The 72,089-nt window shown below is 40.7% G+C and overlaps 1 protein-coding gene across 1 annotated transcript; it reads right to left on the bottom strand.

Moving 5' to 3' along the window:
- Positions 1-11,696: 11,696 nt before the first annotated feature.
- On the bottom strand, positions 11,697-67,956 carry insyn1 (inhibitory synaptic factor 1). The gene is made up of 3 exons (XM_078258042.1): positions 67,545-67,956; positions 65,347-66,985; positions 11,697-13,012 (listed from the first exon to the last, which is right to left on the bottom strand). Exons 2-3 carry the CDS (start codon positions 65,488-65,490, stop codon positions 12,191-12,193), a joined length of 966 nt encoding a protein of 321 aa, XP_078114168.1. The 5' UTR covers positions 65,491-66,985; positions 67,545-67,956; the 3' UTR covers positions 11,697-12,190.
- Positions 67,957-72,089: the final 4,133 nt, after the last annotated feature.

The following is a 72,089-nucleotide window of genomic DNA, read 5'->3' as shown; positions in this document are numbered from 1 at the left end:
TGTCTTGATATTTGAATGCTGGCCCACTGGCATGGCTTACTCACACACCTTAATGTAACGTTAATGTTATTAGTAACACCTGTGCTATCCCTGCAGGTCAAAATGGCTGATGTGAGGTAAGGTCTATTGGGTGTTTAAAGGTTAATGATGAGTGAAGAGCGATAGATGCTCTTGTAGTCACACCTGTGGCTTTTACTGCCACACAATGCTCCTCATGGTTGCTGATTTGTAGACACATGTCACAGAGCGCTGCAGACAAATTGAAATGCTAGCTGCTGGAAAATTACCAATGTGTGAAATAGACCGAGCTGTGAGGAATGAACAATATTAGTGTAACTGCTGCACTCACTCCAGATGGCACGTAGCAATTTGACATTAGCACCAGTGACATGAGCTTGGGGGGGAGTTTAGCCTGCTTGATGCATGAGACTGTGTTGTATGATCGGCTCAGACGTGACCTCAGCATTTTAGGGGTTAATAGCTCAGGCTCTAGGTTGAAGCGGATTGATATGATAAGATTGATTTTGCAATAGCGAGCATAATGAAATGGCCTGGTTGAAATGATATTCGGTGGTTTGATTATTGACAGTAAAAGGAAGATGAAAAATTTGACAAAGGTAGCAATATTTGCTGACTCCTAGCAGCCAAATCTGGATTATATTGGATACACCCGAGCTGGCCAATTGGGGTAGCAGGTATCATCGCCACCCTGTGAAGCCCACTTACCGCCCCTTCTATTTGGTTAAATACCCACACACTGCTTTCCACCACCAGCTCATCTTTGTTGGTCTGGTCTTGGCACGTAGCAGATGTTTTGCATGAATATAGAGTACTTAACTGATCTTAATTCTCAACAGATGTTGGAGATGGCTGTGCACTTTTGTTTGATTCATTTTGTCTTTAGCCTCTGCTTCTGTGGACAATTAAAGCTTTTTACCAGGGCAAGATAAAAGCTATCACTGGTGTGTTCAGCTATATATATATATTCTCCTAGAAAAAAATATGTCCTGCACCATGTTTTGAATTCAGAAACCTGGCTGTGTGTCTAAGCATCTGTGCTTATTTAGAGAACAGAAAGCATTATTGAAATCATATTTACACCTGGGCAGTGGGCGGCTCTCACCATTTAAATGATTCTAATTTCCCAACAATTTGAATAAATGTCACAAACGCTGTATTCAGCTTTAGGATTGGCTGCCTGCAACAGCTGGCACAAGCTGCTAGTCAGTGTGCCATAGTTGATTGTGCCCAGGCTCCCATTCTCATTTCATTTTTTTTTCTCATACTGGAGAAAAGGCTTTCTACATCACACCACACACTGGATCTTCCTGCCCCACATTGAGGAAGGTTTGTGTCCAATGCTATCAAAAGCAGGTGGTCGGATCTTGTGGTGAGGACAACTGAGGTGTGGCTATCTGATCACAAAGCATGACATGTTTAATGACAAACTGGCTGAGAAGAAAGGAAATGGCTTAATCCTGTGTAGAAATAAGGAGCTGTGAAAAGGGCATAGAATAAGTGAGGTGGCTAGTGGGATGACCCTCCGGGGAGCACACCCCGCCCTGGAAATACCCATAAAATGTATGAAAAATGATTAGGCTGTGACTAATTACCCGTTTAGTGTCGCCGAAAGTTGTTAAACAGACCATTGCCTTTTAATATCTAAAGTAAGGAATGGGATTAATTAAGCATAAATGTATTCTTCTACTCTGCCAAGTCTCTTTCTTACAGTCTCTAAAAACAGTGTGATGGGGTTTGCACCTTGGGGAAATAGTTGGTAATGGCCTGAGAAAGGGATCTCCTCAACTCACTACTTCTTTTTTGGGTGGATGAATGAATGAAAAACTACAGGAGCAGCTGCCTCTATGAAATGGAATTGCAGAGGGAAAATGGAAGCTAAGAAGAAAAAGGATTTATGACAGCACAACTGTTCCTTTGAAAAGCATGACCTTTAAAGATGAAATCCATAATGGTTTTTAATATAGGTATCATTAATATCCATCTGTATTGTAAAGAGTAGTGAAACACTAAACATGGCAAACATATACCGTGGTGGTACCGTCTATTCTGTATTCTGTTGCCGAGAAATGTTGATTTTGTTTGCCCGGTTACACCTATCAAGTTGACAATACCAGTGCTGTCCAACTTCATCACTTTGGTAAACACTTCCATCAGTCAATGACGTTTACACTGCATACCAACAACAACAAGGCAAACACAATACAAAATTAGATGCTCCATCATCCTTGTTGTAGTGTGAATTATGAAAACCAACGGCTTGTAGCTTTAATGACCTCAGCATATCAGGTACTGCTTCTTTGAAAACACCATCTTACATGAGTTGATGAAAATGAAAATGACCTAATAAGAGTGGTTGTAGATTGATGGAGGTAATTTAGAAGTATTTTCTCTCTTGAGAAATGAAGTGTATACACTACTTACTGGCAACAACAAATACGTTTTGAAAGCAAAGTGATGTCACTTGGATTTCTGATCAACATTTTAGAATACATTTTGATTAACTTATTTGGAAAGCTGCAAAGTGTTGATACTAGGCTTGTGCCGATTGGCGATCGGATCGTATTGATCGATTGAAGAATGAACGATGATTGATTTTTCTTAGGCTGATGTTAAAGCAATTTGAACTAACGTACTATCAGAACTAAGATGTTGTAAAAATAATCTCTAGAATCTTAGCCCTACTGTGCATTTAGAGACGTTTCTGGTGGAGCGGCATGTCAGCCTGGTGAGCCCCGTTAATCAGCAAGAGAAACGAGTGAATTTGTCGTCCCTTTTCTATGGATCTGACACCCAGCATCTCTGTGCCTTTTATGCCTGCTCACCAAAACTTTGCTCTGCGCTCCATAAGAGTAGTTACTGCAGCGCAAGCGGTAGGCCTACATGCAGATGCATGGTCATTTGTGTCATTCAGTGGACTTTTGCCGGTGGGTGAGGGTGGAGCTCTTGGTGCAGGCGGCATGGAGGGAGGCGCAGCATGTACTGCCCGCGCCGCAGTGACACAGAGCCAGGTGAAAACGGCAAAGTTTCCCTTTAAGATGTCATATGAAAAAAGTATCCAACTGCAACCCTGAAGCATGTGCATGTGTGGAAGGGAATCAAACGAAGTCTGTCGTGCATGTATCATACTGTGAGTAATGTGTCTGCCCCTCATTATGCGGCACCAGAACAATCCCGTAAATGAAACATTGTCGATATAGACTGAGCCATTATTAATATTATTAGTTAAACCTACATTTGAAAAGTAAAAATGTCCTTCCTTGTCTCGTATGCACCTTGAAGAATAAGACAGGAACACCAGCTACCTCTTAGAGGACCTACTACACAGCGTGTTATATCGCTCACTGTGTTTAGAGAGAAAGGGGCTGGAAGGAGCTCAGTGCCAACATCCAACACATCTAATGACAAAGTTATCTTACCTTTTTCTAAAGGTTTTCATCTGCACTGCTGATATACTTGCACCCCTCTCCCGGTAAAGCCCCGAAACGGCCCGATGTCCAATGTGCCTCATTGTGCCTTTCACCAAATTCTGCTGTCACGCAATCCTGGACTACAAAAATAAAGTCTTCAATGGTCCCTACACTGTAAAACACACTGCACTCAAATGCACCATTTCAAATGCTAAGAGCTCATGGTAGCGAACCGGGTTGAGATTAAAGGCATGTATTTATCATACATCATTAGTGGGTGTGTTAGGGGCCGCCATCAATTATGGCCAATCACTTCAGCTCATCTTGGCGCTCTAAAAGCAGGGCCCTCCTCTCTGTGATCTGAGGACGTAAAAAGTGCAAACTGGCTTTTCCTAAAAGGAAATTAATATTGTTCAGACAAGAATATTGGACGACTCTGCAAAACAGTTTAAGTCTGCCAACATTTTTTAAAATCTGCAATTACAATACAATTTTTGAATGTAGCAGCTGTGGTGTGGTGAAAGATTATTTATTGTTATTATTATTGGTCATATAGTATAGTCATACTCCCTACTCGCTAGGCTTGCCGCAGTACTCTGTTTCCAGTGTTACACAGTGGTCAGGCATAAACCAAATACATTACTTGACCACCGCCCCCACCGTCGTTTGTTTTTTATTGAAATAAAACCCATTTAGTTCACTCTTGTGTATCAGCCTCCACGTTAAATAAAAAAAAAAAACTAATTTCACACTCTCTATTCATAAACAAAGTGTCTGCTCTGTACAGCAGCAGCAGCACATAGTTGCATCACAGAGTAGGATCTGAGAGTTTGTGTGAAACCCAAAAGCAAAAGTGCCTATTTGATAATATTATGGTTTTAAACTCAATGCTAATAGGGAACCCTAAAATGCGGTGCAGCTGCACCCAGCTCTGCAGCGGAAACCCGACCGGAGATGCCAGAGATCAAAGTAAGTGCTCTACAGATATTAAACTTCATCGACAAATATATTTTCTTGTTAAATGTTCATCAATGTGATCGGTAACACAAGTGATTTACGAGTTTATTAACTAGTGGGAAAATTGCCTCACTGCACGCTGGGTTTTGGTACAAATACATGCTAATGCAGGTGGGCCTCTGCCTATAGTTGTGGAAATTTAACTAAAAAAAAAAGGTGCTTGCTCAGTTTGACATGACTGATGCAGGTGAGCAGCACACAGTTCAGTCACGCTAACACCAAAATTGCCGTGGATTGCCAGTTTAACACTTTAACAGTTAACTTTTACTTTGCTGCATCACAACCAAAATACCAATCTAGTGCAGGTGAATAAATATCTCACCACACAACAGTAAAATGTCACTTCATAGAGTTCGATAGCTGTCCCAATGTTCCAACTTCAAATTGCACCAGAAATTCAGACTAAAATTTCTCTTTAGAACTCTTTTTATGGAACATTTTGCTTATGGAAATTATATAGACTCAGGGATTGTGAGTTGTCACTGTTGTTGGTATCTGCGAAAAGATTTCCATAATGTCTGTTTTCTTCCTTGTAATAGCATGTCGCTACAGCAAGGTGGTAAATCTGGTCTGGAGCCAGCTAAGATCAGTCTGTCAGCTGGGAGATTTACACTTTACATGCTCTTAAAGTCTTCGTCCAACACCAAGGGTGCCAGAACGCCCTGCCAGATTGCCAGACACCAGGATAGCAAAGGGCCCACACAGCCATTTAACAGCTGTGCTTTCTAGGCTTTATAGCCCATGCTGATGCACTGAGGACATAAGCAAAAGAGAACATTGATTGACCACTTGGACAAGGCCAAGATGCCATAACTTAAAACTGCAGCCTGATTGGTTTTTATCCAAGCTGCACTAGAGAGCTTTTGCTGCCTAAGGATCAAATTTAAAGGAAAAGTGTTATATTTATTTATCACGTAACTAGGCATCTGACCAACCCATTCTATATCCCACACTTTCCCCTCCTTAATACCGCTGTTCAAGGAATAATGCAGTAAGTTATCTGTAGCAATGATGTCCATTGAGAAGGTAAATAATAGTCAAATCCTTAATCAACTATATTTTTTGAGAGTAAATAATAGCATATTTTAATGACCAGAATTTAAAACAATATTGCCACTTCCGCATTTCTATTTATTGTGTAGGACACCTATGATTTAGTTCGAGAGCAAATATGTTGCAAATTAGTATCAATACTACACAATAGAGGCCTTCACAAGCCACCAGTCTTGGATTTGTGCATCAATATGTCTAATATTGATCCTGTGGTATGTCATTATCACTGCAGAAGAAGATATTTTAGGAAATCAGTAGCCTGTGTACAAAATGTTATGTAATGAAAGTTAATTTAGGCATATCAGGTTGGTGTGCCACATGTTGGACCCAATCTGAAAACCTCCACTTCACTACCCATATGATCATATCGAGCAAAAATCAATAATTATTTTTGACCCCTGTGTGACTGTGGATTTAGACAAACAGACACATTTTGCTAACATTCATCATGTTTTCTTCTTAATTCTAGTACGCCTAACATTGTTTTTAATCCTATTTTGCAAAGAACGTTGGGCTGTATCTTTGCATAAAAGGCACCATTGAATGATGAAGTTATTTTCAGATATGAGTTTTCTGTCATTCATCTTTGTAATCTACCAAAAAAGAATCTGTTGTTCAAGAAAAAGAACAATTATTATGACTTCAGCTGACAAAATAAGATTAGTAAAGGGATGCGACTTTAAGTGTGACATATATGTGGACTAGATCAATGCCCCAGCCTGTTGATAGATCTTTTTTTCCCCTTCTGTGCCTAATTATGGACTAACCTTAATGGAAAGTTTTAATGAATTTGTGTTTATTCCTCCTGTTCCTTTCAAGCACCGGACTTAATGAAAACCCACAGCTATTAATCTTTTGACATACCTCTGAGCTACTTTGTCAGCAAGCCACCGTGAAAGCACAAACCGAGCCTGACATTTGACTAATTGCAGTCATTTGAGAATGATCACTACTATAATGTATTGGAATGCACAGCGGCGTAACACAACATTCAGGCACCCCTATCCGTCTCGTGACCCACTTTACAGTCAGAATATGGAGGAAGCTGTAAAAACCACTTTAAAAAAAACACCTCTCCTAATTGGAGCAGGTTAAGTGCAATAGTGATGATTGCAATCAGAGGGTCCAGTCTGATTTTTGTTTGACGAAGACAGGAACCTATCCATGGCACAATCAATAATTCAGTCATGCGCTATAACCAAACTCCAACTAATTTCCCCCCTTGTGTTTCATAGTGGAGCCTCGGGAGAATGACTCTTACCTGTCCTTGTCACCTTGCAAATTTCTGTCACACCTTCCTGGGTTAGAGTGGAGAGTTCATTACAGCCAGGAGACAAGTGCATGGAAAAGAATGGATAGAGGAAGGTGTGCATGTGAGAGAGAGACATAAAAATAGAGAAAGTATAGGGTGTAGACTGTGGAGAAAGTAGTAAATATGATCAATGGCGAAAGCCCCTTGTAAGGTGAAATAAGGGGCACTTGGGGACTCGCCTTGTACATTGCACCTGTCTTATTATTTAACTCTTATTTGTTGGTCTTAGTAAACTGTCAGCAATTCCCTGCCTTCTTGGCCTTTACCTGTAAAATGCCATGGAAATGCTCACAGGCTGCCAAACCGGAGATGTCTGGACTGCTGCTGGCTTTTCTTTGACTTCTAGCATGTATTGTCAGAATTAGATGTACACACAAAGCACTGCACTTAGTTGTATTTGTACATCACAGTCCACATTTCAAATACAAATTAATTTAACAGCCACTTTCTCCAATTGAATCTTTTCTTTCACAGCTCACCAGTAACTCAGTAATATATATATAGATTCCCCTGAAACATGCCTCACCTATTCCTGCAGTCTGTGTCAGTAATGTTTTGTGTAATTGTGTATTTTTCTGGACCGATTCAATTGTCTCTTGATGTATTCCTCACTCAACTGAGCATGTCATTACACACATAATTTGTGTGCAATTTAATGTGGTATGCAACAAGGTTACATTTCTATGGTAGTTCAATTTGAGGACTCGTAGCATTTCCCCTGCAATCATTTCTCTCTCTGTCTCTCTTTTTTGTTACTCACTCTCAGAAATTGCTTCTGCAATGATTACGCACTTCTCTGCCTCACTCGGTCATGCCACAATTTTAAGTTCACATTGGGGAGATATTCCAATTATCAGTCAGGTAATGCGAAGAAAATGGTAACTTTTTCTCTTTAGCCTGGGTGTGCTGATACATTTTTTTCTCAAGTGGACTGCATCATACAATTATATCCATCTGTTGCGTTATGTCCTTTTACTAGATGTAGCAGTTGTAAGATTTATATGCTTCTCATTGACTCGTGAATGGTGATCGTACTGAGGTGTGTTTCTGGTAAGCTTAAATGCTAAAGACTGCAGTTGTCCCTGGGTCAGTTTATATTAGCCATTACATTTCATACGTGGTGAAAGGAGTTTGCCACATTGAAGTCAGTGCTACAACATTTAGACAGCCCCCAGAAAGTAGTCAAATGTCAAGTTTTATGTCTGTTATCGGAACTGCTCTAATACAGGTTTCCCCAAACAAGGTCCAGTACAAACACTAAAAATGATTTGGTATTTGATGAAGGTCGTATGGTCGCCTTCTCTTTGACCTATCATAGAATTGATATTGCCTCCCATTACCTTTCTTTGTTTTGTTTGACACACTGTTCAGTCACAATGCCACGGTGTATGTGAAAGTGACAGGATTCTTATTAACTTTAATTACTGTGTGCCAAGTCATCTAAAAGCAGTGTTTTATCCCAGGAACCTCCCAGCCCCCCACGCACAGCCACAGGCCCTGTCCTTCATCATCTGTGAAGGTCTAATCTTATCTGCGGCCGTTGCATGGCTCTTCATTAATCACTCCCCCGGCCCAATCAAATGGTGACTGACGGTTGACGTGGCCTTGTCCGGCCATCCCTCAGGTGCTGGGAGTCGGTCTTGAATCGGTCGAGGCACAAATGCAGGATAGATGCCATGGCCGATTGTAACCGGTGTCTGTGTGTACATAACAAGGGGGTGTCCTCTACATGGGGTACACAGCATGCCATGTAACCCTTTACCAACCATCCAGTGCACCTGAAGTTCAACACATTGTACCGCTGGAGCTGACCTTGTCTCATCAGGAACAGTGAGCTCCTTAAGCTGAGATCTGGGTACTGTGCATTTTGCTCATTGACACCACACTTTCTGCATATTTGACCAAAACGAAGACATACAATGATTGTCCCATCTGTTTGTGAGCTCAGTAGAGGTGCAGTGGCCGACCAGCAATATCATGAATGGAAAGGGGTGTTTGGTGAAAAGAGGTTGCAGGTAGGAGAAGGACGAGGGAGATGGGGTAGAAATAGTTTGTTCTTGTAGCGGCAGGATATAAATGGCACAAAGATGAAACAAATCAACCTTAGGTAGCCCCAGCCGTTAGCCAATCCATAGTAATCAGTGAGGCTGCATTGAGCTCTCCGCTTCATGGACCCTTACCAATCAGTAGAGAAAACAGAGATCTGTCATCTGTTTTCCTCTGCTCACTGATGGGGGCAAGGGGCAAAGAGAGTGAAGTGTGGTAATTATATATGAATTGTGTGTATGGAAGGGGTTGGTGGCGTATGTTTTTGTGTGTTGGTGTCATCTTTTCAAAGTGGTTTTGCTCTACACTATTTGTCAGTCACTCAACATAGGGATGTGAACCAATGCATGCCCACTGCTGATGTCAAAACACAGATGGCATGACTCACTTTGTAGCCTTCTAAAATAGATTTTGTTTAATCTTGTCTTATGGACAAGTCTGGCCAAATGACTTCCAGGGGGATGTGTGCCGTCTTTTTGAATTGATCTCCATTAATTGCTGTGACAGTGAAATATGAAATTAAACATTAAGCGATGTGTAATTCAAAAACCTCACTTATCTCCTCACACAATGTGCAGGCACAAAGGCAGTAAACATACAGACAAGACACACGCACATATGCAGTCATACACAAACACACATTTGTTTTTTATGCAGTGGCATCATAAAATACTCCATGTTAGGCAGATGATTTGGCATCAGTGTGCTCAGGTTTTCATAACCTTTGGATGCCTCCCATCCTTGTCCTACAGAGAACCAAGGACAAAGCTCTGCCCTATTAGAGATGAATAATGAGCCTGTTGGCAAAAGAGACGTTGCTAATGTTTTGTCCAAATATCTCAAATCTGTCCCCAATGATAATGTATTCTGCGGCAGTGCCAAACAGCTCTATATTTGAAGAGGTGATTTCATCGCAAATATGACTTATACAATCTTTAGATTGGAAAAGGAAACTCCCTCTCACTTTGTAATGTCTGGCGGGTGCATAGGCATCATAATAAGGGCTTAGTTTGTTTTCCTGTAATTGATGCTTTGCCTGTGTGGCGGCATAGCTTTGTTTGTTTATGCTAATGGCTGTGATGACCTGTTGGTTCCCAATCTAGCAGGGAAATGGCAGCCAATGCTTTGGGGAGTGAGCCATTGATCTCTCTTCAGTGCCTCTTTCTTCACAGGTACCTGGGATTAACTGAGCCAGAGCACGACAAAAGGAAAGCATTACAAAAGCAGGGGGAAAAAAAATCACCAAATTACTTCTGGTATATGCATGCATAGCACATCAGCTTCAGGCCAATTGATGCTTGTGTGGCTTCTACCAAGCTGCCTGGTGTAAAAGTGCTCACTCTGCTTCCCTTATATCGGGCTCTTGAGGCTTGATGCTGCCTAAACAGCGCCACTGTAATTCCCTTAAGCAGTGCACTATACAATAACTGTAATACATGAACACACAAACAAAAACAAAGAGGTGGGCTGTTATGGATGTGCTTCTCCAGAGTATCTAATAATCTACAGTGTTGCAGTGGCCAGTTGTCGAGGACTCGATACATCCCAAGTCATGATGGAAGCAGAGAATCACTGAAATACCAGCACTGGTACCCAGAGTGGCATCCAAATATCGCTTTGTTGTAATTTGTTCAATTGTAACTAAACTTATGTTAAAGCTATAGTGCGTAGTTTCTGCCGCCCCCATGAGGAATTAATGACAACAAAATTGTCGGCGCGCCCATGTGATACAAGCCTTCCGTGACCGCCCCTCCCAGTTGCAGATTATTTCAGAACATTTCTGCAGACTGAAACTGTCTTTTCTACTCGTAAAATATTGACTTGTTGGTTCCACTTAACAATCACCTAAGAAGTAGTCTAAACAACAAAACGCCTGTAATTCTGAGGTCAAAAAGTACATTTGAAACACATGAAAACTAATTCACAAAACTCCCTTACAATACATGGAAGCATTAAATATAGTAGTTGAATATGTGAAAGAAAATATAAGCATCTCTACCTACTGCGGAAGGTTAAGTCCACATTAGGTGATCAGAGGCACAAAGGTCAGCTTCATAGGAGTCAGCAAGTACCTCTTTAAGACTATGACATTTTACTTTTTCTTTTCAAAGTTGAAAACACAACATTAGGAAAGTAAGAATGAGGGGACCCGGGGAGCAGTCTCACAAAGCTGGTCCCCAGGGTAGATTATTGCTCAGTAAAAAAAAAAATCTTTGAACAGGAACACTCTCTCTTTCCACCATCAAGCTCTCATTCCTGGACACACATTTTTTGAAATGTCAGTTCTTTAGGGCCACAGTTCTAATTTTTGTTCCACTCAGTGTGAGTAAATAGCTCTGACTGTGAGTTTTTGTTCACAGATCCCAGGAGAGTGGCATGCATGCTCAGCAGAGAGATCTCTCACTGCAACCTCCCTCTAACATATTGATCAGGAATGGCTTTTGGCATTAGCCCTGTGAATAAAATGCTGCTCAATTCCCCACTGGGCAACTGAATGGAGAGACAAAACCTTACGCACTTTTTTGTGGACTGCTATTTCACTCGGATCCAAGGTCTAATGGCGTTACCGTCAGGCACGGACGAAGATAAACAATTGGAAATGTAATTTTTGTGGGCCGCACATTCTCAAATTATTTTATATATCTGTTTGCCACTCTTATGTTTCTGCAGCAGACCAAGAAGAGCTCACATTGAGATGATTTATAAAATCAAGGGCAGGTAAATGGTGTTTTCTGGCTCTTCGCTTAAGCTTGTTTGTTGACATCAAAGAGAGGAAGAGGCTTGACATGTGCATCTAGATACATTATTCCGCTGAAAGCAACAATCCCTTTGACATTTGAAATAACTGGAACATGAAAAAAGACAATGTTTATACAGATTCAGAGTACAGAATGTGCAGTGTTTTGTATCCACATTATAGGAACAAGCATTTTCTTTTTTGTGACTTCAACTATAGTATGAGGAGGGGAAACAACCTCTTCATACTTCCCTTCCAATTTTGAACACTTAACATTTTCTAGTAAAAATGATTGCTTTTATAACCTCTGTCATTGTTTCAAATTATTACACATAGGGAATCCGTTCAGTGTATCTTTCAACATCAGAACAGGCACTAACCTTTTGGTCCACCAGTAACTTTCATCTTAATGATCTGCTTTGCTTCATTTCATCGTATTTTCCCTGAGCCTCAGAATAACTTTAGGTAGTCGAGTGATTTCCCATATATCATTTATTTATTTAGTAATTAATTTGTGTATTAATCTATGAGCTATGTATTTAATATTAAATAATGCACAGTCCTCTTCATGAGATTTATGATAAACTTAGGGCTTTCTCAGTGGTCCTTTGTTTTCTGTTTGGTTGGAATATAGGGCAGTACAGTTTGGGTGCTCTTGTCAGAGACAGTTTGTGTGCTGCTATTTCGTAACAGTTTTTTGCGGCAGCCGGGGTTCAAGAGACCTTTCCTGGGTAGTGTGTGAGCTCCTGTCGTTCCCTTCATTGGCGAGGAGACATAAGAAGGGTCCAGACAGTTATGGAGGAGTGAGTGCTCAGAGGAAGAACGTTTGGGGTTGACTGAGCTTGTCAGGAGACTGGGTTCACTATCGCTATCTGGTGTAGCACAGCCACTCTTGTCCTCCTGTAATTCCTCTTGCTCTTTATCCTCTTCGTCGTCATCACAGCACAATGCGTGGTACAGAATTTTGTCACTGAAGCGGACTCTTTCTCTTGTGCCGGAGGTACGAGAAGTCTTGTGGCTGTGCGTGGAGCTGCTGGCCTCCTCGCTGGATGAATCTGGAGTAATAATGCGAGGCCCATTGGGGATGGGCAGCCCGCCGTTCATCTGGGAGTAGACGGAGGCAGTGGAGGGGGGCGGGGTGGGGGTCTGCGTCTGAGTGGGGATGGTCCCGCAGCCCATCTCCGGTCGCAGATCTCCTGGTTGCTCACCAGGTATTCGGGCGGCGGCGCCAGCAGCCTCCAGGTAGCTGCAGAACTCCCAGCTATCAGAAAGCACATCTGCATTGAGGAAGTCTAGCCTGAAAGCCTCTCCCAAACCTCGCTCACTGCTGGACGTGCTGCTGGCTGTGGCCACCGTCCAGTCATCTGGCTCCAGGTCAAAGTCAAAGTCGGACGTTAGTTTATCGATCTGACCCACCACCTGCAACAGAAAAGGGAGAGCATGAGAGAGAAGTGATGATATATTGTAGAGAAACAAATTTTTAGGTCAGAAAGATGTTTCATTTAGATCGAGATATTGCCATGACCTTTTGTACAGACATGTATTATCCAGGTCAAATTTTCATCAACATTTGACAATGCAAAAACATTTTGAAATGGGTAAAGACTAAGCAACTGTATCTGAGAGCATCTGTAGTGCTTAAGGTAGTATCATTAGAACACAGTACATAGCACATGCACTTCTGGAGTGATTTTTACATGACAACACAATTAGCAGCACAGCATAACAAAGGTCTCTTTGCACCGCCACTGCATTACTTAAATGCTCCCTGTGGAGTTTAAGACATCTAGTAGTGCGATGGAGCCCTTTGTCAAGTAGTGGATGCTCGTTTCGGGACGCGATACACAGTCCTAAAAGTAGTGTCACACTATTCCACTGATCAACAGGTGGCGCTTACACTGCAAGATATTCAGCAATGCTCCTGCAAACGCAGGAAAGAAGTAGGATGGCTTTGCAGATGTTTTATGAGGAAGGAAATGCACTCGACAAGTTTGTTAGACCTCAAGGATATAGACAATGTGTTTTGGTGAATAACACTGAATGTAATGCATAACCTTTGTTTGTTTACAAGAAAACTCCACAGGGCCCCTTTCATTAGTACTCATATTTTGGTATTTTCAGAAGCATTACAAATGCAAAATGCAAGAAACTGAACTAAGGGTGCTCACTGTGAATCTCACTTTAATATAAATCTCTGTGACAGCGTACCAAATACTGCATTACAGGAAATGTCCAGATGATTTACATCCCACTGATTTACCCCCCACAGGCAGGTTTAACAAAAGCTAAGATGTATTCACAGCTGCTAATAGATCTGCGTTTACCTTTACAGCGTGCTATTACATTGCCTTTCATCCATAAATCCTTAATTATTTGTTCATGGTTTTAAAATGTTTTTTATTTCCGTCGAGGCCTCCTGTGGACAGGTGTTGTAAATTAGCTGTATGCTACATCAAGACAGAATTAAATATCCTCTGGAATGAGGTTGTAGCACTGAAGGCGTGTCACGACTCATCAGAGAGGCTTCTTCAGCCCTGAGAGAGAGAAGAGCTAAAGAAGCCTTCCTAGATGAGTGGTGAAAGCTCAGTCCAGTGGCTGACTTTCTTTTGCCTTGATGATGCACTGCAGCTACCAGGATGAATAAATGAGATGAACCTACACAGACATAGGCTATAGCTTTATGGCACAAACCCTTAACCCAGGGCTGTTGATGCTTATACATTTAGGCATGTTTTAATTCCAGTGCTATTGTAATGTATATGTCAAACAATATAAACTTCTCAGATTTTCACCTGCATGGAAATGTATCGTGTTAAAGCATTTAATTCAATGTTAACTCAAAATGAACCTCACTGCTTCTGTCGTCGGCGACAGCGGTGAGTGTTTGATGAATAGAAAGCACTTCAGCTGAAATCACACTGGTTTGCTGACAACACCTAAAATCCAAGCCCTCTATACTTGACATTTTAGCACCTTCAATCAGCATGTTCTGCTCTCAACAACGATCTATTGTGAAATGAAAACACTCAGTTTTCATGCAGATGGTAAATGATACGTTTCCTCAAACCATTAAGCAATTAAGCCCAGTGGTTTAGGAGAGAAAAAAAGAAGAGATTTTGAGAAAAAAAAAAAGTTAAATAACATCTGAAAAACATCTGTATAAACTGAGCACCAAAGAACAATATTAACTATGCAAATTATTAACTATATACCTAAGTAAAATAAATAAAAAGCCAAACTTATAACACTTCTGTTTTCTTTGTAACAAAATACTGTTGAAAAACAAACAGAACTAAACTCCATTGTGGAGATGATTCGAGCATGTTGAAAATTCTTCTTCAATCAAGTTCTCTTACATTTACAAAGTAATGGCTACTGTTTCATAGTACTGTGCAGGGTCCGAAATTAACACTCGCCAGTCGCCAAATGTGGGGGCGGGCCAACACACAAACGTATAAACACTGGCGCACACACCAGCCACCAGCCACTACCTTCTGTTTACTGATAGCTAGTGTTTAATTTAAAAAAATCAAAAAAGTACAAGCTTACTTAATTTACAACTTTTTTTGTTGTTGTTGTTGTTGCAATTTTTCATAACAAAATGTAAAAAGTTTGTTTTAAACATTTTACAGTCTTTGTACAAGTTCATCAAATAATGAAAGAAATACCAGGGGTGGGGTCACTCACCTATTTATTCTTTTAGGTTATGGCTGTTTAAAAATATAAAAAAGGAGGAAAATATTTAAAAAGAAAAAATTAAGACAAAAATATTGAAAAGATGGCTTTAGAGACATGCACTCTCAAACTAGTCTGTACAGTCTTGATGAAGAAATATCCCTCTGCCAAAAAAAGAACAAAGAGGGGAACCTTAAAAAAGGTAGAAAAGGGGACTATGTTTTTTCTTTTTCAAAAAGTAAGGTGCGATTTTTGGCAGCCAGCCTTTCAAAAGAAAGCACAGGAAACCGAGTCATTTCACCTGTCCGGAAGGCTCGGACGCACTTTCCGCACTCCGTGTCTGCGAACAACTGTAGGCTTGTACCGGTGTTGATGTTCTGTGCATTGTCGGACACATGCAGCCATTTTCCTGAAACCGTTTGCAGGACTGTCACAAGTCCACAGCGGCCTGCGGCGTATATGTCCGAGCCTTTCTCCAGCGCCTCCCCTTGCAGGTTGTCAGCTGTTTGTCCACCTGGTATACTCTCGGACGGCCGATTTAACATCATCAATATAGTTTCATGTGTCACGTAGCTCTCCACAAGCAGAAAAAAGAGGAGCTTAAAACGCAACTTGCAATGTGATCTGGACGGGAAGGATAACTCTGGGAGTTGGGAGGGGGGTGTCGCAATTCTGCCTTCTCAAAGCGCGACACAGGTTCGTGGATCTGAGTGTCGCTCTTTCCGTTTCGTATTGCATATTGTTACAGCCATAGTGCACATATGAGTTTGCAACATAATTGCAGCGGAATAGCAGTGTGTTTGCTCCTTTCTGGCTCTAATGAACACATGAGTACAGTTGTATCAACAAAGTCACTCACTGTGTGTAGAAGTAAAACCCTAATTCATTCTCTGTCCAACTTTAAAAAAGGAATTATGAGTCTTGGGGCCCTATTTTAACGATCTGAAACGCAAGTATCATAGCCAAATGCAAGTAGCTTTGTGGGCGGATCTCGGGCGCTCTTGCTATTATTAAAAATTATATTTTTCCTTGTATTTATGTATGGTTTGCAAAAATGGGAACTGCTGGGTCTGTGAGATGAGAGAAGCAAAGTGTATGCACGGTGTGCACACTCTACATTATGGCCAAGCATGCGACCTTAAAATAGCATCTGAATAACGTGCCACTGACTTTAGACTAGGTTTTTCCTGGTCTGTGGCGGAATTGTTTTCTGAAACTGCAAAATAGCACTAGGGAATGTTTGCGCCGGAACACGCCTCCTCTTTTTGCTGAACCGCCCCCGGGAGCGCAAGTTAATTCCCTAATTTACCGACGGGAGTCTATGGAGGGAAAAGTCCGCTGTGTGTCGGGTGCAAAATAGGAATGATACATGCGTCGGTGTACAAAGTCAATTGCGCTGGGTGCAAGATAGGGCCCTCAGACTGTAAATGCAAACACACTGATAATGTTCTAACCAAAAGCTCAGGTGATCTTCACTGCAAACATGGCAACTGACATCCATGAACTTGCTGATCTTGTGCAAATATCTCAAGATGATGATTTGAATCTAACTAAATTTGCTCACCGAGTCCGTAAAATAAAATCAATATAACAATCAATCACATAATATAATCAAATCCAAAACAAAGAAGACTTTGGCTTACATTATTACTAGCTGCAAAATTAAAGAAAAACTGTGAAGGATGACTAGATGTATTTTTTTCCCACACTACTACATTTTCTACATCTCCTGAATATTAAAAAATATATATATTTTCTGCTGTTAAGTTGCAGCCCCTGCATTTATATCTGGATCTATACGTCTACATGCATGGCATTGGCTCATCTGTCAATGAGCTTCTCTGCAGATCTACCAGATGTGGCATCGTACACCTCATGTTTAACTGGACCGTGCTTTACTATTGGCAGACTGCCCAGAGGGAATTGGGCTGTATGAATCCTCTAATCCTTGAATTACTTAACGTGTTTGCTGTGTGGTTTGCCGACGTTTTACTCATGGAGTTGTTAATGTGAGACGTTCATTTCTCAGGCCCAGCGGAGGCTGAAATCTTGCATGAGGGACTTAAATCAGTTGAGTTAAGAAATGATCTGCCAAATGTACAGTATTTCACAAGCTTGCTATGACACCAATACAGACTATTTTGTTGGTTTGCAGTTATTGCAATGAGCAGAAAGTCATTTTCATTAAATGTCGTTTAGATTTAGATTTCAGAACCGTTTAAAACGCAAACGCTATACTGTCATATTTTTGAAAGAAAGGTAAAAGGAATTGTAAGAATGAAGTTTCTGGTTGCCAGACATCACCCAAATGTTGCTGTAGTTTCTCTGCAGTGGCTCATGACCCTGCTTATTTTCCATTTTAAAATGTGTTCCCAAGTGTTAACGGTAAGCTGCGGCAGCTTCCGCTGCTGGTTAGCCTGACCCCTGCTTGTGGTATGTAGGCTAATTTAGCTTGATAAGTTTCCCAGCTCGAAGGGTTCCGCAGAATCTTTCTAGGTCACAATGCAGCACACGCTCTATGCAGCAACAATGAACACTAGTCTCTGCTTTTTCTTCCACTCAGGGAATGTGTGATGAAGGAGCGATGGAGTGAATTGGAGGAGCAGATTTCTTTAGCACAAAGGATGAATGAACACACCAGGAACATTAACAATGCACACTGTGTTTAAAATAGAAAATGCATCATGAAAATCTGCAAGAGTAAAAAATGTAAGGCAAAAGTAATTGTGACTTTACATTGAGACAGCCCTCAACGTCTCCTTCCAGGCAGCACTGCATGGAAGGCACTCGGATTAGGCAATGGTTAGGTTTAGGGTTAGGGTTACGGTTAGGGCTAGGTGCCTTGAAGTCAACGGTCGCAGCGCTGCCTGGAAGGAGACGTTGGGGGCTTAAAATGCCATTGAGCGACATTTTTACAGTGGAAGACCTGTATATCAAACCTGTACAGTACTTCAGCAAAGAAGATACCAAATGTCTTTTTAAGATTATCCTATGGTAGGTCCCAAAGTGCGACTATGAAGTGACAGGGCATTTAAGAGTAGAAAATTAACCAAACATTGCACTAGTAAACAGAATTAATCCGATGCTCATTTCCTATGCAGTAACCAGCTCATGTTTACTGCACCAACACTTAATGATCCCTGTGCACGTGAGTCTAATCAGCCAGAGTAATTGAAAACACCTGTGTGGGTGGACAACACAACTAATATCCTCTGACTGACTGACAGGTGGTATGATAGCTTCTCACAATGCCTGAAATTTACACATATTGGTTAAATGCTAGTTAATAGTCAATATAGCAAAGTATTTTTTGTCTCTTTTGTTTTGTTTTCTTAAAATTCTGGCTATGCAGCTTGAAGCTGTGATAAACCTCCGGAGGTGGGCTGTGTATCCCCTGTGGACTTACCACTCTACAAAGTTTATGATGCAGCGATGGCACATCCTGGTAACTGAAAAGACTCCATTTGCAACACAGTTAAGCAGTAATATATAGTATAAGTTAAGTGCTGGGGATTTGAGTTTATCTTCAGTCTTTAATTTTCTCTCAATGCCTCTGCTGACAATTTAACTTACGTTACTGTAAATGGTGTCTAGAGGACACTACTAAAAACTATGATGATGACTATAACACTATGATTCTGTGTGTGAGTGACAAGCACACAAATTATAGCAATAAACCATTTTTTCCCCCCTTCAGAATATGGTCTACCCACTATAAAAGCACGGTTGCCCAGCCAACACTAAGCACATCTGATCTTGTTTATGCAGTCCATACAGAGCAATAAGTGGTAATGTTACTTCTTTTTTCTTTTTCACTCGACACTATGAGCCGGCAGCCCTGAGTCCATTGTGGTCACTGCGCCTGATCAACACCGAGTTCAGTCATTTCAGAGCCCTCAGAGGTGCTTTAAAAGAGTGGCTGCCTCGGCAGCATCAGGCGAGAGTTTATTACTGTACCTGAACACCTGTCTGAGATGATTGGGCCGAGTAATTGAGGGTCAGAGTAAAAGAGGGCACTTGAAGCCTTGTCTGTGACAGAAAGGTACAGTGATGGAAAAGACAGGCAAGGATAATCTAACACAGAGTGATGGTCAGTAATGTAAAAAATCTCAGAAGGGGCTCTCCTCAGGCGTAGTGATTTGGGAAATAGATTCCATACTGTACGCTATCATCACAAGAGTCCTCTCTGATATTCCGCTGCACCTGCTATCATGATTTATTTATTGAGAGTGTGGTAACCCCCAACCCTCCCTCCAAGTGAGCGCCTGTCCTCTGTTGAAGCTAATTGAAAATGTACTGGAACATTAGTACTGGAACAACTTACCACTACTAATGTTTAATGTGTTGCTGAAAAATACAGGCTGAGGTCATTATCAGCAAATGTGAAAATGTTGGTGTAAAATTGCCTCTGATAAGGAGGGAAATGTGTACCACATGTTCTAATCACTCTGTTGATCTTTAAACATATGTTTAACAGGAATAGTTTGTTTTGAAGTGCATTGATGGCTTTCTGTAATAAAATATTTGTGTTGGACAGATGGAGGTTGCCATCTTTTGCAAGTCTTATATACGTAAATTATGGAAACGTGCATCTTTAATGTTTCTAATCATCATAATATGTTTTCCAAGTTTATGCCGCATTGCATATTCTAGTATTTATCAGCAAATAAAAACAACTGAAATATGGCATCTGTAGCAATGCAGTCTGTACATATGTAAAAAATACATCCGGTGTGAGTTACCAAAATAAATGAGACAGAACACTCACTGGGTTCATTTGAAATGCACGCTGTATGAGTGAATTTTCTGTGGATCGCTTCATTACACTGTGTTTAAGTGGCCTCTCTCCATCTGTTCCTGTGCCACCCGTTTGTCCAGGAGTCATTTTCAGAGTAGACTGAGAGAAGTTTGCAGTGCTTGTTTGTCAATTATGCAGCATCCAACGTCTAGCGTGGCTGGGGTTTTTTTTCATGGGGAAATCTAAAATGGTGGAGCCATTCTAACTCTAACTCTCAATAGATTTCCAGCCTGCTCCTGTCCAGCACTTTAAGCGCTGGAAGCGGTTTATGCCAGTTAGAAAGTCTCAGCAATTAGCAAAATAGCCTTGCTTGCTGGCTTTGTAAGTAAAACTTCGCAAAAATTGTTTTAATGCAGTTAGCTCCTACAGTTTTGCAGTTTCTCCTTACTCGTTACCCCATACTTCCCCTTAATTTAATTCCCCTCAAGACGTGAAGAGGGGACCATCCAAGGCACTCGCATTGTGGTGATATGGTTTATCGTATCCCCCAGAAGCTAATTTATCATCCCAGACTTACTTTGAAAGAAAATATTTACTGGATTCGCTAGAAGAATTGTCCACTGACTCGTAAACGTGTGCAATCTCATCCAGACATCTTATTCCCCATTGGATGAAAAAGCACTTTGGGAGCATTTTGAATGTCCCGTTACGTACCTAATATTACCCAGCAGTATGTGAACAACATGCAAAACGGTGCAATATCTGCACAGCACTGTTGGCTTGGAAGCTTGGGCCACATTACATGAAAGCTCAGGGCAGTTTTGTGAAGTAGGAGGCGGGTGCTCTGACTGGCGTGCACAGACCAGTGCACATGCCTGCTTGTAATCTCAACAAGGTCATGTATGAAGATTTAGACAGATACAGAGTATTTTAACACATTTAGTCCAGAACATTTTTTTTTTTAACATACTGGATGCACAGCAGCATATTTAATTATGCCAGGAGTCATTTAAGAATTTTCTATAGACATTTTGATGCTTTCTGTCCTGAAAACATCAATTAAATCCATTGTGACACCTGCGATTTTAAACTGACTTTTAGCTTTTGTACTTTAAGACAAAGCAAACTACAAACTTAATTAGGGCCACACATTTCATTTGATTTCATTCATCATCATAAAAAATAAAGGTTTTGTCTAGACTATAATTTTAATATAGCTGCACAGTTTTGCAGCTGCACTTCAAAATCCTATTTGTCAGTATGTTTCTGCAGCAATGTCACAGACAAAGACAAATTCCTGGATACTAATTGTACTCCTCAATTACATTGAGAGTGGTTGTGATTCGACTTCAGTTGACTGTGCAGAGGTCCAGTGGGTCTGTGGGCGGCAGACATTACAGACAAGCCAGGGCAACCTGATTTAGGTCAAGCTATCTTGATTGGTGAGATGTGTTGCGTGGCGTTGGCACAGGGATGAAGTGTCCTTTGAAGTGTTCGCTGGAAGCATTTGGTGTAATTATCCTGTCATGAGAGGGGCTATAAGCCTGAGACTTCATTAGGCACATGGCCCCTGCTTTTTCATCTTTTCTCAAAAAACACTCATCTTTATGAAGGCCTTAAAGTGCTAAACAACGCTGTGATGAGCGTAGGGCCAATACCTCCTGACAACTCACTAATCAAAAGCATCATTACAAACTTCACTGCATAATGGGCCTCATTTATCCCTTTGGGGCTTTAGAAGAGGTGGGCTTCTGCAGTCCATGAGTTCGGCAAAATCAACCACTTTAGGTCATTAGACTGGGCTGACGCATCCACCTGCTGTTTGGCAAATTTTGGATGGTTTATACTATTATGCTGGAGAGCTTATGGGTTGTACAATCGGTGAGGGAGCAAGATGGGGACTTTGTCTTCCAGCAACAGGGAGGCAGCAGATGCAGCATGCGTTGGTGCTGGCAGAGCACACTGATCATTTATTGAGGTTCTCCTTCATTGCTTCTATCCGTGTTGAGAGGCCTAGCGCCGGTAATGACCAGCGAAAGATGGTAGTGCCACGCTGCGGGGCTCCTCAGTCTGTCTGCTTCCCTGAGATAGCACTCGGATTAGGCCTGAGTACTGTCAGGTTACGCTGGTCACATGCAAGGAAAAAAGGTGTGCGTGTGAGCGCAGCCAGGCCACACTGACCCATTTTAATGACTCAAGTCGAGTTTTCATTAACAACATGGTGTCTTTCCGTTGAAGGCCAGTGAAGGTCTAAAGTGATTACAGTTTGTCAGAGTGCTGCAAATGTGTGGGTTTATGTGTGTGTGGTGGGTTGGAGGGTAAACGTAGTTGACCCATACTGGAAAAAGGGGAGAATCTCTCCAGTAGGGGAGAGTACAACACTACAGGAACAGGCTCAGCCCAATCCAGCAGTAAATCCCTCACCCTGACACTTCACACTGCCAATTTGTTTACAGGCCAAACCAGTAAGCAGATAAGCAGCAAGTCTACCCTGAGAAAAAAAAGATACATAGTAGTTTCTCTCCTCTCTCTTTCCATTTGTTTCCATTTGTGTGCATCCTTGCCCCAGAAATGCTTGTTACTAACCTAGCTCTGGGGAGTTTACTCCCCGGAGTCCTTATGTTTCTTTTCCCGCCCAGAATATTCCCTTGTATTAGGGTGGCACCACGATCTTGGTTGGAGCTATCACTGTGGTCCAACGCTCTGCAATGCCTTGCAGTGTCCGGCGATGCTCTGCAGTGTCCGGCTGCGTCCGGCTGCGTCCTGCCAAGTGTCTACGTCTTGCTACGTCCACCCATGCTGTGCTGTGCCACGCTACATCCTGTAACGCCCTTCAGTGCCCTGTTATGACATGAACTACTACGACTACCATTTGTAGTCACTGTTCCACTATCTTTGTGACTACTATTGCCACTGTTCAGCACATCCCCAACCGGCACCGTCAGACACCGCCTACCAAGAGCCTGGGTCTGTCCGAGGTTTCTTCCTAAAAGGGAGTTTTTCCTCGCCACTGTCGCATTAGCCACTGCTAATGCTTGCTCTTGGGGGAATTACTGGAATTGTTGGGTTGTAAATTATAGAGTGTGGTCTAGACCTACTCTATCTGTAAAGTGTCTCAAGATAACTCTTGTTATGATTTGATACTATAAATAAAAAAATTGAATTGAAAATTGAAATTATAGTTACATGGCTGTCTCGTTTTTGTGCTAGTGACTAATAATACTCTTGGTGTTGTGTGGGGAATGTATGAAGAGTTTTAGTGTAGTTAAAGTTGATTTGTTACAATAACAGTGCCTCACATAAATCATACTATAGTAGTAATAGGCACTAAAAACAGCAGTAAACATGTTAATAAATAAAAATATCACAGCATAATATAAAAAACAATTCTAGGCTGTCAAATTCTTTTTGCATCAGATGCTGTGTGTAGCCAGGAAACAATTAAAGTTGACTGAAAATGAAATTCATGTCATTTTACAAACTTGAGCTACTATGGAATAATAGCGTTGAGGGTTTGAGTTATTTATTGACACTGACCTGTAAAAGCAGTAGTAGTAGTTCACAAATGTGAGAAACTAAAAGGAAAATAAGGTGCACTTGGTTATTTTTGGTCAAACGGCTTTTACACATTTTGTTTAGAAAATGCCAACTTAAAGTCCAACTTTTGGGCTTCATTGAGGTCTTATATGGTGCAAATACTGGAAAATATTGGGTCTCAGGCACATGTAACTGTAGATAGGCACACACAAATATTTATCCATGTAATGTATGTCCTTATGTTAGTCTGCTTTATATAAACAGGCATCCATATGTGGTCACAACTTCTAACAGTCATACATAATTCAAAGCCGGAACATAAGAAAGATGAAGGATGGATGAAGGGACAGAGGGAGACAGCCAGGCAGCAGGTGAAAGACTGGCAGGAAAAGTATCTTCCTCATCCAAACTTATTTTAACTTGCACAGCTTTTTAGGATCTCATTGTCAGCTTTGTTTCACTGGTGTATCTATGAGGAACATAATCATATCTTTGAAAGCCTACAATAAAAATCTTTGCAACATCAGAGTTGATTTGCAACTCATTCACATTCAATCACTCAGTCACATTATCACCCATATACAGTCACACACAGCTATCAATGCCTTTTATTATTAAGTGAGGATGAAACTGCAAAGCCCCCATTCAGCAAAATATTTTGCAGTATCCACTCCCTTCAGACTACAAGAAGAGAAGTTTCATTTATGGTTGTGTGAGAAATGATCCATGTCTTGTGTTGCCATGCAAAAGCTATCACCTGCTCTCTTTTTGTAATTAAAAATCTTTCTTTCCAAATTCCTGTTATGGCTCCTATCAATGTTTGTCTTCTCGGGCTGGGGACAGATGATATTACCTAATGACAGTTTCCATGCGGCAGCAGTAGGTGTTATATCACAATTCCAGGGGTGTAAATGGATTTAACCCCCCCCCCGAAAATCTTAAATAACACTCCAAGGTGCAAAAAAAAAAAAAATAAAAAAATCTACCCTAAAGGCTTAATTTTTTTTACAGATTTTTTTTATCAGAGCAGAACATGTTTTACTGTTTTCCCTACAAGATTTTGCTGTTAGATCTGTCAACTCTGTTGGTAGGGGAGAATAAAAGATGTGAATATACAGTCTGTTGCCGGAGAATCAGATGTGTGAATGTGTAAAACTGGACAACTCTGTAATACAGCTTAGGGTTAATCACACAGGTATTATCCATGACTGTTGCCAGACTGTTTTCAGTTGTTGACATTACTGTCACTCAGTTGTTGACATTACTGTCACTTATGTCAACAAGTCACAGTTACAGGAACACTTAGACACACCAGTTCTAGGGAAGTACATGAAGGGGTTTGTTGCTCTATGTTTATAACATTGCAGATGGTTTCTTTATTGACATCATTTGTGTCGAGTTCAGTGCATACTGGCACTGTTTGTCTTAAGCAAGCAGCAACCAACATTGCTAGATAGTGCAGCTGAAAGGTCTTAGCTGCTAGAAAACTGACTATACTGACGGAATTAAAAACCTTCAAGTCAGTAAATAGAAAAGTCAAATTATAAAATCAATTTAGGTTTTCAGTAGGCATTACCAGAATTGGGTATTGTGCAAGGTCATACCAGTGCTCTAAAACAACCAATATCTTTTAGCAATATCACCATTTAAAAATGTCTCATCGCCTATGGTAAGGTTTGGCCAAGTTTAGTCAGCTTTGAATACTTGGTTGAACATCATGGTTAAAGTTGTAAGACTTTGCCCTGGTTAATTTGGTGATCCATGGTTACCATGGTAACAGGAAGTGTGCATAAATACTACAGTAAGCGCTCCTTGAATAAAAAAATAAATAAAAATTTAGTAGTAGAAACAAAAGGCAACAGATCTGATGCAGAATAAGGAGAGTAAAGACCAAGGCCGAGATAAAGCTGTGCTGGATTACACGCATGTATCGTTTCCTGTAAATCCCTCGATGTGAAGGCAATTTGAACGCGGCTTGTGAAAAACTGCTATATACGTACATGCAGAGAGGTACAGTAAATGTAAATACATCTAATGGCTATTGCAGAAACAAATCTTACCCTAAATAGTAGTATAAACTGGTGAAAAATTACTTTCCCAAAATGTAGGAAATGGAGATGTAAGATGTCTAAAAGTTGCGTACTTTGTCAACTAACTTCCCCAAACTCCTTTCAAAGCATTTTTGTGGAAGTCTAACAACTTCACACGACTACTTTTACCTTTTTTATCAATAGAAGACAGTCATTACTTCCATAATCTCAAAAGGTCACTGGACAGAAAACATGGACAGAGGTTGATTTAAGCATTTGAACAAACAATGCTGTGGTTCCCTGGTGAGGACAGTCTCCGCATTATGTACCAAAGTATATACATACTGTATGTACACATGTAGCGTGCAATGAATGAGTGCGTAGAATGTATTAATAATTTGGAGACGGCAGATGCCATATACACGCCATGACATGTTACCCAAACTATTCAACATACAGGCCACTTCTGCAGCTTTGCTCCATATGCAATAATGTATTAGGTTGTTATAAATAATGAAAGCATGTCCCTCCTTTCAGTCGAACGTCAGCCATTAATCTGCTGTGCCTGGCTGTAACTTTCTTTACAACTGCACTGGTTTACTGTGTAGAAGCTGTACTTTTTCACATGCAGATCTTGTATATCCTGATGAAGTAAGACATATCCATCATCAACATGCCAACAACAGAAAGAATAAATCATGCACTGAAATGTAAAATCACCGTTGCTGCCTATACCAGGCAGGAAAGCTAACGTGCTCTGGGCTCAGTAGCTTGTTTTGTTATTGCTCTCTGTATTAGCATGCTTAAAGTTGATGATGCTAATTAGCTGGCACCTAGGAATATATATGTGATTATTGATTAATAATCAATATTAATTTCTAATCAACACACCTGCCACAAGTGATTCATTTTCAGCTGCTTGTGAATTTTCATGGTACTTTACAACACTGTGCTGTTACACAGACTCACATCCACATTTACTTACACGTTTAAACCCAGCCTGTTGAAGTGAGTCACAATAAACAAGTGCCATAATACATCAACATCAAGTTTTTCCTGACACATGTATTATCAATTGCATCAAAACATGTAACAGACACGATAACCAAGTAACCACCAACAATGACTAACGCATTTAATATAACAGATGTCAGAGCACCGATCTACACTATTAGGCTTTGAACAAACATTGAGCTAAAATAGTTTGATCAAAGGTCTAAAACAGATTTTTTTCAGCATCAACTGTCCCCTGCTGTGCATAGTGTTGTCAGCCTTTCAGCACTTTAACCTTTTTTCATCTGGTTAAAATGTGGTGGGGTTAGTTTTCATTGCTGCTTATTGTTGTCGGGCCACACCTTTGGATGAAATGTCCGGGCTGTGAGAGCAACAGCTAACCCTACTTTTAATACAGGGCATGCAATCAATATGCCACTGGCATTTCTAGGTTTCCTTGGCCTGCAGTCCTTATCTTAATGGGAGTGTGCTCCCATTTTATTTTATTCTGTGAACCCATATATCAATACCCACTAAATATAACTGGATCTATCCTGCTGAAATGAAAACATTGAGGCTCTGAGAAAAAAAAAAAAAAAAACATTTATGCAATTTATTTTTATTTAAACTTTTTTTTTTGCTGCTTATTGCAGCAGTGGTAGACCTCAGGAATGTGAGCTATGCGATTTCTGCTCCATCTTCTTTGTTTTTTGCTTTAAACTTCCAGACAAAGGTTCTCCCAGTGTTTGCAACATTATTCGTCATGAACCATACCATGTCAGGAGAGGATAATGCCCTGTGTGTTAAGCACTTGATATACAGGTAGAAACAGATTTATATGGACAGATATATTTCCAGTACTCCATAATCTTGAAATGATACACACTTAGTTCCATGGTGCATCATCCTGCTGAAAGACTGTGGCCATGAAGAGATGCAACTGGCCAGCAGCATGGTTGCATAATACATTGTGGCTTCCAAAAAGTCATCAGCTGTCAGTGAGGCAACTAATATAGTTTGTACCAAGAAAAACATTTATCTTTTACTGATGGTGACTGCTCTGTTATCTCGATGTCACAGCAAACCCTGAGATTCCATCATTTCCCTATTTAATGATGTGGTGATCACACATCTAAAGAGGCCTATTCTTGCAGTTAGGTAACAGGAGTGGTACATGATGTGATTTAAGCTATAGGTCATCCACACTTCCAAGGTTTGATGGTCAATGTTTATTCTTAGATGCCTCTTTTCACATCATTATTGTACTAAGCCCTTACTTTGTGGCCTCTCTGTTAGCTTGAACAGGTCTCCTCTGACCTCTCCTCAACAAAGCATTTTCGCCCTCAGGCCTGGACTGTGACTCACTGTCTGGAGGAGTGAGCTGTTTAAAATGAGCAGTCTATCTAACCTTACGTTAACAGATATGCTATAATAGGGTCTCATTTACAGTAGGCTATATCCTTGACGTTCCACTTCCGGGATTGTGCCGTTGCCGCTGGAAAATCCGCCAGATTTCACTAATTTAGGCCGGATATCCTTTACCTTGGGCTTCCTTTGTGTTGGCATTTTAAAGATTATTTTTTGGGCGGCTTTTTCCCTTTATTATATAGTGACAGTGAATAGACATGAAAAAGGGAGAGATATGGGGGATGACACGCAGCAAAGGGCAGCAGGTCAGATTTGAACCTGCGCCACTGCAGGACTCAGCCAACATGGGGCGTACGCTCTTACTGGATGAACTAGAGGCCGTCCCTGTGTTGGCATTTTAAACTCTGGTTGATTTATGAGGACTATGGTTAACCTTTTCTCAGATCTCTGAGGGGTAAGGGTAAATCCAGACAGCTATCTAGACTATCAGTCCAATCTGAGTTTTCTGTTGCACGACTAAAAAAACTTTCACCTGTTCCACCAAAACAAGTTACAGCGCCACTGCGGCTTTTCTCTGGTGCTTAGCAGCGCCCAAGATGATTGTGATTGGTTTAAAGAAATGCCAACAACAACAACAACAAAAAAACGCACGTTTTCCTCCCATCCCCGAATGTTATGTGGAGAACAGAGCCAGACTCTCCTCCAGTGGGCTTTGGAGGAGGGTCTGGCAAAGCGAGACTACATTTACAGTGATGCATTATACCAAGGAATTATTGACCAATTCCAAAAACAAAAACAAAAACTGATATTGCCTCATGAAGTCACTCCTTTCAGTAAATATAAACATCCACAGAAAATGTGTGATTCTTAAAGAAATTTTAATTTAATTTAATCCTATGATTTTAGACATATATACAACCCTGAGTCTGTTTCTCTTGAGCTACAGATGGGAGAGCAAGAGATTAAAAAAACCTGTAACTGCTCTATTAAAAAATAATTGGAGATTGAATTTGTGTACTCATAAAATGTTTGTTTGAGCTTTTACACCCAAATGAGCTTTATCTGGTGTGGTGCTAGCAGTTATGAACCAGAAAATGTGCCCATATCTCCGTGAAATCACTCTGGCTTCTGTTACAGTGTTCACAATGTCGTACTTGCACTCACTCAGTGGAGCAGATCAAGGATTGCTCTCTTGATGACATAAAGAGTATTGAGTTCTATATTTTTCTAATAATAGAATTGTTCATGTGCACATTAGGGCAAGAGTCTGCACTTAAAACTGATCCATTGACCATCTCCCCTGCCAAGTTAGTGTCCGTTCAGCGCACCACCCCACACTAAACTCCTATATCAGCCTTCCCAAGTCTCATGTTTTACCTGTAAGACCCACGTTTTAATGCATTTGTTTACATCATCATTTACTTCCACACAGATAAAGTAAAGGTGAGTCTCCTGGTCATAGCTCAGTTATGAAATCCTAATGCTCCTCTGAGCATCTCTCTTGCGGGCTGCTGACAGTGCTGTCAGTGGAACACTCAGTCACACTGGCCGGCAGTAGAGGAGGTTCTACAAGCATCTGGCTCAAAAGTAGTTTAGCTGACTTCATTGACAGTCAGCACCGCAGCTGAGAGTCAACAGACACAGGGCCCTGCCTCACGCTGTCCGGCTTCGCCATCAACCTTCTTCCAACCTACTTCCATTGGTTATTTTGAGACAAGACTCGGTTTGTAAAGTTTACAGCCTGTCATGCTGTTGCTTCTGCCTTGCTCTGTATACGATGATGCAGCAAAAAGGTCTCTCACGGTCTTCTTGGCTCATGGACTTTTAGGAAGCATACATATTCATTTAAATTTGCTCTACCAAGTGAAGGTGAAAACACTAAAGGTGATAGAATCACAGGAAAAAAAAAGAGTATTGCTTATATGCGTTCATTTGGTAACAGAACATAATTTTTATAAAATCGGACAACCTGAACATATATTGTTTTTGATACATGTTCTGCATCCTCTGGGATTGTTAAACAGAATCGGGGTCCTTACATTCAAATTAAAGGGGCTTTTCACAATAGTTTGTATACACAATCTAATCATGTTACGACCAGTAGTCTGTCACATATTTTAGGGTGCATTTAGGTTAACTGTTGCGCAGGTTGCACCGATTTGCAGTTATTTCTATCTGCAGAGAACTCCATTTGTGAGGGGTCATGACACCTACACATACTGTTATGGGAAGTGGAAGCAAAGATCTTAAGTGATGGCGGCATGCTTCCCTCCTTCACCCCCACTGTGTTGAAGTAGGTCACAGATATTGGCATGAATCGCTCTCCTACTTCCTTTTCTCAAAACAATTTTTCATCAATGGTTCTGCCATTTCTATCTGTGACAATCTATAGGGCGGTCGCCTCAGAGAGTGACAAAACCTGTCACAGTGCGTCACTTTCACTCTCTCCCTCGCAAGCGGCGGGACATCTTTGAGTCTGCAGCACCTTTATCAGATATGGCAGTTCCTAAAGCTCTACCTATAACAGTTGGAGGAGAGGAGCCGGCGACTTTACAGAGACCTATTTGCAAACAAAATCACTGGGAGACATTTCCCACAAGGCACCATCTGGCTGCCACACGTACCTGCCTCCGTCATTCCCTTACCATCACTAGCTTCTCTATTTATAGACTGCTCTCCTGTCCACCCACCCACACATTGCATCTTGTAAAACAGCTACCAACATGTAGCAAACTGAAGAATATCCTTCAGGCAATCAATCATCAGTGTGACAGATGTCAACACATTTCTCAGTAATGTGTGGATAACATCTTCCTAACAGTCTGCCGTCGCTAACAATAGAAATGAACAATCATGTTGGCTCCTTGCCAGACCTTGTGGAGATAGTGAGATATGACCTTCTTTATCATCTGAACTATTTGCCTATTTTTAGCTTGGCTGTGTTAGAGTAAGTAGTAAGGTGAGCTACTGTATTATATAGAATAAAGCACCTAAGCTTGAGGTAAATACTTACTGCAGTGACTGAGCAGATGGTGAGGGTACTGGGTGTGATCTAATCTGTGTTGCAGTTTGATACAAGAAGAATTTGTGATGATGTGATATGTCAGCCATCAACCACCAGTGGGCTATCAGACGTATCAATAAAGCAATAAGTGTCTCCTCTCTGAGGGGAGTAGGCTGAATTCTGATCATTGGTATTATGTTATTGAACAAGCATTCCCCAGCGAGGGAATTATATTGAGAGCCCTAACACAGAACGTGCACTTGCAAGCTAGTCAAGCATTTGCTGCATTTTGATAAGGTCCACAGTGACTATATTTTGGATGTTATAAGAACCCTCACAGCAATGTACAACTTTGATTGCTAAAATGTCACATTTAATTAAACTTAAGCAAGCAAGGACTGGAAAATACTGCCTCACTAATAGATGTTCTCTCTGACTTCAAACAGAAATTCTGCTTTATTAATTTGCCTGTGTAACATATCCTCTGTCCGTTCATTTTCAATCCAAGGTTTTGTCCTCATGCAGCAAGAATGAACTTTAACAAAATTCCAAAATAAAATACAGCCTTTGGATGCAAAATTAGTCATCAAAATCCAGATGTGTTGGCACGGCTCCCCATTAAGAAGCTGCATCAGCCTCTCTCTTTCGCCCTCTTTTTTTTGGATGGATTTAATCAGCCATCTCGTAACGGGAACAATTAGTCAATGTGCATGGATCAGCTCCTTTAATTAGATATTGAAATATTACTTATAAGCTCAAACACATATTGATTACTTGCCTGGAATATACAGATAATACATATATGTTCCACTCAGAGCAATACCACAGTATATTTTCCTCCCAACAATTCCGCTGATTTGTGTGTGTGTGTGTGTGTGTGTGTGTGTGTGTATCTTGATAATTATAGGTTGCAGAGTTGGCAGGGAAACATGGTGGTGTGGAGAAGCGCTACCTCACTCACACAAGCCCTTCCGGCAAGATGAGCCTGGTAAACAGATCTTACCAAAGTGAGAGAGAAAAATCTCTTTAACTAGGGCAGTATTTTAGTGCACTATTAATATTTTCTACTACGCGCTGGACTTACTTCTGATAGCTCTTGTCCGCATTGAAGGGGTTGTGATTGTCCAGACAAAGGCATATCACCAGATAACGGTCTCCTTTTTCAGTATGCATAATCACAAAGAATATCAGTTAACTCAGTTAATTTGCATTTGTCAAATGTCTGCCCAGTGACCAGCAACTCCAGAATAATTAAATCTGGATTGTCAAACTCACATATTGTAGATGTAAATGGGAAGTCAATGGTGTCTAACCAGAAATATAGTCAGTTGTAACATGAATGATCCATCGATTAGATTTCCTCCTGTCTGTTACATTCTGCTCTGCTGTCTTGTTTAAAAACACAACACAGTGGGGGTCTCTACCTGCGTTCTCCAGACACATTAAAAGGGCCAATTACCACAGACAAATAAGCAATGTACAGTGTAGGTGAAGGACAGGAGAGGCAATTTTCCATCCTTTTCTCCTCTCACTTCATCTCTTGCTTTCACTCTTTAAATTGCCAGTCCATAAACAGTGGGCCTATTGTACTGTGTTGTTGACACAAATTGGAAGGAGTGAAGAATGGAGATGTATTGTTCCACGTAAAGCATATTCATCTTTTCAATAAAGTTGGCATTTGTAGGTAAGAGAAAGTGTGAAGTCAGGCGCAGCATATAATTAGCAGGTAGAGGTATAGTACGGACGCGTCGTCGAGCCATCTGTGGGGAACATTTGTGAGGATCTGTGCGACTGAGCTTCCCTCGCTTCTTTGTCTTCACTTGCATTTCTCCATGACCCTCTCCACTGTTTGCTCAGCCTGCCAGCAAATCGCCCCCTCCAAACCTTCTGTAGTGCCTGTTTGCAAGTCTGCATGATGCAATACCCGGTGTTTGCCAAGCCACCTTCTGACGCAAGCTCCTCGCTTTTCACACACCGTTTTACAAGGTTCCTGGAAACATTTGAAAAAAGGGGCCGCATTAATAATTCATGCATTCTGTGTCCATGCGTAAATGCGGCACAAACCTACAAGTGCAAGTCCTTAGTTGGCTACTGTTTTGACACCTTTCAGGGTTTCTCCCCCTCTCTCTGGCAGCCGAGCTTTGATTGATAACAACAAAAGGGGTGGTGAAATCTGAGGGCTGGATAGAGAGATAACTGACTGGCTGAGAATGACTCAGTCTGTAGCAGAGAGTCAGTCTGCTACAGCCTGGAGGAAGAGAGCGAGGTAGGAGTGCAACAGCGCAAGGGAGCGGGAAAAGGGAGAAGGTATCACGGGGTAAATGAGGCCTGGCAGTTTGGTGGTGCACATAGCTTCATCATCCTGGGCTCATGTTTGGGAGGCAAACATGACTGGGTTAATGTTGCTTTATTTGAGAAGAGAAACATCACCGACAGTCAGTTACTGTATGTGACCAAACACACAGTGGGGCCTCGCCAATAGCATTCTATCTAATCAATCTACTGTGGGAGGACAGAAAACACAAACAAACAACATGCATCCATGCAAGAACACACACCCACAATAGGCACTCACAAAACTACAGTATATGCACACACACTCCCGTCTACACAGCCAATCTCATATGTTCTGGCAGATACTCATACACCCATACAAACACATGCATCAATCACACTTTTTTTTCCTCCTCTCAAATAAAAACACACTGTCATAGACACGCAACAGATACATGTACAGCACACGCCAAATCAGTCTGACTGCCAGGTTGGCTCATACTACTTTGATCTTGATGGTAAACAGTGATTATTCTGATGGTGGCTTGTACGTCTAACCTCAGGGTGAGAGTTTTATTTATAGGCCAACAATAACCCTTAAAAATGTGTACTGCAGCTCTGACTGCATCTCTGACATCATCAGGCATATTCCTTCTTATGTGACCTTGGCTTTTATGCAGTGACTCTACACGGATGTACAAAACATGCAACGTGATCAGGTCAGTCATGGCAGAGGAAAATGCCCCACACCACCACCACCCTCCCTTTGTAGCCATCACTTATGCTTCAATTTTTTGTCACAAGGTGATGGCAACCAATGATGTCAGAGAGGCGGCGGATGCAGTGTGGACACTGGCGTCAGGGGCTTGGCGTGCGCTCCCTCTTTAAATAGCCCCAGATCTAATCTGCAGACAGCAGCAGAGTTCTGACAGATCCTGCTTCAGTGCCTCCTCCCACTTGGTGACACATTCTTTATTTATTTTTCCTCTCCTCTGCTCTGGTATTCACTCCATGGAGCACTGGCCCCTCAAGCTATTGTCAGTTCCGTTCTCCTTCCATGTCTGAAAAATCAAATGGATTTACAGGGTTTACCGTCAACCCCTCCCTTTTTCTGGACTTACGAATGTGACACAGACTTCTATTTCCACTCTTTTATTTCTACACTATCCAATCCTTTATAAAGACTTGGAGTTGGCCATTCTTCTTAGTATGAGACACTGCTGTTGCGGCACTGCCTTTACTTTGTTTAAGCATGACTTCCTCATGACATCATCATGTCTTGACCTGTGTTCTAAGCTCAATATAGTGAGATGGTTACAGCAGTCATGGCAGTTTCAAAGTGTCCTATTAAGCCTGAGAGGACGATGGAGAACACACTGTACCATGACACTGTCCTACCAAGAAAAACTAGAGAATGCAATGCCCTAAAACAACATATATTTAGGCTTCAATTGGCAAATCCCTCAAGTATTTGTTGTAATTATGACCCTTCAAAGTCCACAGTAGGATGACGTTGGGGTGAATGAATATGTCAACAAAACATTGGACTTTAACACGGGAGAGTGCTGTTTGTTTCCCAAAATACTGAGAAACGTACTGAATCTGCAGCTCCTCAAAGGTAGGTCTACTCTTTGCCTAGAAAATTATACTAATACAGATCCAATATGAAGATCATACATACTTACGAAACCTTAACATCCCTTCAGTTAAGATTACAAAGCTATTAGGTCTGAGCAATGAGTTATTTGCCTCACATATTCAATCTTATGAACTGTGTTTAGTCATCATCAGCTTTAGTAATAGTTCTCCAGAGATGCATTTAATCACCATTGGTTCCATCACACTGAACCTAAGTCTTTTAATGGAGAAATAAGTTATATCTATATCATGTCATTCATGGAAAGAGGTTGATAATGATAATTCTGATATTAATTCACAAAGATGACAGAGATCCATTGTGGAAGTCCCTTTTGATGCAGTTGTTCTATTCTGTAGATGCTGGCTCCAAAACAAATGAGATGGCATTGAAGACAATAAGAAAACCCCAACTTGCTCAACCCACCTGTAGCCCGCATTTGGATTTTCTGGTCCCAACAACAGAGGCGATCAGGATAAACCAGACTTGAGGCTTCATAACATCCCTTTTGAAACCTATGAGTTAGGCCATGATTTTTGAATCTTCGAATAGTCATTTAAATTCTAAAAATCCAATAGTTATTGCAACTATCTTCTTGTCTTAAAGTGAATATTGAATATATTATTTTTGCTTTAAATGCCCATTCCTACTATGAGTATTTTCACAGATGTCATGTCCAAGTTTTTCCTAAGTCTATGACTGTGAATCTATTTCGTAGCATGTTGATTTTTCACTATCCATTAAAAAATGCAGACATCCATGATTAATTCCTGTGAAGTTTCATCTCGGGACTTAAGTGTTGCACAAGTAAACCACTGCACCAAAAGATTTTAAAGCCATGGAATAATCCCAAGGCAGTAGTCATACCATGTTGGCTTGCATAGCCATTTCACTGTAAATGCCATGTATACCATCCCTCTCCACACCATGCTGACAAGCCTAGAAATGAGCTAATATGTAATGCAGCAGCATATCTGTGCTCTGCATTCAGTATTCTAGTGGAGGCAGCAGCTGTGTGGACTTTGCTGGGATGAAAAAGATGAAAACAAGGAATATAGTTTTACTTTATGCAATTGTGTGATGACATGGTGAAATCCATTTCTATGAGATATTCTCTCGACCCTCCTCACTCCATGCTCAATTAATTTGATACAAGCTAGAAGCATAAATCCTAGATGATAATGCTGTGTTCAGGACAACAGCAATGAATATTTTCATCTTCTCAGGACTCAAGAACAGCAGGAGACAGGGAAATTAGTTTTGTTGTATTATGTAGATGCTGGCGCATTCTGCAGCATCGACAGGATTCAGCAGTTGAGGTGTGCGTGTGTTGGAGAGGGGGGGTGGGTCAAGGTTATTAAAGAAAAAAAACTAAACATAACACAACTAAACATAATTTTATGTTTTAAGTTTTTTTTTCACAAAATATTACATTTTAACGACGATAGGTGTCCTGTCTATGTGTAGTCGTACTGTATCTCCTGAGTAGTGGTCCTGTGAGGCGAGACACATTGGTAATGATCAAAATGTAAATGTAATCGTAGCAAACCCCCCTCCCCCAGAACACAGGCACAATTAAAAGTGCAGTCGTTCAAGCTGGAAAGTGGCCAGCTGTTCTGGGTTAATAGATGGGCTTGGCCAGACGTCTGCGAGGTGACCGCTAGCTGGCAGCCGGCTGGATAAGGTTGCAGATTGTAAGCGGACATGTACTTTGCTTCCCTCTGCGTGCAGTTGTCACTGGAGATGATGAAGCACCCTGAATCTCCCTCCCTCTCTGTCTTTAGCACCCTCGTCTCGCCCTTATCCTAACCTTCCTAACCCTTCCTTCTCTCTCCAAGGCCGAAGCAAATGTTGTGCTGACACGTGGGTACCGTCTCCCTGGCCCCCTGACTTTAGACCCCAGAGTGGAGTGTCTCTATTGACTCAGGAGAGTTCAAGAACTAAGAGAGCATGATAAAAAAAAAGAAAAACGGAGACGGGGAGAAAGAGACAGCAGGAGCCAGAGTCCATGCCCTTTGATAACCCATGCCTCATATCTGCTTACTTGGCACTATCCTACTGTACTTGTACATGCATGTGCCCCCAAACCTGGAGTTAAATCAGTGCAGGCACAGGGTTTGACATGGAATGTCCTAAAATGGCATGCTAAAATATGTACATTGCTCTAAATATTCACCCAGTGTGTCCCGGTTACAGCTATTCCTTATTTCAGTGCTGCTCTGCTTAGTGGTTTCATTTGGCATCTGCTCTCATTTCCAGAGCACAAAAAAGGAAAGGGAGCAAGATGGGAGTTGGTGTGCTCGGTCAACCACAAATGTTACTCTAGCTTTTCCTGTAATCTTTGGAGTAGACCTTATCGATGTTGAACAGAAATGTTGGTCAGAAATGAGCAGTAAAAGTCTTAACGTACATGCACTGTCATAAGTAGCCAGGAAAGCTTCCCATGCAAGCACTTAAGGAAGCATGAATTATCCATGTGTTACTGTATGTTTAAAAAAAATCAAAGATTGAAACGTATTTGATTGACAGGTATTTTAATACAGAATAAGAGCTACCATTAGATCTCAACCTTAGTCTATTTAATGATGTTGTTGAAAGTTTATCTACATCAGCAATGTTTGTAAATAATTGTAATAATGCAACCTATATTCTGAAATATGATTGATTGGGAAAATGCACAAAATGCTGATTTTTCTATCTGCAACTCAAACTATTGAATAATGCATTTGAATATACTGTACCTACTCAATAATTTATGTAGTCAAACAAATGACTGGGCCTCAAAAGTATTCACTCTCTAATGCAAAATGGAAGAGAATCTGAATTTGTGAGCAGGGCAACAAATAATAGGTGTTTGCAGAGTCTCTGGTAGATCCCATCAAAATGCATATAAAATATTCATTTAATGGGTAACACTTTAGTTGTATAGTCCAATGGTGAAAACCGGCATCCCATTAAGTGACTTTAATATGTCACTAAAATGCCTGGGGTGTTTCAAATGCTGCTCATATTTGTGTGAGCAGTAGTCAATATATCTCCGGGCTACAGTTAAACTTATGGCTAGGCTTACTTCAGTAGTACACTGTCCTGAAAGCTTTAATGCAGTAGAAATGGAGGAGGAATACAGGAGTGGAGTCTCTTGCAGCTCTCTCTTTGGCTTTGCTGGTCTGATTAGTATTCTATCTGCAGCGTAAGACACTGGTCTAAATTTAACCAATAAAAAATAAGGAACTGGACTCGCCCTGCCAAATCTGAGAGAACAGGGCTGACCAGACCTGAAGTGTTCCTGTATCTCCTGGAGGACCGATGTTTGTGTTTTCTTTTTTGCCTCTGGCACTTGAGCAACTGTCCAGTGTCTGGGCTTGATTGGGTGCTTGTAATGACTGCTGCGAGGGTGCTTTAGGCCCACACTAACACCCTGCTACTGTACTGCTAGGATCCAGCTTGAAGATGGCACGCCAATAATACTTACTCTCTCAAGTTGCATGGCATTAGGGAGGCATTTTAATCATTGGTATGAATAAACATGGAAACAAACATGTTTCTCAAGAGCTCTCATATGCAGAGTTTAAGATGCCTCTGTCTGTAGCTAAACAATTACCAGTTGGCCACTAATGAAAGAATAAATGAGGATGAATACAAGAAATGCTATTTAACATGTCAGACAGCAGTAGCTTTTAGTTTCTCGTCCCTCTATTGTCACCCTGAACATGTCACCAAGTGTCCTCAGATGGCGAAGGCAGATGCTCCTGCAGTCACTGCAGTCCACCTAATTCATTAGTCTCCAGATACCCAGCACTGATCTCCAAAACTCACTGTTCGGCGCAGAGTAATGAAAGTGGCAATAAATGGATGGCATTGTGGGGAGCGGGAGAGAGTGAGAAAAGAAAGGGCATGCATCTATCAATTAAATGACAGGGGCAGAGTGTGTGCAGTGAATTAAGAGAATCCGATGGCCTATTTTTCCTCTCTCATTGGAAATCATCAACACTAAATACAGCAACAGCAGATAAAGGAAGGAAATCCAAAAAAGTATAAAATGGATGAAAAATACGGCATCTGGCTGTCACAAAAGTTTACAGTGGGTTTGTTGTCAAACATTCTCCACTGCTTCAAAATGGAGTCTCACTGTTAAGAGTTGCTAAGGCTGGCTGTGCTGCGCCTTTCATCAAATAAATGATATTTCTAAATTGAACTGCCTTGCCAGATTGTTGCTTTCTTTATTGTCCTCAATACTGTGAGCACACAGCACCTCCCACAAAGTCCAACATTTTCTCCAGCAGTTCTGAGGCATGAAACATTTCTGACTGTTATTTTGACAATGCGGTGTAAAAGGAGGGTAAGAAGTAGGTGGGTGGGCTGAGTGAGGATGTAGTTAGCGGTGCCAGTGCTCCTTTTTCTTCCTTCCTTAAAGCTTGTTTTTGCCTTTAATGGCTCAATGGCCCTCAAAGAGATGATACCCGAGGCAACCTCCAATTGTTTGCTGCCTTTTTCTTTCCTTTTTATAAAGATAATCTGAAATGATCTGCCGCACTTTTATTTGTCAGTCCAAGATAAAGGACATTCACATTGAGAGATGTACTTGAATAGAAAAGTTAATCCAATTCATGAATCGTCATGGATCAGAGGTTTTAGTACCCAGAGCATTTGAAGCCAGTCATTCCAAGACAATATGGTGGTATGCAGATTTACCTCTGCACACCTCATTACAATGCAAAACTGTTGACATTTTTAGTGCTCAAACATTATTTTTTTTTGTTCAAGGATATAAGACTTGGTTGCACCAGATCTTGGTGTGCAAAACCCCAGATATGACTATGTTTTGATATACTAGAAGTTAAAGCAACAAAGTTTTTATTCCTCAAAGAAATTCACTGGTGTCCAAGGATCAGAAATCAATAATGTATCCTCTGACTCCGCTAGCCTCACTGATAAAAACAACATATTTGTGAAGTGAAAGCTTTATTGATCTTTGTTAGTCCCTTTTCTGTGTTTAAGTGCATCAAAGCAGGTTTAAATTCATTCATTCACTGCAACCATAGCGGCAAAAAGCAGGCCACGTGGCTTTGGCGCCATAAGATTGTTTGCTCAAACAAATGGAAAGAGAAGTAAGGGATTAAGTAAGCTATTAAGGCAATAGAACTTCAACAAAAACTACTAATATGATATAGGCTATTGGTTAAACAAAAGTCAAAGCATGTCAGTGATGGGGAAACACTAGCTCTACATTATAACCCATTAAGACAAACTGTATTCAAAAATGAAAATAGCTATGGCTTATGAGTTTGCTGCTCGTCTCTTCCTGAGCTTACACTCATACATATGTATATTGCTGAGGCAGGCAGGCAGGAGTGGGCTGAGAACAGCATGAGGCTGTGTTTTGCACTGTGTATATCTAATTGCCTGACCACCAACAGTTATAGCCAAATCTACACTAAATGTTTCCTGGGCTGTTTTTCACTTCCCAACCCTAAAGCCAACCTCCCTGGAGTCCCGTGGAGGCAGGGCAAACGGCGCGTCTACCTGTGGCGAGTCAATCTGTCAATCAGGCAGGAACTGTCGGAATGAATTTCCTAGTGTCGAGCCCCTGCTACCTCTCCTGCAGAATTTGGCTTCAGAGCAGATTCCCAATTGCCAAAGTTATGTCCATGCAATTAGACTGAGGGTGGGATAATGGTCTCACCCACCTCCAGGTGTCCGGGTGGACTTCATCTGGTCAAGCAGAGGGGAGGGCGTTTGACAGAGTGCAAGTTCCCAGAGGTGCACCTGCCCAGGAGTGCCACTAAGCCTTCACATGGACGTGTCAAAGCAGCAGATTTTTGCTGGAGGCATCAATTAGTGGATTAGCTGGAGAGCTTTGTGTGAGATTTAGCTACGTTATATGTAAAGGCTAGGCTTTCCCCTGCTTGTGTTAAAGTAGAATACTAAGAAAAAAGTTTTGAAACTAGAATCCCTTGTATCTTAGTCTTGGATTTCATTCTTCTAGAGACACACCAATAACAAACTTTAGTAGCACTAAATATAAAAAATGGTGTGGCCTTAGTTGTTACGTTTCTATTTAGTGCTTTGTCTGAAGTTCTTAAACATCACAGGATTTTTGATTTAAAGAAGGCCCGAGGGCCGAAATGTCGTCAGAATATATAGAGAAATTCATATGGAGCCACTCACATATGTATATGTGTATATAGTATGTGTATATATGTATGCACATATGTATATATATATATATATATATATATACACACATATATATATATACAGTGGAGAGAACAAGTACAGTGGGGCAAAAAAGTAATTAGTCAGCCACCAATTGTGCAAGTTCTCCCACTTAAAAAGATGAGACGCCTGTAATTTTCATCATAGGTACACTTCAACTATGAGAGACAGAATGAGAAAAAAAATCCAGAAAATCACATTGTAGGATTTTTAATGAATTTATTTGCAAATTCCTCGGGAAAATAAGTATTTGGTCACCTACAAACAAGCAAGATTTCTGGCTCTCACAGACCTATAACTTCTTCTTTAAGAGGCTCCTCTGTCCTCCACTCGTTACCTGTATTAATGGCACCTGTTTGAACTTGTTATCAGTATAAAAGACACCTGTCCACAACCTCAAACAGTCACACTACAAACTCCACTATGGCCAAGACCAAAGAGCTGTCAAAGGACACCAGAAACAAAATTGTACCAGGCTGGGAAGACTGAATCTGCAATAGGTAAGCAGCACAGAAATCAACTGTGGGAGAAAATATAAGAAAATGGAAGACATACAAGACCACTAATAATCTCCCTCGATCCGGGGCTCCACGCAAGATCTCAAAATCACACAAGGGGTCAAAATGATCACAAGAACGGTGGGCAAAAATCCCAGAACCACACGGGGGGACCTAGTGAATGACCTGCAGAGAGCTGGGACCAAAGTAACAAAGGCTACCATCAGTAACACACTACGCCGCCAGGGACTCAAATCCTGCAGTGCCAGACGTGTCCCCTTGCTTAAGCCAGTACATGTCCAGGCCCATCTGGAGTTTGCTAGAGAGCATTTGGATGATCCAGAAGAGGATTGGGAGAATGCCATATGATCAGATGAAACCAAAATAGAACCTTTTGGTAAAAACTCAACTCGTCGTGTTTGGAGGGGAAAGAATGCTGAGTTGCATCCAAAGAACACCATACCTACTGTGAAGCATGGGGGTGGAAACATCATGCTTTGGGGCTGTTTTTCTGCAAAGGGACCAGGACGACTGATCCGTGTAAAGGAAAGAATGAATGGGGCCATGTATCGTGAGATTTTGAGTGAAAACCTCCTTCCATCAGCAAGGGCATTGACAATGATGACAATGACAATGATCCCAAACACACCACCTGGGAAATGAAGGAGTGGCTTCGTAAGAAGCATTTCAAGAAATAGAAAATCTTTGGAGGGAGTTGAAAGTCTGTGTTGCCCAGCGACAGCCTCAAAACATCACTGCTCTAGAGGTGTAAAATACCAGCAACAGTGTGTGAAAACCTTGTGAAGACTTACAGAAAATGTTTGACCTCTGTCATTGTCAACAAAGGGTATATAACAAAGTATTGAGATGAACTTTTGTTATTGACCAAATACTTATTTTCCATTATAATTTGCAAATAAATTCATTAAAAATCCTACAATGTGATTTTCTGGATTTCTTTTTCTCATTTTGTCTCTCATAGTTGAAGTGTACCTATGATGAAAATTACAGGCGTCTCTCATCTTTTTAAGTGGGAGAACTTGCACAATTGGTGGCTGACTAAATACTTTTTTGCCCCACTGTATTTGAAACACTGCCGATTTTGCAGGTTTTCCCACTTACAAAGTATGTAGAAGTATGTAATTTTATCATAGGTACTCTTCAACTGTGAGTGGCAGAATCTAAAACAAAAATCCAGAAAATCACATTGTATGATTTTTAAGTAATTCATTTGCATGTTATTGCATGACATAAGTATTTGATACATCAGAAAAGCAGAACTTAATATTTGGTACAGAAACCTTTGTTTGCAATTACAGAGATCATATGTTTCCTGTAGTTCTTGACCAGGTTTGCACACACTGCAGCAGGGATTTTGGCCCACTCCTCCATACAGACCTTCTCCAGATCCTTCAGGTTTCGGGGCTGTCGCTGGGCAATACGGACTTTCAGCTCCCTCCAAAGAGGAGTCCTGTCCCCTTTGCAGAAAAGCATCCCCCAAGAATGATGTTTCCACCTCCATGCTTCACGGTTGGGATGGTGTTCTTGGGGTTGTACTCATCCTTCTTCTTCCTCCAAACATGGCGAGTGGAGTTTAGACCAAAAAGCTCTATTTTTGTCTCATCAGACCACATGACCTTCTCCCATTCCTCCTCTGGATCATCCAGATGGTCATTGGCAAACTTCAGACAGGGCCTGGACATGCGCTGGCTTGAGCAGGGGGACCTTGTGTGCGCTGCAGGATTTTAATCCATGACGGCGTAGTTTGTTACTAATGGTTTTCTTTGAGACTGTGGTCTCAGCTCTCTTCAGGTCATTGACCAGGTCCTTCCGTGTAGTTGAAGCTGATCCCTCACCTTCCTCATGATCATTGATGCCCCACGAGGTGAGATCTTGCATGGAGCCCCAGACCGAGGGAGATTGACCGTCATCTTGAACTTCTTCCATTTTCTAATAATTGCGCCAGCAGTTGTTGCCTTCTCACCAAGCTGCTTGCCTATTGTCCTGTAGCCCATCCCAGCCTTGTGCAGGTCTACAATTTTATCCCTGATGTCCTTACACAGCTATCTGGTCTTGGCCATTGTGGAGAGGTTGGAGTCTGTTTGAGTGTGTGGACAGGTGTCTTTTATACAGGTAACAAGTTCAAACAGGTGCAGTTAATACAGGTAATGAGTGGAGAACAGGAGGGCTTCTTAAAGAAAAACTAACAGGTCTGTGAGAGCCGGGATTCTTACTGGTTGGTAGGTGAGCAAATACTTATGTCATGCAATGAAATGCAAATTAATTATTTAAAAATGATACAATGTGATTTTCTGGATTTTTGTTTTAGATTCCGTCTCTCACAGTTGAAGTGTACCTAAGATACAAATTACAGACCTCTACATGCTTTGTAAGAAAACCTGCAAATCCGGCAGTGTATCAAATACTTGTTCTCCCCACTGTATATATATATATATATATATATATATATATATATATGTAGTATATATATATATATGTATGTGTGTGTATATATATATATAGTGTGTATATATATATATATATATGTATATATATATGTATATGTGTGTATATATGTATATGTGTATATATATATATATATATGTGTGTGTATATATATATATGTGTGTATATATATATATATATATATGTGTGTATATATATATATGTATATATATATGTGTATATATATATATATGTGTGTGTATATATATATATATATATGTGTTATCAAAATAACGCGTTCATTTCGATTAATTAATCTGAGAAAAAATAACGCGTTAAAAAAATTAACGCAGATTAATCCATTCCATATTAACGTTTGCATACAGACGAAAATCTGGTGCCACTGATATGTCTGCGCTTCTCTCTGATGCGCTGAAACAGACGTTACAGGAAACACAAACCCCGCTGCATGTGACGCTAGTTAACACTATACTCAACAGCATCTAACGTTAGCCTACCACTAGCTAGTAGCTGGATTAAACATGGTTAAAATGCTGACAGCTAACGCTAAACGGTGTAAAGTACTGTGTTTTACTGTAGAGGTTTCAACACCGGTATGTAACAATCTGCAGCTGCCATCGGAGAAACAACACAGACTATGCGTTCAATGAAACTGGTAAACTACAGCCTCATGGTGCATTTGAAGTTATTATAAATGTCCTTTTCCTATCTGGTTGTTGTTTTTGTCGTTCAACAGCAATTTACTAGTGAAATAAGTTATTGTTATTGTTATACATTATTATTAAATCATTTAATTTTGACCATATGGCCTTAGCAATAAACAAGCCGTTCTTTAATGTCACCAACTGTTCTTTAGTACCCTTTTTTTTTCTTTTCTTTTTTTACTTTCTTAAAAAGTATCGGTTCAGGCACTGTTAATTATGTATGCGATTAATTTTGATTAATTAATCACAGAGTATGTAATTAATTAGATAAAAAATTTTAATCGATTGACAGCCCTAATATATATGTATAATGTTACTGATTTCAACGGCATTTAAAATACGATTAACGAAAATATTCGTTATTGAAAAATTTAATTTAACGATTGCAAATGGCTTATAATAATCACAATCATTTTCCATTATCACAGTGGGTGTACTTAATGCACTTCTGGCAGATTCTTAAAGTTACAGTGGGATGAAAAACTATTTTTTTCATTTTGTATGCTAATTTTCCATGTAAAAACATTTGCAATAAATGCCCCCTAAGTGCTCTTTAACTAAAGGCTCTGGTGGTTTTAAATCAAAATCCAAATAGAATACTAATTTAGTTATTGTACTGTAAGTCTGGAAAATTGTATGCTGCACCTTTATCCCATACAAAAATATGTGTCTCTTCCTAACCGATATTACATTAAACATATTTCTGAATGATGGTCTGCCCTAATATTCTGTATCAACTAAAAATACTGAACACAAACTTTGGGAAGCAAGAGGCTCTCTTTACTAGTTGGTGTATTGTAAATTTAAAGGCATTTGTAGTTTTTTTATGTAGGCAGTGCCCTTGGTTTTTTTCTGCCTTTCTTCATAATTTAGACCTAAAGAAAAAACAGTTCCCTTTAAAGCGTATGTGACACCACAAATTTAGCTACTCGCAGCCCATTTAATATCGCTTCCATTTAGGTCATAGCAGATGTCATTGACTAAATGTAGACCAAAGCTATTTTTGGTTGTTACAAATGACTCTGCAAAGCAATAGTGACGCAAGACAGATGGATTTGATGCTTCTTGGGCTTGTGAAATTACAGCATCAGTTAAAAATAAGGGAGTTCTAAAAAAAAAAATAATAATAATACAAGCACACAGATGGATAAAGAGAAATATTTCATCCTCCTTCATGAACTGCATATTACAAATATGCTTTGGCTAACAGCCGCTCTAGTCAGCTTGCAGTGCAGATGCAGGAATGACAGGTGTTAAATAGCTAGATCTGTCGATTGTCGTGCATCTGCGACTGACTCCAGCTCTGAAAAAGAAGTGTTGTCTGCAGGCCAAGAGATAAGCCTTCTCTCTATCTGTCTGTTCCTCTTTTCTTTTTCTCCATCTCTCCATGGCTCCTCCTCTCTCCTACTCTCTTTCACCCTGCCTCTGTCTCTTCCTCCTTCTCGACATCATCTCTAGGACCCCCCACACACACACACACACACACACACAAAGACACCTGTACAGACTGCGACAGACATTGGATGCCCTGCTGCTATACCCTTGTCCTATTTGTTTTGTGCTGACAAAAGCCACCCCACAAACCCAACTATGGATGACCTAGGTGTCTTCACCCTCACCTGACTCTGAAAGTCCTGACTATGGGCAAACCACTCCATCAAGCTCCCCTCATTGCCTCATGAACAGCTGATTCTAGGAGTTATAATTTCAGCTATGACCGTGATAGCCACTGTGGAGGTCATCATTGCAGCTCCACCTCTGCTTATCTCCCCCACCTGCTTTCTTCTAATCCATGTCAATGGCTCTGAAGCCAAACTAGGACAGGCTTTTGACATTAGGTCAATTAGTTACGTAGTTTGCCTTTTGGCAAGTCACAGATGCACACCGAATTGGTTATAAACCTCAAGTTCCAAACTGGGCATGAGGATTTAGCTCTGTTGGGGTTCATTGCAATCATGATCAACCTTAGTCCTTATGATAGTCCTTAGTCGCACACAAATTGCAATACTTTTTTCTTCACTGGACTGCACTCTGTATTCAACCATTGAAACTATATTTTACATAAAGATATTTACAAAAAATTCAAGGACAGCGGAATGGATTTATAATCAAGTTATAGCAACTTGAAAAAACAAATCAGTCCATCTGTTCCCATCTGAAAATTCATTCTCAGTATCTCTATCACATTCATTCTCAGTATCTCTATCAACCATCTCATTTCCAGTGAATGTGTGCTCACTCACTGGGGGCCTCACAAATGTGAGTCATAGTTTAATTGAGGACAGTGGAGTGGCTTTACTTGTCAGACTCTACAGCTATTTCATACTTTCCTTACCACACACAACATCCAAATATGGATGTTTGTGTTGAAGTGAATGTTCTGTATGCATGTGCATTATTTGCGGCTGTATATGTGAGTCAGTGTGGACTAACATGAGTATGCCTTGCATAATGGATTAACTACGTAACTGTGGGCTTTATTGAATATATCTGTATATATATATATATATATATATATATATATATATATATATATATATATATATATATATATATATCTGTGTATCTGTATAGTGTATTTTTGTGTGAGTGATGGAAGCACTACTTACATTAAGTCATTATTCATTTCAATCAATCTTAGAGTGTATGACCTCACAGAGTTGTAAGCCTCAGTGTCCAGGGTCAAGCCACCACTAAAATCAATGGGATCTGTCTTTAAAATGGCTTTTTGTGTTGATCTTTATCTTGAATTAATTAAATAAATCATACGGTCGACTTGTGATTACACTACAATTACAAAATGAATTATTGTTGTTAGGATTACCCTTTGTTCTGTTGTTTAAGGACATCCTATACATCAGAAATTATAAGACCTCACGCATAATGAACATATTTTCTAGGAGGGCCTAAAATCAAACAAACTGAATGGTTGTATTTAGGGCTGCAACTAACAATTATTTCTATTAACAATTCATCTGCAGATTGTTCTTTGGATTAGTCAATTTTGTGTTTGGTCTGTACAACATCTGAAAAGAGTGGACAATACCCACCACAAATTCCCAAAGCTCAAAACGATGTTATCTTATTCATTTTTTTGCAGCAGTCCAAAACCAGGGCTCGACGCCAACTTTTTTTCCGAGGAGCATGTGTGCTCCTAAGTTTAAAAATGTAGGAGTGCATAAAGAATTTTAGGGGCGCGATGAAAATGTATCAAATAATGTTTTTCTTTTAATAAAAGGAATACGAGGAGACAATATGTAATATATTTACTGTATTTAATAAAGAAATTACCAAAATATGTCATCAGATATTAAGGAAACATGCTAAGCTGAAATACTGTCTTCTCTGACAATAATGCTAAAGCCAGTATTTTCTCTGTGTGTTGTTGTCAACTGCCCCTTTTGACACCAGGGTTGCCAGACATGAAACGCAAATACGCAAAAACAACAGCCTGCAGCAATGGTAGTAGCAACCAAACAAACTGGATTAACTGAGAGAGATTCATTCTACCTGACCAAAAATAAGTCAGCATTTTTCTTAACAGTTGCATAACCAGAGACGTGGTAAAACACGGGTAAATATTGGAGATGCATTTAAAAGATGAAGACAGCTTAGAGCCCAAAAGGACACTAAGTTGTCTAATTTCCCTCTAAACAGGTAAGCATTAAGCTTCATTAATTTATATATATTAATTTAGTTGCGGCTTAAAAGATCAGCAGCAATGAGGAAGAAGTTGAAATAATATGAGCTTTAAACCCAGCGCTTGGCAACAATTCCAAGGGTAGCGCTTCCTCTGTCTCCACCGCTATCCCTGTAGGAAAACAATGGCACAGCCTTTTTTGCAGGATGGTAGGGGAAGACTCATGAATATTCATTAGGGAACTCATCCCTGATTGGGTAACCATGACATTCTTACCCTAACCATAACCAATCCCACTCCTCTTGCCTAAACATAACCAATCCCACCAGAGCAGGCAATGAGTACTAGCCATTCAGAGGGAGAGTAGAGCGGGTTCTTCCCCTACCATCCTGCAAAAAAAAAATTTGCAGCCAGGGCAGAGCAGTTTAGGCAGCTTTACGTGTACTGGGGACGGCAGAGAGCAACATGCTCTGCAATTTTTTCAGGTAACAGGGAAAGCATGGCTGATAAAGTGCTTGCAACTGTGGTTGTTTTTCAAAACACCATGCAGACAACGCTCGCTGCAGTTCTGCAACATAATGTGACGAGCCGAGAGCCGCCGCTCTGAGACACGCAGTATCATGTGCTCCAGTAAAGACAAATTAAAACTAAATGTAGCGAAGTTCATGGGAACTACTGGAGGCCACAACTGCAAAAAACAGCAAGTATGAAAATACCCTAACGTTAGGTTATTAGCACACGTGTTCCTTTACAGTTCGTACACATCTTTAGTCACAAATGCGAGTGAAACAGTTGCACTGTCGAGCCCTGCCAAAACCCAAACATATTTGATTAAAATACAATGTAAGACAAAATCAACAAATTCTCACATAAAATAGATAGTTGTAAAACTAGTTAAAGAGGCAAATGGTAATGTCTGGGCTGTTAGCATTTTGAGACCCTTGATTAGATCACTGTTTTTATAACCATGCAGTCATCTGACAACAGAAACGGCTTCCCACAGGCCTCCCACCTGTGATCATTGACGATTATGTTTACCGGAGCAGAAACAATAAGAAAGTAGCCACGAGTCAGTGTGTCCATGTGATTTTACAAACAAGAGTCTACAGTATGACAACTTAAATAATAATACAGAACACATGTTTTTATATATATATATATATATATATATATGGTTGGGTAGTAATGGATTACATGTAATCTGGATTACGTAATCAGATTACAAAAATCAAGTTACTATAATCATGTTAGATTTCAATAAAAAAATGAAATCAGATTCATCAGTTACATTGTTGAGGATTACCTGATTATATTTTATCATGCAAACAATGCTACTTTTTTTTATGATATTTTTTTGATGACTACTGGTATGTTTTAATTTGACAAGCCGTTAATTTGCTTGTCCACTAGATGTCACTATCATCCAATTGCCTGTGTAGTTTCTTGACAAGAAAAAGGTTCAAATCAAAACTCAAGATGGAGGATCTGTTGATGTCGAAAGACAGACCCGTTTCAGTTGGGAAAAATGCGTTTACTAGTTGGCAACATCGGCAACTAGGGACAAGCAAGACCCTTCACTGCCTTAATGAGTTTTCAAAGGTGAGGAGGTTGTTTCTTAAATATAACACCATCTTACCCTCGAGTGCACCTGTTGAACGGCTCTTCAGCCATGACGTCAACATCCTTACCCCCCATAGGAACCGCTTGACAGATGAACATTTTGTACAAGTGCTCAGGTTGCGACAGAAAACTTGTTTCTGTTGCCTTTGATTAATGTGCTTTGAAAAATTAGACGTGTTGAGGAAATAATAATAAAAACAATGCTAGTATGTTGAAAAAAGAACATGTTCAGTTTTTAGACTGTTTTAAGATATGTTTACACTTATTTTGAGATTTTGAAAGATATGTTGTGGATATGTTATGAGAAACGTTCAGATAGAGAAATATGAGAAAATATAGAAAAATGTTTTAGGAATGTTTTTAGTTTTAAACATTCAATATGATGTGAGAAAAGAGTTAAAACAGATTGATATGAGGATATGTACTGAGAAATGGATATGTTCAGAGTAAATAAAGTACTTAGTAATAAATATAACGTTTTTAGTTAATAACGTTTTTAGTTAGTTCACACAGGAATGCTTTAATGAGAGCAAAACTATTTGTTACATTTAATGAAATAATAAAGAGAAAAATAAAATGAGAATTCATTGATCAATTCTGTAGCGGTGTCTTTTACTTAAGGTGCATATTTATTGAAGTGATCTAAGAGTAATTCTAAAGTAATCAGATTACGTTACATGTTTTGGGTAATCCAACTGATTATGTTACTGATTACAAAAGGTGCCATGTAATCTGACCCAACCCTATATATATATATATATATGTATATGTATATATACATATATATATGTATATATATATATATATATATATATATGTATATATATGTATATATATATGACAGCCCTAATATATATATATATATATATATATATTAGGGCTGTCAAACGATTACATTTTCTTAATTGCGATTAATCGTTGAATTTCTATAGTTAATCGTGATTAATCTCATGTTTTATCACATGATTAAAATAATTTTGCATTTCAGAACTGTTTTTAAGTACATATTAACAATGGAAAGCCATTCTTACCAGTGTATCTTGATTGGGAATCAAATGAATGCAAAGAAAGTGACTTTATGAACTTGATTTTAAGATTTGTATTTGTTTATTATATATTTAATCTAGTCACACATTTAAATTTAACAACAACTTTGAATGCACCACGAGGCTGTAAATTACCAGTTTCAATGAACGCACCGTCTGTGTTTTTCCGACAACAGCAGCTGCAGATTGTTACATCCCGGTGTCAGAATCCTCTACAGTGAAATACAGACACACTTTACACCGTTTAGCGTTAGCTGTCAGCATTGTTAACAACCGTGTTTAATCCAGCTACTAGCTAGCGGTAGGCTAACGTTAGCTGCTGTCGAGTGTAGTGTTAACTAGCGTCATGTGCAGCAATGTTTCTGTTGCCTGTAACGTCTGTTTCAGAGCATCAGAGAGAAGTGCAGGCATATCAGTGGCACCAGAATGAGGCACCAAAATACGCGTTGCTATTCCAGCAGCAGCAGGATGTGTTACGAGGAAGTACGGCACAATAGTAGCCTGTTAGGCATGACGCAAAGCCGAGTGAAGTGAAAATAAATTAATAAATGGCGGCATGCAATTAATACGATTACAAAATTTAACGCATTATAAAATTATATAAAAAGTAAGGACATTCGTGTTTGGTAGATTATTTATCTGTAGTAACAATGCTTTTTGGCAATAAATCTTATACCGCTGGAAAGCCTCTTTAGTTCCCTTTCAAATTGTGCCCCATTTGTAAGGAACATGCATTTGTGGGATGAGCAGCAGCGCTGAGTATGAAAAGTTTGCCAAATCTTCTCTGCCAATGCCAAACAGCTTATTCTGCCATTGACTCGTTTGGAGTTTGGTGGATTGGACGATTCTGCCTATGGCAGTTGGATCGTAGGTTCAAAGTGTGGAGAAGATGCGGAGAATGCTATTCTGATTGCTGCACCGATAGAGTAACACCTTTTGGTGGAGGCAGTGTGATGGTGTAGGGCGGCATCTCCCTCACTGGAAAAACAAGGCTTGTCATCATTGGAGGCAATCTCAATGCAGAGAGATATAAAGATGAGATTCTGCAACCAGTGGCAATCCCATATCTCCACAGTCTTGGACCGAACTCTATCCTCCAAGATGACAACGCTCGCCCCCACAGGGCAGGGTTTATCAGAGACTACCTTCAGAATGTGGGAGTGGAGAGGATGGAATGGCCTGCCAGCAGTCCTGACCTCAACCCCATTGAACACTTGTGGCATCAGCTTGGGCGTGCTGTTCGTGCCAGAGTGACCAACACAACCACGTTGGCTGACTTGCGACAAATGCTGGTTGAAGAATGGGACGCCATCCCACAGCAGTGTGTTACCAGGCTGGTGACCAGCATGAGGAGGAGGTGTCAGGCTGTTGTGGCTGTGTATGGTTCTTCCACACACTACTGAGGCTCCTGTTTGTGAAATGAATAAATTGTTAAATTGCCAATATGTCTTGTTTCTTCAAACTTCAATCATCCAATCCACCAAATGAGTCAATGGCAGAATAAGCTGTTTGGCATTGGCAGAGAAGATTTGGCAAATTTTTCATGGCCGCAACCCACATACTCAGCGCTGCTGCTCATCCCACAAATGCATGTTCCTTACAAATGGGGCACCATTTCAAAGGGAACTAAACAGGCTTCCCAACGGTATAAGATTTATTGCCAAAAAGCATTATTATGACAGAGAAATAATCTACCAAACACAAATTTCCTTACTTTTTGTGCTAAGTTTATTTTATTTAGTACTGGTCAAAAGTTTTGACACACTTTCTCATTTAAGGGAATTTAGCAAATTGGCCAAATTTGATTCCCCCCCCCCCTAAAAATATAGGGAATTGGTTGGAACTCCAACATGTTGGAAACAAAGAGACAATCCAAAAAGTTATTAACCTTGGGAATTTGCTAATGCATGTTAGAAAAAGGTTTTTCCAATCTGCTTTTTGCATAATCATAATTAGGATTTTTCTCTCTAATCAGAATATGCTGCACACAATCTGCCACAGCCCACATCAACCTGCAGTCCCATACCCAGTTAATATCCTTGAGAATAACAGCAGACCAAAAAGTCTGATTGTTATTCACCCTTGTAGACCTTGCTGTATTGTCTACTTTGCATAAAAGTCAGAAATGGCAATAAACTGTCAACTGCACAGGTGACTGTGCAGATGACAAAAAATATTAATCACCCAAACAGTTTGACACGTTCCGTCCCCGTCTGCTCTTAGCTGTGAGTCTGAATAATTAGCCTGTCCTCTGTCTGTGCCTCTTTCATCTTGCCCTGCCCTGCATTAGATGGCGCGTTGTCATGCTATTGACAATGACAGTGGTGGCAGCCATCCATGCCGTGCCACCGGCAGAGTGTGAGCTGCCAGTGCGAGCGAGCGAGAGAGAGAGAGAGAGAGAGAGAGAGAGCGAGAGAGCGAGAGAGCGAGAGAGAGAAAGAGAGAGAGAGAGAGAGAGAGAAAGAGAGAGAGAGAGAGAGAGAGAGAGAGAGAGAGAGAGAGAGAGAGAGAGAGCTCTCTGAAGATGCTCAACAGGGTTGATTGTATGACAAACGTCACTTATAAGCTGAGCAAAAAGCAGAAACACAACTACCGCTGACTTTTTACTGGAAGCACAACGCCAATGATCATGGCAAACTTATTCACCTGCAATCTCAACACCGGCTTCACCAACACTTACTGACACTATCCTTGCTCAATACTTGATAGGCGGCCATCTCCAATGAAATCGAACACCACCAGCCCAATTTGCAAGCCAACAACTAACCACCTAGCCAAAACACAGCTGAACTTCATTCTTCATAATCGCACTAAATGTTTTCTAAAATACATTAACAAAACTAAAATGTTTCAATGATTTGTCCTCCCTCATACTGAATGACTGATGAAGACTTTAAATGTGTCAAACTACAAGCACCCATTGATTCTGCAAGAAAGGCTAAATGTAACTCTATATAAGTGTTTAAATTATGACAAATTTTAGATTCCTTTTTTTAATTTCAATTCATTGGACCGCCACAATAAAGTGACACATGCTCTAGCATTTTACAATAAAGAACTTTGTGGAAAAACTGATAACCTTTCAACTGTACACAATGATATAAACTATTGTTACTACCCTTTTAGCTGCTGATGTAGCAGTTGTGTACTCTTATTTCCTGATGATTAACACAGGATAACAGTTACAGTAGTTCTCCACAGTTCAGCCAGTCTCACACGGAATGCATGGAGACTCCACAGGCACACTCCCAAAGTTTTTCTCTATACAATTTTTAAGATATAACACAAAAAGTACCTGATGAGCAACACAGGATAACAGTTACAGTAGTTCTCCAGAGTTCAGCCAGTCTCACACGGAATGCTAAAACAAATAAGAATGTAGTGAATTTAAGCTAAAATGAAGCTAGCAAAAATGTTACATGTTGACAACAAATGAAGGGAAAAACACAATTTAAAACAACCCGGTCTCACGCCAGTTTGTGAAATGGTCATGTTATTTTGATTTATTGATTTGTGTAGAGGTCACGATTTTCTCGTTTATTTCGTGTACAGGTCACGATTTTCGAACGTGACCATTTCACGAAATGCCATGCCACTGGGCTGCTCTGGGAGACGCAACAATGGGGAAATGAAATGCCACAACGGGGAAATGAAACGCCACAACAGGGAAACGAAACGCCACACACCAGCGACAACAACGGGACGGACCGCCACACGCGGGACGCGATCCCCGGGCGCAGGGACCGGCCACACGCGGGACACGATCCACGGTCTCTGTGGCGAGCAACAACGGGGAAATGAAACGGCAGACGCCGGCCACAATAACGGGACAGTTGTGGTTAGGAAAAGAAGAACGGGGAAAGGAACCGTCACACGCAGGACACGCCGATAACAACGGGATGGTTGTGGTTAGGAAAAGAAGAACGCGGAAAGGAACTGCAACACACAGGGCGCGATCCCCGGTCTCCAGGGTGAAAGTCCTGTGTTGTTTGACCCATCCACCACCCTGACCAATGTCCCTGCGTGGATTTTTGCCTTATCAATACTACTTGCTACCTTAATCGTTCTGTGATCACGAAATATGCTTCCCATTGAAATACATTACTTTAAAATTCGTGCTGCATTTACTCAAGTAACTGAATGCTGAAGATAAATGAATACAAAACACAGTTTTACCGATAAGAAGGTGATTCAAATAAATATAACGGCGCTAATGTTAAGGCAGCTTACCATGGAGATGCCACATGCACACTATAAATAAATTTCGGGGTGCACTGCTCAAGTCTGCAGTGGCACAGCAGAGGCCCCACCTATACGCGCAACCAGGTCTCCATGGCAACCACTTTTACTTCTACAATAAATCTCCTGAAAATAAACTAATTTAAAACAAGATAAAAATCTGTATGAAACGAGACAGTTAACAGTATAAAAATAAGTTGATGACTGATAATAAATCATATAAAATGTATTTTGAAATGAATACACAGTGACAGTGATTACAAGTGAAATCATTAACTCGCTACATTGACATTAACTAGCAAATGAAGAAGCCAAACATCATTCTATTGTTCAGGAACTTTCTTTAAAATGCAGAACAAACTACAAGATTTGCATCGTTCAAATATTAATAAAAGTTGAATGTTCATAGCACTAAGAATAGGGTGACCAGATTTTCCGGAACTAAAACCGGGACACTTTGCGCATGACCGTAGTGCTCGTGCACGCACACGCTTTTTAACATGAACATGTGCCAGCCCAGGTCAGACATAGACACAGACAGATTAGACACAATTTTGCCAACAGCACACCAAGGCCTAATGCTCACAACATAATGGGGTATCTCAGTTAATATTCATGAATTTTCTAGTCATATAAATTGTCTTTTCAGGAAACGGTGACCTGTAGTAAGTAGCAGGAGGTGATTGGGAAGTAACCTACTACAGCAATCAGAATGAGAAAATTAGATTTTTATTTCATACTTTCCAGAAATAATAATAACTGAACTGTACGTATCGGGAAGTAATGCAATCATCATGAAAACAAATTATTAGTGAATATTTTTTCAAGAAATAGCCAATCCCTACTGTCATTGTCGATCTACCGAAACGGTATTTTGTCGACTTACACAGAACCTAGCGACAGAACAGATGATGAAGTGCTATGAAGCTTTATGTCGGATACAAATTTCTAGTGATAATTGTAGTTGTTTCCTCTTGATACTCTGTAATAATGTCAGCTTTCTTTGACCCTGATCACGTCATTGACCTGAATTGCATTGTCGATCTCGAACGAAGGGGAAGTTAAAATCGAATATGAACTGAATATCAAACATCCAGCCAACTTCACAGCGCTTAAAAAGCAACAGATAAAAAGAGGCATTGCAACAATATTTACAAATACATTGCGCTGGCTGCACAGATTATGCAGACACACACACACACACACACACACACACACACACACACACACACACACACACACAAATTGTTAAAATCATGTGCTGGACGCTTTATTAGTCTTTCTACATGGGTTTAGTTAATGATCGGGCTATAATAAGACCATGTCGGCTATGTAATGTAATTTCATAGTGGTTGGTGTAAACCGGGACATTTTAGCGTCCCGAAAGGCTTTTGTCGGGACTCAGGACACGCAACTCAAAATCTGGACTGTCCAGGTCAAACCGGGACGTCTGGTCACCCTAACTAAGAAACCACCTGTGAGTTATCTGTGAAAATCTGCTTGACGTGGATGGACATGCTATGTGCATAAACTTGAACGTTTTTTAAGGCCAGAGGATACAGATGCTCAGTTGTGTGCCATCTGAGTTCAGCTATTTCTGCTGGTTAAACCTGAACAATCTCATTGAAAACTGGGTTGATTTATGATGCATCACAGACTACGGCTAAAAATAAATGGAAGGACAAAAAAGCCTCCTGATGATCCCTCAGTATAACACAGTTCCAAAGATTGTAGCCGGATTAAGCTGCTATACTGGTGAGTGAATTGGCCCACGCTGCTCCGAGCACTTTCACAGGCTATGGAAATTGACGAAAACATAGCATCGCTTCACATTATTTATATTTCTCATTATTTCTTATGTGCATCTGTACTCTTGGTAAAAAAATCAGTATCCACACCAGGTGAAAGAGACAGTCTGACGGCCTAATGGAGAGCAAGCTGTCCCTCTGCGTACAGTATGCTTTGACACAATGAAATGATGTAGCTATTCTCGGAGGCTGCTTGTGCACTTCGATGGATGCCATTTTTCACACCATTAACTACAGCCTACTGGTTTTATTCACAGCACAGAGATAGGCCAAAACAATCCTAAACACGCCCACGAACGAGCACAATTGCAACAATTGATCTAAGCTGTTCTACCCAGTCTGTCGCAATTCTGTGCAGCTGGAAAAACCATTATCTCCATCCACCCTTCGTCTCTCTCTCTCTCTCTCTCTCTCTCTCTCTCTCTTGCACATATTCTCTGTCTATCTTTTCCTTGCCCTTAACTCAATTTTTCATCCTATTCAGCTTTATTCTTGCCTAGGGACACGCAAAAGGGTTCATGGCTGAATTACAAACATGCATGGTAAAATTTGTATCTGTAACTAGCCCACAGGAGGCATGTTAGTTAAAAAAATCAATGAGCAAGACGAGTGCAATTTTTGAGTGTTTACCTCAGCAGAGGTCTAACCTAAAGCCCTCATTACAGTCGATGCTGAGTGCAGAGTTCGTGCAGGGAGGCAGAGCTCAAAGGGCCAGCTAATCCAGTGGGTCTTGGGCTAGTCAATATGCTGGGCCTGCATCCTAAAGAACCTGAAGCTCCATAGCAGAGCTAGGTAAAAGAGGCTTGGGGGAATGCTTTGCGTGGTGCCGTTTTATTCTCTCCATAGCTCTCAAGGTTAGATGCCACTAAAGTCGTAACCTGTTGTTTAAGGCTACTCCCTCCCTCCTTACTTGTACTGCTTACTTTGTAATATGGGATCTAGGAATTAAATTATGATGTTGATGTCAGGCTAGTCTTGGTAAAATAATCAGCTAAATGCACAAGATGTTTAACATCCTTTCCTTTCATTAAAGGAAAGTGATGGGCTGCATTTGAATCAGATCTTCCGTTAGACAATAGGGTCACCATGACGTTTTTGTACCAGAAAACATTAGCATGACTGGGGCCAAGTCAGAATTAATTTTAAATCAGTTCAACCAAGAGATGATCTGACAGAAGCAGTATTTCATCAGACCTGAGAATGATTGAGATTCATTCCAAGTGACGTGTATGTGGAGCTCAGCTCAAGGCAGCAACACAGGTGTTGAGATGGCAGGGTATTTTATGCTCAGCAAAGAATAGATAAGGCTTGAGGTACCTTGTTCTTGTTGTTTTCCTGAGCAAAGAGAACTCCGCTTGAGGCACATCACCAAGTTTAATTTAGGAATTTAATTTCCACACACAAAAGAGGTCAGACAAGGAGGAACAAATTGACAGACACAGCAGGCGGGTACTTGTCATTTCTTCCAAATGGCTTTTAATGAGAAGAAACCCTTTGGCCCAGGTATGTCAGGTTGAAGAGTACTTTCCTGTTTGAATGGTTAAGCTTTCAGTGTTGCCCACCTAGTGTTGTTGGAGCTGGTCGACATGTTCACAGGACGTATAGACTGGGCCAAAGCCTGCATCAATCTGAAGTAAATTCACTCTCTGGTGGAATAACAGACTGGGCCATCCTCAATGGAAACCACTTGGCTGTGGTCAGCTGGGCAGTGAACCCACAGCACTGGTGGCCAAGTCAAAATGGTTGCTTTGTGGGAAATGATCCACCAGGACACAGCTTTGTGACTGATTGTAATTTCTGAATGTAGGCATTCATTTGGACAAACACAAATAACCAATATCCTGCCAAGATCATGTGATATTCAGCCACACCTAGTCATCATCAACTGTTGAATTAAACTAGGTTTGTATTTATAATGTAATAGACACACTTCTTTGTGAGATGTACTTGTTTTCCTCATATTTTTCCCAACTCTGTGGCTATAAAGATTGATCTACCTACATTGCGGTAAAGATTTATCCCAAGTATTAGATTGGGAGAACATCTGGAATTTGTAAATACTTTCTGTAAGTACTTACTAATATATTACTATAATATTAACTAAAATATTATATTCTATTGTATTACATGCCTCTGCAGTGACACATTTACCCTACAGCAATTAACAAATTTCCCAATATCTTTGCTATTCCCTTTAACAAAATATTCGTAATCGGATGAACTATTTCATAGAGAGTGTGTTTACCAGCGTGGTTTATATTGTTTTACTCCCCGAGTGAAAGTGATAGTGATTACTGAAGTCCCCCTCATGGTTCAATGTTGAAATATTCTTGCTAGGCAGGTTGCTGCTCCCTGCCCTGCTCAGCAGCAGCATCAGCAGGGGGAAACACACAGTGAGGAAATGATATGGCCCCTACAGAAAAGAAATGGCTCTTTGATTTTGGTTTTGGTCTCCCTTGGGCTGCCTCTGGGTTTGGAACAGATTTGGTTCAGTGCTGAGCGCGGAGCTTCAGCAGAGGGGGAACTATGGTTACCCCCTTGACGTTGATGTGTCATAACTGGTTTCATTCTTGATAAAGAGACGCCACTGGCTGGCTGATCTGGGGCCAGCTGTTTGGAAACCCTCACTCTTGACACCAAGCTTTAACAATGCAGCATTTAAAGATGCCTTAGACATAAAAAAAAAAGCACCGCACTGTAGCCTTTCCGATCGAATCATTCACATGGCAGTTTTCTTTGACAGACTCCATTTTAGCACAAATGCCCTGATTTGACAGCCATGCCAACAGGATCATGTGGATGATATTGGGAGATGAATAGAATATGAATAGACCACCCCATTTCTTTAATGTAAGGTTAAATAAGATGTGCTGCTCCTGCAGATTTAGTGGTAGGCTAAGCTTGTCGAGCACACAGCTGACTGTTTGTTCTAAAAAGAAGCAAAACCTTAAAGTCCTGCTGCTGCTGCTATTTACAGGTGATCTTCAGTAGATCAAACGCGTTCATGAAACACTTTCAAAAATCCATTATGTGGTTCTAAAACTGCATGGTAGCCAGTCTCATTAATAACGCTGTTACTCAGGACTTAATTCCTAAAAAGCTGACATTTGGAGGATGCAGTTTTTACCTGACACTAGTGTTTTCCTGCTGCCTCCCTCCTGTGCCGAAACAGTAAGCCAGTCTCCTGCATTACGACGAGCATGTGCAGACAACTACTGCAAGGCTGACTGATAGTGGCCAGCATCCTGGACGTGCTGTACTCTGCTACTGATAATTGCTCTTTGTCCAGCTTATATTCACTCCTCTCATCTGGAGCTTTAGTTCTACGAGTCCTGATTGCCTTCCTGTGTTCATTTGTCTTGAGCCATGCACAGACGTGCAACATCATCTGCTCGTGGTAGGATTCTGCATAATAACTACATCCACATAATAACAGTCCATCATTTCCTTTTGGTTCCATATAAAGATGTGTAGCTCACTGCCAATCTCCCCTCTCAATGCCACTGCATCTTCTCCCCAGTCTTTTTTCTTTTTGTGCGCTTCATTAAATTCTTTCAATTTACCAGTCTGTATGTCTCTAATAACCAACATGAGTGCACTCCTACATTTGTGTTTCCTTAGTTCCCCTTCTTTCTGTGAAATTCAGTTTGAGCAAAAGGAACAACTCAACATGAGCAATTTCAGAGGTTGCTTTGCATCCTCTTTGGTGTCATTATTTTCCCTTGCTTATCCTCAGACTTCTATGTCCAAGGTTGAAATGATACCTAAATGAAATATTTCCTCTGGAGTTGCCACTCCTGCGAGTGTTATTATTACAAATAGAGTAGTTTATCAGTATATTACCTTCCAATGTCCTTCCTTTAGATCCTTTTCATTTTGCCTGCCATGACATGTGTAATGGGATTCACAAGTAAGACAGGCTGCATTTTACTGTAATATGGTTTTGAAGGGAGCAATCTTGAAAAACTGTGTGCTCGGTTACATTTGTCTTTGACATGTAAAGGAGATTTATTGTCTGAGACTGTAACTGTGATGCTTAAATTAGAACAATCTCTCTAATAAAACAGCTTCATGTATACAACTTTCATATAGATTTGTTCAGTATAATACTGTAAATGCATAGTTTTAGAGACAGCCTATAATGAAATGTCTTTATTTGCTAGCTTGGGGGTTCTGTAGGTAGCCCCATGGCATGGGTTGCTAAATATCTGTAGATAAAACACCTTCAGCCACAGAGCCAAATTAACTTAATATTAGGGCTGTCAAAATAACAATTTCAATAATAATAATTTCTATTAATTAATCTGAGAAAAAATAACGTGTTAAAAAAATAACGCAGATTAATCCATTCCATATTGAAGTTTGACCCAGAGCCGTTCTAGCCACCATTCAACTGTAAAATGAAGGAGGGAGATGAGAATGCGCTGCCTGGGTCATTGATTTGAACATTTACTTATAAAAATCTTCTTCCTGAGTAGGGTTGGGTACCGAAATCCGGTGCTAATACGGCACAAGTGCCTTCACGACCTGTCTCTACCAGACCGAATAGCAACGCGGATTTCGGCGCCTCATTTCGGTGCCACTGATATGTCTGCGCTTCTCTCGGATGCTCTGAATACGGACGTTACAGGCAACAGAAACACCGCTGCACGTGACGCTTGTTAACACTATACTCAACAGCAGCTAACCTTAGCCTACCGCTAGCTAGTAGCTGGATTAAACATGGTTAAAATGCTGACAGCTAACGCTAAACGGTGTAAAGTGTGACTGTATTTTACTGTAGAGGATTCCAAAACCGGGATGTAACAATCTGCAGCTGCCATGTCGGAAAGACACAGATGGTTCAATGAAACTGGTAACCTAGAGCCTCGTGGTGCATTCAAAGTTGTTGTTAAAGGCCCTTTTCCCATCTGGTGGTTGTTTTTCTCATTCAACAGCAATTTACTGGTGAAATAAGGTATTGTTATAGTTATTACATTATTATTAAATCATTTAATTTTGACCATATGGCCTAGCAATGAACAAGCCGTTCTTTAATGTTGCCGACTGTTGTTTAGTACCCTTCTTTTTTTTTTACTTTCTTAAAAAGTATCGGTTAAGGCACCGGGCAAAAATTATGTATGTAATTAATTTAGATTAATTAATCACAGAGTATGTAATTAATTAGATTAATTTTTAATTGATTGACAGCCCTACTTAATATATTGGAGTGCATCTGTGGAATTAAGATATTACCGCTTTACCTGGTAAAATACAAAACCAGCATTAAATTACTTAGAGACCAGAATACTAGAATGGTTAAAACTGCTCTACTCTGTGAAGATTTGACAAACAACAAAAAGTCTCACATACATAAATGGAAATTTCCGTGGTATTGCTTTTTAATTACCATTCATTATTGCTCATTTCTCAGGCTCCCTCAAAATGGCTGTTTGCTGAGCATTTTCAAGAGAAATAAGCATGCAGAATATGAGATTATTAAAGGTAGGTTTTTACTATTGTACTGTTCAAGTTTCTGAATGCCATGCACTTGGCACCCAGGAACAAAAATCCCCATTTACATGACAGAGATTAAAGTTTAATGTAGGTTCACCACAGAGTTGTATTAAACTGCACTGAGTGCTGTTTATGGTCCAAACTCACGATGAATTCTGGCAGACAAGAAAGTAAGACCAATTGATGACCCCTTTTTAAGACTTTTTTTCATTTCTGAGGAAAGCAAGCCAATTTGAGGTAGAATCAGTGGGGGTGAAGGTCTGCCTAAAAGGGCAGTTCTCGTTATTTTCTGTCTTAGTTTCCTATAATTTATATCCTGTTCACTGTGTTCAGTATGTATCCACTTTGGTCACAGGTGCTTGTCCAATACCACATTGTGCTGTAAGTCATTCGGGATGTATCATTCCCATGTTTGAAAAATCTGAAATCTGCAACAATATTCAAATTTCCCTTCCCTGAACTTCTCACGAACAAAGCTAAGCAAATCAATTTATAAAATGCATTTAAACAATTTTCTGTCACCTACTTTTTATGTAAGATTCCTCTGAGGCCTTGTTAAAAAAGTAATTGGGGTTTTACATATTTATTCAATTAAAAACTGGTAAACTTTGTAAACAATTTAAAATGTAGTGATGAAAGTATTATTTCCTGCACTTTCATCGCCTAAAAGAACAAAATCTGCAGAACATACATTTGTTTATGGTTAATGCATAAGCCACAAAGACCAGATGTCGAACATTTGACTAGAAAATCTCCCAAATGTTCTCATTTTAATTAATGTAGAGGTAAGGACTACATGGTATAAATAAAGACTGCAAAATGCAATGTACGCATCTTTGAGGCATTGAAAAATCTGAAAATTGAATGTAGGCCGATTCTATTGCAGTGTTACTAATCATGTGTTGAAATTAAGACTTTTTGAATTCACCTTTTGACCTATTGGCAAAATGACATTGTACATGTGTGATATTGAGCAATGAAAACAGTACTGTGAAATAAGCATTGTAACAGACAAGTAACTTCCTAATTTCTGGGCAGCTACGTGCTTTGGAGTGTCAGCTTTGACTCCTCAGAGCACTGCAGTATCTCCAGTTCCCCAAAGACCTTGTGGGCTATAATCAGTCATTACTGCTCCTGCACTGAGTTATTTATTTCACTACATTCACATGGCAATTCATCATTTATTTATGTGACAGTTGTTATCTATTATGTTGTTCCTTTCATGTGGCCAAGAATGAGAGATTTTATGGAACATTAGGCTTCCATGCATCTGATGGCGCTACACTGATTCTGTTTCTTCATCTCCCTTTGATTCCGTCTGCAGTCTCACAGGTCAGTTAATTGCAGGATATTGATACCAGAATTATGACTGCCACTGCAGCTAATATGATTCCTTAGCCATTTCAATATGTGGGATTGTGCTCTCCCAATAAAAAATGACATTTGAGCCACTGTGCAGAGCCCTCCCTAATGGGGTCTGGGATAAGAATGGTAATATGCGTTGGAGCTGGCAGAGGCACAGGCCGTGTTTTTGTTTATAAATAGCTCCAGCCAGCATTATTTCACTTGCAGTTGTCCCATAATAATCAATCACTCCTGTGCGCAGGCCGGCTTCTCCTGCTCACCAGAGGGAAGGTGCACTGTGAGCTGTGCCCTTGCACCTCCAACTGTGCAAGTACATAAAGTAGAGCGTGGTGAGTGGGACAGAGCTAGGAGTCAGGGAGAAAAGGGGGTGTGTTGTGGGGGGGGGATCCTGTGCGGTGATGGAGTGAGTTATGGCAGTTGTACCCTGGCTGTTCTAAACCCTCCTCCTCCTTTAGGTCATTACATGCACTAACATCCACCATTTCACTTCTTCAATACATTTCAAAACACACACACATAAACTCCCTCTGAATCCCTGATCAGACGCAAGTGGGAGGCTAATCATGTGATATACTTGGAGGATGTGGGATGGGTCAGCCACAACTGTTTGCTCAGGTTTCATTTGTCTCTGTCGCTCTATCTGCCTTTGTCTCTTTCTTTGGAGGAGCTTTGCGGGAAGAGCCCACAGCTTTGAGGACACTGCAGGGGAAGATCCAAAAGATATGATGCGGGCCATTTTGTACTCTCACACACATGAACAGATGTGCTCTGATCATCAGCCATCACACACACACATTTGTTTAGTCCATATACTTGTAGATGCATGTCAGAGCACATGCACAGTATCTCTCTTTGCTGATCCTTGGTCAAACTGTGTACTGTACACACAGACATTCACACACACAAATCGTCCAGTGTTTCCATGGCAGTTGCGAAAAATACAGTTGGAATCCAGCTGATTTTTAACAAAATGGTTATATAACTATTGTGGCGCTAAGTCTTGTAACTTATCTAAGCCTGCCCCTGTGTTTCCTTTTAGCCTGGCTTTGCTGCTTTTCAACAGCACTTCACATCTACTGTAGCTCCCACAAGACACCACTGAACACAAGAAGGGCATTTGTAATTGGCGATAAGCAATTGTTCATTGGAAATGGAAGACAGCCTTGCTGTGGTTGTAATCAACAATATCATCCTGCTACAAAACAAAAAAGTGAGATCTCATCACTTTCAAATCTTAATCAAAATCTCCATGCTGCAAAATATTATTTTACACTTAATTAAATGCAGCCTACTTGAGAAGCACACCCATCTGGCACCCACATTCTCTCCCCGCCTCCGTCTCTTCCTCCCCTTGTTCCTCTCTAAATCCCCACAGAAGCCTGATAAGCTTTTCAACCTCACCTCCCGGAGTTCCTTGGCCACATCCTTGAGCTCTTTCAGAATTCCGTCCAGCTGGTCAATCACCATCTTCATGTGGCTGCGGATGCGTTCTCTCGGGCTGGGGGTCTCAGAGGTGTCCCGGGCCGGAGCACTGCTGAGGGACATCCTTTACAGGGCGACGTGGGGCCAGTGGCCAACAGGCTGAGGGCGTGGGGGAGCCGAGTCGGGGTCCATGTCTTTGGCTACAAGGAGCCGCAGTGCTACTGATCCGAACAGGGGCCCCGGCCACGCAGGGAGACCTCAACATCTTAAAAGCACCTGGGCAGCCAAAACACCTTGCCTCGCCCGCACACTCGGCACAGGGTCACACTCTGACATCCATGCCCTCTGGTAGATGCTTCCAATGAAGAGAAAATAAGCATGGGAAAAGTCAAACGCTGTAAATCCATGGAAAAGGAAGAGGAAAAAACACATGGGCTAAAGCTGGTATGAAACTCTTACATAATCATGTTGGGCCAACTAATGTGTCAGTGTGTACGTTTGAAATTGTTCCCGAGGAGGTGCTATTTAAAAAACCTGTCTATACAGTGAAGAGACTTGTTCCCTTTTCCACTTGTCCTCTACAACCTTTTTAACTTTTAACACAGCGACATAATGGCAGGCTAACATACAAAAGTGAAAGCAGAAAAGGGGTTCATATGAACCCTTTTATAGAGAAAGCTATCCAACATAGATTTAAAAAAAAAAAAAAAATAGAACTCCCAGCAGTGGCTCAATTTTTGAAATGATCGTGTTCTACATTATTGGTGGCCAGCAGGGACAAGGCTTTCTTTCTAAATATAGTCTTTCAGTAAGGGCAACTGTCTTTTAAGAGGGAAAGCACAGATCCTGTTTGGAGAAAGGGGATATTCCTTTGTGCTGTGTGGTGTTTCCCCCTCCAGGAAAAATAAAAAGATTCTCAGTAGAAACTCACATCAAAATAAACTTTGCTCCACATCCATTTTCTTTGCAGATGATGACTTAATCATGTTGTCCTTCATTTCTCGTCTATGAAAGGGAGGAAGGTAGGTGTGTGTCTTTTTTACAGAGCGTCCAATCTCCCCCAAAGCAGGGCTTATTCCAGGTGGCGTGGGATCAGAATGAATTGATTTCCAAGCCAGCGGAACGTGACCTGTGATGAGAATTTGTAGAGGGATAACAAAAAAATCATGGTGTCGGTGAGACACAGTTACAAGGGGGCTGGAAGGCGAATGAGCACCTTCTCCTGGAATTTGGGTGGCAGCTTGTCTTATGCAACAGCGCTCTCCAAGTCCTCTCAAAAAACACTGACCCACAGCAGTCCACAGGGGTGTGCCCAAAAACCAAGGGAGCAGAAACAGAAAAAGGATTCTCTTCTCTTCTTCAGTTGTTGCTAAGGGAACCCGGTCTGCCTCCTTGTGCTGTGATTGGATAATTATTTTACTTCTTATCCGTGTAGTGTATGTTTTCTCTGTGGACTCTTTTCAGAGAGGCAGAGAGCTCAGTGCCATCCAGCAGGAAGAGATAAATCCCATGAAAGCTTCCCAGAGGGGACCCAGAGAAAAACCAGGGGGGAGAGCTTCTCGCCAAATCCAGGGCGATGCCACTGCCACGGGGTGCGCTGGCCAATCACACATGGCACCTGGACAGATGAGAAGAAAAGCAATCACTTATTCTCTCATGTCTCCTCCTTTTTATTCCTCATTCTTTCTCTAAGTCATTGCAGCATAAACCATGAACAACAATAGAGTGAAAGAGACCCTGATATGGATGGGAATTAACTGCGTTGATGATTTTTAGCTGCTGTCAAAATGCATCTCTTGCTTCAGCAGCACTTGCCTCACCTCCACACAAACACATGCAAACACGCACGCCAGAACACACACCTACTCACCTTTCCTGTGCATCACTTTGCTGTTGCTATGCCCAGAGCTCACTGTCCACGCACAGCAGGATCATTCAAGCTACACACAACCTGCTGGTTCTTTAGCAGTCCCTCTGTCGCACACACTAACATCTTCTCCTCTCGCCGCTTTGCTGTTCTCTCTCCCTCTTTTTATCTCTCTGTCTCACACACATTCACACTCACGCTCTCTCTCCCTGACATACACACACACACACACACCCACCCACACACACATACTCACACACACACACACACACACACACACACACACACAGAGTTCTCTCCCCCTACTTACTGTCTTGACAGAGAGAGAAGCTTCTGTCAGCAGGGTTATTTCACTCTGAGGCTGTGGCTCATCAGAGGAGTAGAAGTGGAGGATGAAGCTGTGGAGGAGGAGGAGGCAGGAGGCATGAGATGGGAACGATGAATGGCCCTGATAGCACTCTGAGAAGAGAGAGAGGAGGCTGAAGATGACTAAGAGCCCAAGCCGCGAGGAGAGCTACTGTTTCGGATTGTGATGCTGCCGCGGCCGCTACCATTACTCAGATAACTGTGCTGCCGAAAACCGTCACCAGTCAGCATTTGCCTGCACCGGGAGGCAGCAGACACAACGGCTGAGCTGCTGCTGTAAAAAAAAAGGAGCTGTGTGATTCCTATGACAGCCTCTCCCTCGCTGCCTATCCGCCTGTTTTCGTCTCTCTCTCTCTCCCCCCTTTCTGTCACTCTTGCTCTTGCTCTTTCTCTTTCTCCGTCCCCGTCTCTCTGCCCCTGCGCCCTCACTGTGTCCTCGCTGACTGCCGGATGAAGGGAAGCTGATGCCAGAGTTTATCGTGGGGCTCAGGCTCCTGCCAGGACCACTCGGCTGTTCTGCTCGGCTATGTGAAGGAGGGGTTTGGTGCTTTAAAGGCACAGTGTATCCTCCTCTGCCTCGCTGCTATCCTGTCTTCTCCTCTCTGCTGGCGTCCACACTCCCTCACTTTTACCTCTCACACTGCCTATCTAGCCTTTGTCACAGGTCTATCAAGGGTGTTATTGCTCTCTTAAATCAAGATGAAGTTCTCTTATGCCTCCAGCCAAGCAGTCTCTGGAGACGGGGTGTTCAAAAATCCCTGGCTTTTACATAATTAATATACAAAGCAGGTTGGTGTTTGATGACCTCATCTGACAGAAATAGGGAGGGCCAGCATGACTTTTTCTCTCCCCCGTCCTCTTCATCAGCATTTTATTCAACACAACAGCCCTGCATAACCCGACCAGAGGCAATTACCCTAATATGAAATTAGTTTTCCAAAGGAGATAATGTAACGGTAAAGCAAATCCATAATGACAACTTCTTGAGCAATACACACCGGTTTCCAGAGGGTTTTGGCAGATAACTGTACTAAACAGCCAGAAGCTCAGTGCATTCCTTAGCATAATTGTAAAGGGAAGTGCAGAGTGGATTCAGGTTAGGTGGATTTGCCATGCAGATGAATTTATTCATGGGTCCTCTGTGTATTCTACTACTAGCATCACACGTTATGCTGATGCTAATTGGGCGAATACACTGCAGTTTAATACATTCTCTTTTGCATGTTTTCTTTGATTAATAATGATCGAGTTTGGCTTTTAAAAAATATAATAATGAAATCCTTCATATTCTACGCTATCCTTTTCTAAGTGCGCAGTTACATTGTGTCGTCTTTGGACTTCATCATATGTTGTCACATTCTAAAGCACATTGTGGCTCCATGTGGAGTTGGGGCACTGCAATGGGATCTTTGTGCCTTTCCTAGCATTAACACATGGCTGCTGCAGCGTTGCACAGACAAGCTGGTTCTCACAAACTGCTCCCTGTGAGAAACAGGTGTCCTTGAGCATGTTTCCTTTGTAGCTTCACTGCTTAGTCTCTCTGCAAATATGGGAGGCTCCCTCCTTTGAACACAGCAACAGTTTGCAGCACATTTCTTTCCTGCCATGGTCTCCTTTTTTTCTGGTCATTGCAAAATACCTTTTTGCTTGGATATTCATGGTGTATTTAATTGAGCTCTCCCTAAAAAAGAGAATGTATTCTAAATTACCTCTCAGTGGAAAGGCCCAGGTGCACAACACAGATAGCTCTATGTCAGTGATGCCTTCATTGGAAGAGAATTGGATTATTTCCCCCTGTAAAATATATTTTTTTAATGCTAAGGTCATCACGACTCGTGAGATTTACTAGGATTCTGGAGTGGGTCCAGCTAAATATTGGTCCCACTTAATATTTCTGCCTTGGATTTATTGTGTTATGCTGTTTATAGAGACGTTTTATAGAACATAATTTTTTTCTATTTGGGCACAGGCTCTCAACAAGCACAAAGATGCATAAACACACTAATACACACGTAAACACAGATCCACAAACACACACATAAAATACACACACATAAAAACCAGGCTGGGCAATCCTATCCAGAGGAAACTATATTGGTAATTTGGTACCATAGGAATTAAGTCCAGGAGAGATTTTATTTGACTTACATTGTTTACCTCCCAATAAGCTATCATACTCATATTTATTTGATAGAGCAGGGATCAACGATCTTTATTATTGTTCTTTTTTGGCAACCTTCCCCACAGATCCTGGGTTCACAGCCACTGATGGAAGAGATGCACAGGATTTATTTTTTATAATAAAGTGGAGAGAGGCGAATAAAAAAGATCAATATAGATATTATCCTCTCCAAGCAGCAAACACATGTATGATTACATGGATGGGTAAGATAAATATTGGAGTACTTTGACTTATTTATTAGCAGGCACACTGTTAATTGGATAGATAATGGTAAATACTTGGCTGTAGGAAACACAAAATAAAATACATTATGTCTCACACAAGAAACAATGAGCAAAATTAAAAAGGTGGCAAGTCTGCTTTCCAAGTGGGTGCTCAACCTCAAAAATACAAGGTGACACATCATTTAGTATGTCATTCCAATCTCTATGGGAAAAACATTTTGGAATATCACCTCTTCCACTGAGAATACTGTTGTTTCATTGACAGGATGGTGGGCAATGTTTGGCCTTAATGTAATGCCTGGCTTTTGTATAGCCCAGGTTTCCTCTTCTGATGGCTGTTTTGTGCTCAGAAATATGGACTTTAAGAGCACTTTTACTTTGTCCTATATAGGACAGAGCCAGGCTAGCTTTTTTTCTATGCTCCCAGTCTAAGCTAAGCTAACAGGCTGCTGGCAGTGGCTTAATGTTTACCGTAAAAACATGAAAGTGATATTAATAACAAAAGATATGATGGATTAGTTTTTATAATGAAGTTTTGAAGGAAGAATTCTTAGTATAATTGTTGGGCCACAAGACAAAAACATGATTTGATAAAAGTGCAGTGATATGAGATATCCTGATGACAAGTATATACTGTAGGTATACACTTTTAAAAATTATATAACAACATTGAAAAGTAACTTTTCATTTCATTGTGAGGGATTTGTATGGGACCATATTCCCTCCTCCCCGAAGAGTACAAACCACCCCTTCTCCAGTAATACATCACCATTTCCTCTTCACTAATTAGCTCTCATTCAGTCGTCAATACCCTTGATTCCCTTCACCGCTCAAAAAGCTCCAAACACACACAGTCTTCTAGAAGGGGTTTTGCAATCACATGCTTAAAACAAAACCATGTTCATCAGCTGACCAATATTCTTCATTCATTCTCATATTCAAACTTCACACAAAGTGGAATTAATTTCTGACACACATCCTTATCATGTGCATAATTGATATTGAATCTTTTATCTAGCTATATCCTTTTCTGACTTGTCACTGTCCATTCTCAACAGACGAGAGCTGAGTAACTGTCTGGATTTGAAGGTGACTTAGAAGGACACATTACAGAAAACAATGTGTTGGACTAGATGCAGGTTTTGCAGCTTAAAACCACAGTGCAAAAGCCTACCAATGCAGACAAATGATCCAACTTTTAAATTGGCACCCTCTGTAACAGTAAATGCTTGTTTACTGATTATTCATTTGGGTTTGATTATCAAACAAACTAGCATAATGCTATGTTGTTTAGTGCCCAAACATGGTACTTATCCAGCAGCACATAAACACTGTCTAAAAATCACACATCCTGATCACCATCAAAATCTAATCAGCTGATTCATGGGCCAAGGATTGTCTTTCCTGTGAATTTCAGCCAAATATGTTTGTAATATTTAGGAATATTTAACTGGCAAGGGAGAAAACACAGCATTCTTTCCATTTTGTTAAGAGATAAATGACAGTTTTTGTAATTATCCCTTTTAATAATCTACATCCATTATGCCTTTTCTCTCCTGGCCATTGTGTGGCACTGTGGTGTAGTTGTGACATGTTGATGTCTCTCTGCTCTGAGGACTAAAATGGTGGACAGACTGAGAAATGTGGGATGTTCTTGATATTTGACTTATGCACTGAAATATTAATTGTTACATGACATCACTATTGTGTGAAGAAATTGCACGATAACATGATGCAGAATCAAAGGAGGATTATTTGCAGTTTTCAACACATTTTCATGAATAAATTAAAGGATCCTTGGCAGTCAGTTCATGTCTGGCATCATTTATTTAAAAGTATGTATAGTGTAATTATTTCCACTGGTAAAATGCACTCTCACTAAGAGGCTTACGTATTTTAATATATAATCTCTGCCATCGTAATTCCATAGTTGAATTTTTGGATGATGACTGAGACTGAATGATGATTTATGAACCAAAGGAATTGGAAGGCGCTTCTGGCATCTGCAATATGCATGGCCAAACAGACATTGTGACCTCTTTACGATTTCCAGTTATGTCCTTGATTTTACACAGACAAACAC

Source organism: Sander vitreus, chromosome 1, assembly GCF_031162955.1.
Source record: "Sander vitreus isolate 19-12246 chromosome 1, sanVit1, whole genome shotgun sequence".
Lineage (NCBI taxonomy): Eukaryota > Metazoa > Chordata > Actinopteri > Perciformes > Percidae > Sander > Sander vitreus.
Note: the sequence above shows the minus strand (reverse complement) of the source record. Positions and strands in the feature narration are given on the sequence as shown.

Coding starts and splice junctions, on each gene's coding strand:
- insyn1 (XM_078258042.1), bottom strand. CDS start 65,490: ATGTCCCTCAGCAGTGCTCCGGCCCGGGACACCTCTGAGACCCCCAGC. Junction 13,013..65,346: donor TGGCCAAGGAACTCCGGGAG/GTGAGGTTGAAA, acceptor TTTCTGTTGCAG/GTGGTGGGTCAGATCGATAA.